Source organism: Stegostoma tigrinum, chromosome 1 (assembly GCF_030684315.1).
Source record: "Stegostoma tigrinum isolate sSteTig4 chromosome 1, sSteTig4.hap1, whole genome shotgun sequence".
NCBI classification, from domain to species: domain Eukaryota; kingdom Metazoa; phylum Chordata; class Chondrichthyes; order Orectolobiformes; family Stegostomatidae; genus Stegostoma; species Stegostoma tigrinum.
Window position 1 is genome coordinate 157,820,851 of NC_081354.1, and position 72,089 is coordinate 157,892,939.

Consider the following 72,089-nt stretch of genomic DNA (forward strand, 5'->3'; position numbering starts at 1 on the left):
AACTTTCTGTCAAAAGCTTGGCTCTTAACTGTGTTTACTACTTAATACCTGTCTGAAGCACACTTTTTCAACTTTAACTTAATTTCTATCTATTTTATCATCCAAGGAGCTCTGTTTGTCTTGTTTCCTTTTAAAAGGAGTATACCTTGACCATGCTCAAACCATCTCCTGAATTTTCCTTTCAAATCATTTTATGAATCCACTGGATGCCTTGTGATCTAGATTATGAGCCCAGGTTCTTGGCCTTATCCCATAAGCTACAGCCAAATAAGAAGTAGTCAAGGATCTGGGTCTGTATTCAATAGATTTTAGAAGGATGAAGGTGAATCTCATTGAAAATAACAGAATACTGAGAAGCCTGGATAGAATGGATGTGGAGATGTTTCCACTAGTAGGAGTGACTAGAATGCAAACATACGTCAGAGTGAAGGGATGATCCTTTAAAACTGAGATGAGGAGGAATTTCTTCAGCAGAGGATGGTGAATCCGTGGAACTCATTGCCTCAATAGGCAGCGGGGGTCAAGTTTTTGTGTGTCTTTAAGACAAGAGATAGATAGGTTCTTGGTTAGTAAGGGGATCAAGGGTTACAGTGAGAAGACAAAAGGATGGCATTGAGAAATATATCAAGCATTATTGAATAGTGGAGTAGACTCAATGGGCTGAATGGTTTAATTCTGCACCTATATTTAATGGACCTGAGGCACAGGTACCACAATGCACCAAAAAACCAGAAAATACCACATCCAAGCAATTGTGATATAGAACACTCTTCTATTGTCTCCATAGATAATTCAATCTGAGTTCAGGCTGGTAATCAAAAGGAGGATCTCAACAAGGTAGTCACTGAGAGATAGCATCCCCTGGCTAGGGACCTTGGCACTGTCTCAACATAAGGAACTGTTCATTTAACACTAATATAAGTGAGATTTCACTCTAAGGGTTGCAAGTCTTTATGATTCTCAACCCTGGACAAGAGTGTGCCATTGGGATAGATTAATTCATGTCCTCAAAGTAAAGGTGGTCATGGATTATAACACAATAATACTCAAGATTCAGCTTGAGGATGAGTAGTGTTGTCAAAGACTTAAATCTAACTAAAGATAATTACAAGAATATGTGAACAGAGTTGGCTGAAGCGAACTGAGAAAATAGGTGAAAAGGTAAGACAGTAGAAAAGTTGTGGCAATGCAAAGCCAACAGTGACGGTTCAATTTCCACATTGGCTGAGGTTACCATGAAAAACTCTTCAACTTCTCCCCTTGTGGTGTGGTGACCCTCAGGTTACACGACCACTACTCATCTCTGTCTAATGACAGAGAAGCTCCATGGTCCTCTGGAACTAGGGCAACTTTACTTAAAGGCAGACATTTAAGACATTCAGAACTCTCAACAATGATACAAACATATGAATATATGAAACAGAAGCAGAAACTGACCATTTGGATCCATGTACCTATTCAGTCATTCAATAAGATTATGGCTAGAGCAGTCCATGATGATAAGGGAGATAGACAGGGTGAAAAGAAAGCAGCTGTTTCTCAAGAACGAGGGAGCATAACTTTAAAGTGAAATGTTGAGAGGGGATTTGAGGAAAACATTTTCACCAAGAAGGTGGTAGGGGATCTGGAATGCACTGACTGAGAGTATAGTTGAGGTGAGTAGTCTTACAACCTTTAAAAAGCACTTGGATGAGTATTCGAAGTGTCGTAACATTCAAGGTAATGGGCCTAGTGCAGGTAAGTGGGACTAATGTAGATAGATGGTACACATTCAATGGGCTAAAGGGGTTCTTTTGTACTGGATGATGCTATAATTCCCTCTATAACAGTATGCCGACACAAAACAGACTGTAGTAGTTCAACAGGCATTTCATCACCACTCTCTCCAAGGCGACTAGAGATGGTCAATAGTGCCCACCCAGCGATGTCCACAACATATAAAAACATTTTAAAAGTTATATTGGAAAATCATAACACAGACACAGTCATCATGGTTTGAAAAAGGAGTATATTGCGATGGAAATGGAACATAAAAACATGAAAATATTGTTGGAACTGTACAACACCTTAGTTACAGGAACAGAAGTTGACCATTCAGTCCCTCGAGCTGTTCCACCATTCAATGAGATCATGGCTGATCTGTGGTCTAACTCCATGTACATGCTTTTGGTCCATATCTCTGAATACCATTGCTTAACAAAAATTTATCTCAGATTTAAAATTAACAAATGATCCAACATCCACTGCCAATTGCGGAAGAGGGTTCCAAACATCTAACAAACACTTTTTCTATAGATGGGCTTCCTGAATATTCTGGGCCTTATTCTCAGACTATGCCCCTAGTTCTAGAATCCCCAAGTTTTTCTACCCTGTCTTTCCTGTTAACATCTTGACTTGAAGACTTCAATCAGATCACCCCTTAACCTTCTAACTTTGAGAGAAAACAGGCCTAATTTGTACAATCTCTCCTCTAACTTAATCCCTAAAGTCCAGGTATCATTCTTGTAAATATATATTGTACCCTCTGCAATATCAATATATCCTTCCTAAACTGCGGTGTCCAGATCGGCTCATAGGACTCCAAATGGGGTCTAACCAGGGTTTTCCAGAACTGCAGCATTATTTCTGCATCCTCATACTCCATTCACAGAGACACGCAGCACAGGAACACATTGTGCCAACCAGTCCCTGCCAAACATAATCCCAAACTAAACTAGTCACCTACCTGCTCCTGGCCCACATCCCTCCAAACTTTTCCTACTCATGTATTTATCTATGTGTGTTTAAAATGTTGTAACTGTGCCCACATCCACCACTTCCTCAGTAAGTTCATTTCACACACTAACCACTACTGTGTAAAAAATATGCTCCTCATGTCTTTTATGTGTCTCTTGCCTCACCTTAAAAAAAGTGTGCTCTAGTCTCAAAAACTCTTTTCCTAGGGAAAAGACAACTGCCATTAACTCTACCTATACCCTCATTATTTTAAAATCTTCTATAAGGTCGCCTCTCAACCTCCTATGCTCTACTGAAAAAGTCCCAACACATCCAGCCTTTCTCTAAAACTCAAACCTTCCCTACCCAGCAACATCCTGGTAAATGTTTAAAGATATAAAGGCCAGCATTCTATTAGTTTTCTTGACTATTTTCTGCACCTGTTTGCGACATTTTATAGATCAACAAGAAATTCTTTGTGTTGAACCCCAGGAGATGGGAGGTATATTAACTGAATATTTTATGTTAGTTTTTACTGTGAAAAAAGAAATAGAAGTTAGAGAACTCAGGGAAATAAATATTGATGTTTCGAAAACAGTTCACATTACAGAAGAGGAAGTGCTGGAGGTCTCAAAAAACACAAAACTGGATAAATCTCCAGGACCTGATCAAAGTATATCCCAGAACATTGTGAAACGTTACAGAGGAAATTGCAGAGCATCTAACAGAAATATTTGTGCCATCTATAATCATGGATGAGGTGCCGGAGGAATGGAGAATGGCTAATGTTGTCTTTATTTAAGAAGGGCTGTAAGGAGAAGCCTGGGAACTACAGACCTGAACAAAAACAGAAGTCGCTGGAAAAGCTCAGCAAGTCTGGCAGCATCAGTGAAAATAAATCAGAGTTAACTTTTTGGGTCCAATAACCTTTCCTCAGAACTGGAACTCACAGGTGTTGCCAGACCCGCTGAGGTTTTCCAGCAACTTCTGTTTTTGTTCCTGATTTACAGCATCAGCAGTTCTTTCAATTTTTATTAACTATAGACCTGGGTCTGGCATCAGTGATGGGTAAATTACTGGAGGTGATTTTGAAAAATAGGATTTACATGCATTTGGAGAGGGAAGGGAATGATTAGGGATCGTCAACATGGTTTTGTGCAAGGAAAATGGTGTCCCACAAACTTGACAGATTTTTGGGGAAGTAGTCAAAATGATTGATGAGGGTAGAGTTGTTGTACTTGGACTTCAGCAAGGTGTTTGACAAGGTTCCGTACAGTAGACTGGTTAACCACATTAGATCACATGGGATTCAGGGGGAGCTTGCCAAGTGGATAAAAAATTGGCTTGACAGTAGGAGACAGAGGGTGGTGGTGGAGGGTTGTTTCTCAGACTGAGGCCTGTGATGAGCAGTGTTCCACAAGAATCAGTACTGCATCCACTTTTGCTTGTCATTTACATAAATTATTTGGATCAGAGTATAGAAGCCATGGTTACTAAGTTTGTATATCGAACAGTGAAGAAGGTTATCTAAGATTATAGAGATCTTGATCAATTGGGTCAATGGGCTAAGGAGTGGCAGATTAAGTTTTACTTGGGTTAATGCCAGGTTTTGCATTTTGGTAAAATAAACAAGGGCAGCACTCATATTATTAAGGGAAGGGCCTGGGATAGTGCTATGGAAGAGACATCTAGGGGTTCAGGTACATAGGTTGCATCACACGTAGACAGGGTGATTAAGAAGTCTTTTTTTCCTTTATTCATTCACAGGATGAGAGTGTTGCCGGCAAGGCAGTATTTGTTGCCTGTCCCAAATTGCCCAGAGGGCAGCTAAGAGTCAACCACATTGCTGCAGGTTTGGAGTCACATATCAGCCGGACCAGGTACGGATGGCCGTTTCCTTCCCTAAAGGACATTAGTGAACCAGATGGGTTTTTCCTGACAATCAGCAATGAGTTCACAGTCATCATTAGATTCTTAATTTCTGATATTTACTGAATTTGAGCTCCTCCATCTGCCATAGTCGGATTTGAACACAGGTCCACAGAACATTATCTGGGTCTCTGGATTAACAATCCATGGATAATACCACTAGGCCAATCACCAACATCATGAGTGTAGGAGGTGGGAAGTCATGTTTAGGTTGTACAGGGTGTTGATGAGGCATTTTTAGGAGTATTGTGCACAGTACTGGTCACCCTGTTATAGGAAGGATTTATTATGAAACTGCAGAAGGCTCAGAAATGATGTTGTGAGGAATAGTGGATTTAAGTTATTAAAATAGGTTGGATAAGCTGGAACGTAGTAGGCTGAAGGGTGATCTTAGAGAGATTAATAAAATCATGAGGGGCACAGATAAGGTGAATAGTAAAGGTCTTTTCCTTAAGATGGGGGAGTTCAAAACAAGGGGCCATATTTATAAGGTGAGGGGAGAAAGATTTAAAAAGGACATGAGTGGCAACTTTTTTTACACGTAGTGGTTTGTGTGTGAAATGAACTTCCAGAGATAGTGATGGATGAGGGTACATCAAGCTGGTTCGTTGTTCCACAGACGTTTCATTACCCTGCTGGGTAACATCATCAGTGCAGCCTCCGATGAAGTGCTGTTATGTTTTCCTGCCTGATGTCTGTTGAGCTCGATTACCTCACTTCCAGTTTTCCTTTGCAGTGGAATATACATAGGGTCTAGCTCACATAGACCCTATATACACTCCACTGCAAAGGAAAACCGGAAGTGAGGTAATCAAGCTCAATGGACGCCAGAGTTTAAATACCAGGCAGGAAAACACAACGGCTCTTCATCAGAGGCGCACTGCTGATGTTACTCAGCAGGGTAATGAAATGTGTGCAGAACAACGAACCAGCTCGGCGTGCCAACCAACCACAATGTCCACATGTGAGCTACAAATCTACTCTAAAACCTTGGATGCAGGTACAATTACAATGTTTAAAAGACATTAGGATAAGTGCACGAATAAGAAATGCTTAGCAGAGTTGGGTCTGAGCGCAAGCAGGTGGGACTAGTTTAGTTGGCATAGACTGGTTAGACTGAAGGGTCTGTTTCCTTGCCAAATGACTCTATGACTCAAAACAAGGGCAGGACTTACACAATTAATGGGAGGATCCTGGGTAGTGTTGTAGAACAGACACATCTGGGGGTTCAGGTACTTAATTCTCTGATTTTTTTAAGATTACTTAGTGTCGAAACAGGTCCTTTGGCCCAGCCAGTCCACACCGCCCCTTGAAGCATCCCACCCAGACCCATCCCCCTGTAACCCACATACCCCTGAACAACACGGCAAATTTAGCATGGCCAATCCACCTAGCTGCACATCTTTGGACTATGGGAGGAAACCGGAGCACCCGGAGGAAACCCAAGCAGACATGGGGAGAACGTGCAAACTCCACACAGACAGTCGCCCGAGGCTGGAATCGAACCCAGGTCCCTGGGACTGTGAGGCTGCAGTCAGTGCTAACCACTGAGCCACCGTGCCGCTCCCTATGCGCATCATAGGTTGATAGGTTGGTTAAGAAGGTATTTAGCACATTTGACTTCATTACTCAGACCTTCGAGTATAGGAGTCAGGACATCATGTTGAGGTTGTACAGGATGTTAGTGAAGCCTCTTCTAGAGTACTGTGAGATATTTTGGTCCCCTGTTATAGGAAGAATATTATTAAACTGGAGAGGGTTCAGAAAACATTTACCAGGATATTGCCAGGAATGGAGGGCTTGAATTATAAAAATATTTCCACTGAAGCATTGGAGGTTGAGGGGTGACATTCTAAAAATTTATAAAATCATAGGGAGACAGATAACATGAATAGCAAAGCTCTTTTCCCTAAGGTGGAAGAACTCAAAACTAGGGTCAAATTTTTAAGGTAAGAGGAGAAGGATTTAAAAAGGACATGAGGGGCAGCATTTTTTTTTACAGGGAGAGTAGTTAGTGTGTGGAATGAATTGCTGGATGCAGGCTCAGTTACACTTCATCTGAACTATCAACATCATTTCTGCCTCAGCACTCCAACCATCCAACTCCCATTGCATAAACGCTAAAGCTACACCCTCCACACTTCACTTCAACTCTGATGAACAGTCATCTCGACTCAAAATGTAAGCTTGCTTTCCCTCATTGATGCTGCTTGACCCACTGCGATCATCATCATTTTTTGTCTACAGTTACAAGACATTTGGATTAATACGTGAATAGGTAAGGTTTGGAGAAATACATGCTAAACACGGATTAGTGGGACTAGAGATAATAGGAACTGCAGATGCTGGGGAATCTGAGATAACAAGGTGTACAGGTGGATGAACACAGCAGGCCAAGCAGCATCATAGGAGCAGGAAGGCTGACGTTTTGGGCCTAGATCCTTCATCAGAAGGGAACTCTGCAGCCCAATGGTATCAATGGCTTCAAAATCTCCCCTCCCCCTACTGCATCCCAAAACCAGCCCAGCTCGTCCCCACTTCCCTAACCTGTTCTTCCTCTCACCTAAGATAACAAAGTGTGGAGCTGGATGAACACAGCAGGCCAAGCAGCATCTCAGGAGCACAAAAGCTGACGTTTCGGGCCTAGACCCTTCATCAGAGAGGGGGATGGGGAGAGGGAACTGGAATAAATAGGGAGAGAGGGGGAGGCGGACTGAAGATGGAGAGAAAACAACATAGGTAGAGAGGACAGTATAGGTGGGGAGGTAGGGAGGGGATAGGTCAGTCCAGGGAAGATGGACAGGTCAAGGAGGCGGGATGAGGTGGTAGGTAGGAAATGGAGGTGCGGCTTGAGGTGGGAGGAAGGGATGGGTGAGAGGAAGAACAGGTTAGGGAAGCAGAGACAGGCTGGGCTGGTTTGGGATGCAGTAGGGGGAAGGGGAGATTTTGAAGCTTGTGAAGTCCACGTTGGTACCATTAGGCTGCAGGGTTCCCAAGCGGAATATGAGTTGCTGTTCCTGCAACCTTCTGGTGGCATCATTGTGGCACTGCAGGAGGCCCATGATGGCCATGTTGTCTGAGGAATGGGAGGGGGAGTTGAAATGGTTCGCGACTGGGAGGTGTAGTTGTTTGTTGTGAACCGAGCGGAGGTGTTCTGCAAAGCGGTCCCCAAGCCTCTGCTTGGTTTCCCCGATATAGAGAAAGCCACACCGGGTGCAATGGATACGATATACCACATTGGCTGATGTGCAGGTGAACATCTGTTTGATATGCAAGGTCATCCTGGGGCCTGGGATGGGGGTGAGGGAGGTGGTGTGGGGGCAGGTGTAGCACTTCCTGCAGTTGCAGGGGAAGGTGCCGGTTGTGGTGGGGTTGGAGGGGAGTGTGGAACGGACATAGGAGTCGCGGAGAGTGGTCTCTCCGGAAGGCAGACAAGGGTAGGGATGGAAAATTGGCTTGGGTGGTGGGGTCGGATTGTAGATGGCGGAAGTGTCGGAGGAAGATACGTTGTATCCGGATGTTGGTGGGGTGGTATGTGAGGACGAGGGGGATCCTCTGGGGGCAGTTGTGGCGGGGACGGGGTGTGAGGGATGTGTCGTGGGAAATGCGGGAGACGCGGTCAAGGGAGTTCTCGACCACTGTGGGGGGAAAGTTGCGGTCCTGGAAGAACATGGACAACTGGGATGTCCGGGAGTGGAATGCCTCATCCTGGGAGCAGATGCGGCGGAGGTGGAGGAATTGGGAATAGGGGATGGAATTTTTGCAGGAGGGTGGGTGGGAGGTATTCTAGGTAGCTGTGGGAGTCAGTGGGCTTGAAATGGGCATCAGTTTCTAGCTGGTTACCTGCATTTCCCGCAACACATCCCTCACACCCCACCCCCGCCACAACTGCCCCCATAGGATCCCCCTCGTCCTCACATATCATCCCACCAACCTCCGGATACAACGTATCATCCTCCGACACTTCTGCCATCTATAATCCGACCCCACCGCCCGAGACATTTTTCCGTCCCCACCCTTGTCTGCCTTCCGGATAGACCACTCTCTCTGCGACTCCCTTGTCCGCTCCACACTCCCCTCCAACCCCACCACACCCGGCACCTTCCCCTGCAACCGCAGGAAGTGCTACACTTGCCCCCACACCTCCTCCCTCACCCCCATCCCAGGCCCTAGGATGACGTTCCATAAAAAGCAGATGTTCACCTGCACATCTGCCAATGTGGTATATTGTATCCATTGCACCCGGTGTGGCTGCCTCTACATTGGGGAAAGGAAGCAGAGGCTTGGGGACCACTTTGCAGAACACCTCCGCTCGGTTCGCAACAAACAATTGCACCTCCCAGTCGCGAACCATTTCAACTCCCCCTCCCATTCCTCAGACAACATGGCCATCATGGGCCTCCTGCAGTGCCACAATGATGCCACCCGAAGGTTGCAGGAACAGCAACTCATATTCCGCTTGGGAACCCTGCAGCCCAATGGTATCAACGTGGACTTCACAAGCTTCAAAATCTCCCCTTCCCCTAGTGCATCCCAAAATCAGCCCAGCTCGTCCCCTCCCCTCACTGCATCTCAAAACCAGCCCAGCCTGTCTCTGCTTCCCTAACCTGTTCTTCCTCTCACCCATCCCTTCCTCCCACCTCAAGCCGCACCTCCATTTCCTATCTACCACCTCATCCCGCCTTCCTTGACCTGTCCATCTTCCCTGGACTGACCTATCCCCTCCCTACCTCCCCACCTATACTCTCCTCTCTACCTATGTTGTTTTCTCTCCATCTTCAGTCCGCCTCCCCCTCTCCGATGAAGGGTCTAGGCCCGAAACGTCAGCTTTTGCACTCCTGAGATGCTGCTTGGCCTGCTGTGTACGTCCAGCTCCACACTTTGTTATCTTGGATTCTCCAGCATCTGCAGTTCCCATTATCATTTCCTCTCACCTAACCCCTCCTCCCACCTCAAGCCACACCTCCATTTCCTACCTACTAAGCTCATCCTCCCCAGATTGACCTATCCCCTCCCTACCTATACCTACCTCTACTGGCTCCATCCCCACCTCTTTAACTTGTCTGTCTCCTCTCCACCTAGCTTCTCCTCTATCCATCTTCGATCCGCCTCCCCCTCTCTCCCTATTTATTTCAGAACCCTCTCCCCATCCCCCTTTTCTGATGAAGGGTCTAGGCCCAAAACGTCAGCTTTTGTGCTCCTAAGATGCTGCTTGGCCTGCTGTGTTCATCCAGCTTCACACTTTGTTATCTCTACACCTAGTGGGACTAGTTCCATTCGGGAACATGGACTGGTTGGACTGAAGGGTCTGTTTCCATGGCTCTATTATATGCAACTGAAGCCCCAAGTCTCTTTGGACAGCCACTATATTTAACTTCATACACTGATCTATCTTTTTTCAGTCTAGAATGGATCATCTCACACTTGCTTACACTGAATTCTATCTGCCATAGTTTTGCCTATTCACTTAATCTAGCAAAATCCCTTTGTAATTTTATTCTATCTTCTACACTATCTACAATGCCACCTAACTTTGTGTTATCAGTAAAGTTGGATACATAACTTTCTGTGCAATTATCCAAGTCATTAATATGTAATGTCAAATATTGAGGCCCGAGGACAGATCCTTGTGGGACATCACTGACCGTAACATGCCAATTTGACTATCTACCTTACTTCCTGTTACCCGCCCCTCAACAAATTTCCCAACCACGTCAGTAATTTGCCCTCAATTTCTTGGGCTCCTACCTTAGTTAACAGTCTTTTATGTGGAGCTTTTTATCAAATACCTTCTGGAAGTCTGTATAAACAATATAAATGGACATTCTCCTGTCCACTGCCTTAGTGATCTCTTCAAAACAGTTATGAGGTTTAAGTTACCTACCGGTCATGAATCATATTGGTTCTCTGACTAACAGGGAATTTTCAAGGTGTTCAGTTTCCCCATTCCTATTATAGATTTCAACAGTTTCCCCACCACAGACATTACACTAAGTGGTCTGCAGTTCTCTGGTTTTCCTCTTTTGTCCTTCTTAAAAAGTGCAGCGATGTGCAATTTTCAAATCTAGAGGGATAACTCTTCTATCCAGAGAACTGTGAAAGATTATTTTGACTATATCTGTGTATTGTTCTGGTCTTCACCGTTAAGAAAATATATAATTGCATTATAAGTAGTTCAGAGGAGGTTTACTCAGCTGATTCCTGGGATAATTATTTTATGAGGAATGGTTGAGCTTATGGGGCCTTTAAACTTTGGAGTTTTGAAGTATAAGTGTTGATATATGCAACAACGTGTTAACTAATTTTTCGTTCAGTAAGGGAGCCGAGGATTGTGGGCAGAAGACAGGAAACTAGAGTCTGGTCTCAGCAGACCAAATCAAGCATATAAACATAGAATATAGGAGCAGGAGGCCATTCAGCCCTTTCAGCCTGCTCTGCCATTCTTCACATTCATGGTTGATTGTCCAACTCAATAGCCTAATCCTGCTTTCTTCTCATAACCTTCGATCCTTTTCACACCAAGTGCTATATCGAGTCACCTCTTGAATACATTCAATGTTTTGGCATCAATTACTTCCTGTGGTAATGAATTCCACAGGCTCACCACCTTTGGGTGAAGAAATGTCTGTCCTAAATCCTCATACTGTGATCTCTAGTTCTGGGGACACCCACCATCAGGAGCATCCTCCCTGCATCTATTCTGTCCAGTCTTGTTCGAATTTTACAAGTCTCATAAAGATTCTCTCTCATTTGTCTGAACTCTAGCAAAAACAAACTCAACCTAGTCAGTCTCTCCTCATACGTCAGTCCTGCCATCCCCGGAATCAGCCTGGTAAACCTTTGCTGCACATCCTTGACAGCAAGAGCATCCTTCCTTAGAAAAAGGGACCAAAACAGCACACAATAGTTGTGGTGTGGCCTCACCAAGGCCCTGAAGAACTGCAACAACATCCCTGCTCCTGTACTCAAAGCCTCTCGCAATGAAGGCCAACATGCCATTTGCCTTCTTTACCACCTGCTTACCTGCATACTTATCTTCAGTGACAGGTGGACAAGGACCCCGCACATCCTACTGCACACTCCCCACCCCCCTCCCCTCCCAGTTTACAGCCATTCAGGTAATAATCTGCCTTCTTATTTTTGCTTCCTCAGTGAATAACCTCACATTTAACCAAATTATACTGCATCTGCCATTAATTTGCCCAATCACTCAACCTGTCCAGATAATGCTGAAGGATCTCTGCATCCTCATTACAGTTCACCTTCCCACCCAACTTGGCATCATCTGCAAATCTGGAGATGTGACATTTTTTTTTCTCTCATCCAAATCATTAATATATATTGTGAATAGCTGGGGTCCCAGCACCTATTCCTGTGGCACCCCACTAGTTACTGCCTGCCAATTTGAAAAGGACCCAGTAATTCCTACTTTTTTTTTCCTCTCTGTCAACCAGTTTCCTACCCATCTCAATACACTTCCCCCAATCCTATGCACTTCAATCTGGCACATTAATCTCTTATGTGGGGCTTGATCAAGTACTTTCTGAAAGTCCAAATATACTCCATTGACTGGCTCCCCTTTGTCTACTCAACTAATTACATCTTCACAGAATTCCAATAGATTTGTCAAGCATGATTTCCCTTCATAAATCCATGCTCACTCTGTCTGATCCTGCTACTGCTTTCTAAATACTCTGCTATAAAATCTTTGGCAATGGATCCAAGAATTTTCCCCACTATGGATGTTCGGCTCACTGGTCTATAATTCCCTGTTTTCTCTCCACTGCCCTTTTCAAATGCTGGAAGATATTAGCCACCCTCCAATCTGCAGGGACTGTTCCTAAATCTATAGATTCATGGAAGATGACCACCAATGCATCCACTATTTCTAGAGCTACTTCCTTAGATACTGTGGGGGTGCACATTATCAGGCAATGAGGATTTATCACCTTCATTCCCAGCACCATTTCTCTACTAATACTGATCTCTCACAGCTTGTCCCTCTCATTTAATCATGCATCCTCCAACAATTCTGGCATCTGATTTGCGTCCGTTTTTGTAAAGATAGAACCAATGTAAGCATTCAGTTCCTCAGCCATTTCTTTGTCCCCTATTCTACATTCCCCCATTTCTGCCTGTACTGGAACTAAATTTTCTCTTTACTAAACTCTTTCTCTTCACATATCGATAGAAACTCCTAGCATCAGTCTTTATGTTTTCTGAAAACTTACCTTTAAACTCTATTTTCCCCTTCTTAAACAATCCCTTGGTTCTTCTTTGCTGAATTCTAAACTGCTCTCAATCCTCAGATTTATTATTTTTCTCAGCCAATCGGTATGCTTCTGCCTTGGATCAGATACTATTTCTAATTTCCTTTGTAAGCCACGGATTGGTCCTCTTAACTATTTTGCTTTTGTGACAGACAGGAATAAGTTGTTGTAGTTTCCCTGTCAATTCCCTGATTGTTTGCCATTGCCTGCCCTCGCTCGCTATTTATTTCAGAATCTCCTTCCCCTCCACTATTTCTGAAAAAGGGTCTAGGCCCGAAACATCAGCTTTCCTGCTCCTCTAATGCTGCTTGGCCTGTGTTCATCCAGCTCTACACCTTGTTATCCCAAACATATTCCACTGTCAGAGCTAATATCCTTTCTCACTATTGTGCTAATTTTCTCTTCAACCACCAATGCCACACTGCCACCTTTTCCTTTTTGCCTTTCCTTCCGAAGTACTGAATATTCTGGCATATTCAGTTTCCATTCCTGGTCACCCTGGAACCATGTCTCCATAATCCCAATTACATTATAGCATGATTTAATCAAAATATGCCACAGGTTCATGGGCTTAATGGTCTACTCCTAATTTTTGGGTTTTGTTCTAAAAGTTCAATTACTGAACATGTCTAACCCTGAGATGGCATATGGTGTGCAACTGAAAAGGTCACATCAAGGCCAAAGCTCAGCCACAGTTACATTTTAATGAAACAGCAGAATTTCCTACTACCTGTTTCTTTCATCCTCAAATTCTAATATAGCAGTATTTTGCTTTCACATTACTATTTAAAATAAGAATTAGGAATACAAAATATTCAAAGCACTGAATCCATCCTTACTGAGCTTTAAAAATTCACGACAGCCAAATTGGTATTGAACCTCAAACAAAAACAGAAGTTGCTGGAAAAGCTCAGCAGGTCTAACAGCATCTGTGAAGAAAAAATAAGAGCTAACGTTTCGGGTCCGGTGACCCTTCCTCTTTGACAGAGATTGGAGAAAGGAAGGGTCACCAGACGTCAAACATTAACTGAGGTTTTTATCGACAGATGTTGCCCGACCCGCTCAGTTTTTCCAGCAACTTCTGTTTTTGATCCTGATTTACAGCAGCCCCAGTTCTTTCCATTTTTGTTAATGTAATGTTGAACCCCAGTTGTCATCCCAGAGCAGAATTTGAGTGTGTCTCACATTCGTAACATGCTATTGAAGTGTAAAGATGAAATTCGGGGCATTCAGCAGCAAAGATGCTCCCAACTCTGCAACGACTGGGTGTATAAACCATCTCGATGACTTCTCAAGCTCATCCCACGGCCTACCCTGTGTTGATAGGACGGGTGCTCGCGGTCACATGTCTCCAGGTCCTAGTCTCGTAACGAGCTAAATCAGCAGCCCAGGGGATCATCGGATCCCAAGTGATTCTCTCTTCTCCCTGCGGTCTAACATTAACCGGGAACTTATGAACGTCACACACCACTACTACAACCACGCTCTTTAACTTCCCAAGAAATAAGACAGCACCGTCTTACCCCTCTAGCGGGGTACTTGCTCCGAAGGGGCGTGCGGGGCGGAGGAGACACGTGTGGGGAGGCGGGGTCAATGCGTGAGGGACAATGGTCCCGGCCAATCGATTCAGCGGTACCGGAGACCACGTGGCAGAGACTGGGCGGAAACCATGATGAGGCACAAGCCTGCCTAGCCAACCGTTGTGAGAGGGTGGGGAAGGAGATCACGTGGGATGGCAAGGGGCGTGATCAATTTATAAGTGACGGTTCAATTTGCCAATGGGCCTGCTTAGATCGCGGGTCAATCTGGATGGGCGCGGGCAGGGACGAACCTGACTGGGCTGACGGACGGGGTGGGGATCGATTCTGCACGCACGTATCCATTCGGATCCCGCGTGCGGGCAGTGAGGGGCGGGTTTTCGATGGGGCTGAGCCAATCGAATTCGGCCGCCCGGCAATAATGGGCGCGGCCTCACTCTTTTCGACGATGGACTGAAAGAACAAAAGAAACAAAAAAAAATCCAGGGGCGCTGGCGCTTTTGTAGAAAGAAAATTATTTTTTTTAAAAACGGCGTAAAAAAAATCAAAAATCTTTATTATTTAATGAGGAACAAATATTTAATGTTAGTCTTGCCCTGTTAACATTATAACAATGCCGAGTAGTGCAGTGTTTACAGACATGGAGCGGGACGACGGCGAGGCTGGGCCTCTCCACATCGCCATGGAGCAACTCACCGTTTTCGGCCTGGACGAGCCCTCGCTGTCGTTGCCGCCGCCACCGCCTCCTCCTCCTCCTCCTCCACCACCGGTGTCACTAGCTCAGCACCTCCGGAACCTGGAGTCGGATGCTTCCTCATCGCCTCCTCCTTCCCCCGCTGCTGGGCCCGGGCTCGAGCCGCTGGCCGTGCCCGGGCCACCCCTCCTCCTGCAGGGCCCGGTGAGCGGGAGTCAGCAAGGAGCAGTCCCGGCCCCATGTCCTTGCCCGACCACCGCTCCTGGCACCACAGCAGTAGTAGCAACAGGAGGAGGTGGTCTGCCCCTGGTTTCTTCTGTCCTGGCTCTGTTCGAGGCCGAACAGATCCAGCTCCAGCAACAACAACCGCGAAAGAAGAGCGTTAACATGACCGAGTGTGTGCCGGTGCCTAGCTCCGAGCATGTCGCCGAGATCGTGGGCAGGCAAGGTGAGTAAAGGAGCAACTCGAGCTCCCTGAGCTAGCTCCTGCACCTCTCCATCTTTATCTGTGCTCCATTCTGTCTCTTATCCAACGTTTCCCGTTCCCATTCAGTGTTTTTATTTCCTTCCATATCTCTAACCTTATCATCTTTATCACTGCATTTCTCTCTTTTCCCCATCTTATTTTGTCTTCTCCGCCTACCATGCCTTCGCTCTTTGTTTCCTTGACTGTCGTCTCCACCCATCTTTGCATTATCTCACCGAGTTCCCGTTTCAGGCTTCTTTTTATTCCTCTTTTTCTCGTGTGTACACGAGCAAGCAGTTTTAAATTCTCAATAGTGACATGTAAATTTTTGAGCATTCTTTTTGAGTTGTATGCATTCTTTAAGTAAGGTTCACTCCTACGTAGGTTTAGATCTCCTACTCTATTTTTTTTTAACTAAATAGTACCTGGCTTTTGTTGTTTTGTCATTTTTCTGACCGCATTATTGCTCTGAAAATTGCCCAGATGAATAGCCAAGCAAACATCCAAAGATGTTGTGTATACATTTTCTGTATCCATAAATTGGGTCGAACATAATAGAAGTTATGCCAAAGATGCAGTGATCATGAAAAAGATCCCTGCCAAGTAAAAGTGTTAATATAAATTCCAATGTGTCTTTGAATTTGAAAATGTTAACTGGTCATAAAATTTTGAGGTGCGAGGCTTTGTAAGTATTTGTGTAACCTGCTTTTGTTTGCACTGGTTTGATAAGAAACACTTTGTTGTAAAATAACAAAAGTATATATGCCAGTAGGTCTATCCTCAATATCAGAAAGAAAATCTGTGCCCTGACACTTAGACTGTAAAGTATCAGATGTTGAGAGCAAAATTTTAACTTGAAATCGTTCCCTGAATTGAAAACACATCTGGTGTGCATTTTTTTGGTGCTAACCTCTGACTAATTTGTTAAAGCCATGTTATCTATTTTTAAGTTGTTCAAAATTCATTTTTGCTTAAAAAAGAGCAAGTGCCTCAGAATATTACTGAGTTTCCTGTATCCTGACCAGTCAAAATGTGTAAAGCAATTATTTTCACAATTAGGATTTGATTGCCTCAATGTATATTAAGCTCCTTGTTGTATCCAAACTTTATCAACTGTTAATTACATTTGCTGTCTTCAGGCCACATGAGACTGATAGGTATAGAGAGCAATTTGCATGTCTGCTTTGAATCGTTCAATATATAAAACTCATCAATACCTGCTGTCGTCCCTAATTCCAGTACCCCACAATCATGATCTTGCCAAACCATCTCGATTTCGATGTGTATAGAGTCATAGAATCATACAGGACAGAAGCACAACAGGTGCTGGAAACCTGAAAAACAGTGATGGAGAAATTCTGCAAGTCTGGCAACATCTATGGAGAGAAGCAAAATTAAAGTTTCGAGTCTAGTATGACTCTTCATGAAGGTCAGTTCAGCAGAGTGCAGTACATACCACAAGCGTTCTCAATAGGGAATGATTTAAATTTAAAACTTTACCAAAAAGTGCTCAAAACCCAATATTTTGCAGGGTAAGTTTAGGGATACAGATTTTCTTTCTCAGATCAAGAACAAAATCCACTTTTAGGTGCACCTTTTTTCATGCAATTCAATGTTTTGTTCTTTCAAACATAGATTTGCCATTTCAGATGTGGTTTCTGGGCTTCTTTAAAAAAATCTTACACATCTTTTGTATTTGTAGAAACGCATGAATTAAGTCCTTTTGTAGTTAGTAATCCTTTGCAACACAGTGACCCTGTATTTCCTCATCCAATGTTGCATTCCCACTCATGTTCCACTTGTGCATAGAAGTAGCCTAACAGATCAGTGTGAAACTTGAAAGATTGCAGCTTAAGTTTGCAACAAAGTTCAAAGTTTCCATTTCAATAGAAACTCATGTCATTGAATGTGGAAATGTTGTTTGTCAGAGATATTAAGAATTATCCTAATTTGGGAGGTCACAGTCTTTTGCTCAGTTACAGTCTCTCAATCTGATTAACTCCCTTATAAGGAGCTGCTTATAAATATAAATGGAGTGTATTTAAGTCTCGTGTTCTGATTTAATTTTTGAAAGCTTGTTGGCGTTGTTATAGTGCCTTTTCATATCCATCTCGGGAGGCTTTACAGTCAATTAATTACTTTGTGTGGCCGCTGCATGATATGTGCTGGTCAGTTTGACCATGCCAAGTTTCCATAGAAAGTGGTATGATAATGACAAATTAGCCTTGTTTTTTAGTGATGCTGATTGAGAGAGAATAATTTGCTAGGGCACTAGGATGTGACCCCTGCATGTTTGTGTAGCAGTGACGTGGGATCACATGCATTTATCTGAGAACGTCCCAACAACATGTAGAAATATGACAATACCAATGCAGCCCTCCATCAGTATTGTGCTGGTGAGTGAACCTTGATTTTTGAATTCCTGTCCCTGGTATGCTACTACTCGTTTAAACCCATTATTTGGTTGCATCATGTCACATGCAACAAAGTTGACATAAAGCCACCTTTGTGATAGTGTGGCAGTCCCAGCAAAACAGGAATTAGAGGGGATCAAGGGAAAACTTTTATACTTCAAGTCATACCTGGCCAAAAGGAGGAGGGTTGCCATTGTTGGAGGTTAGTCATATCAGTGCCGTAACATCTCTGCTGGAGTTCCTCACAAGCTTCTAATATCTTCTACCTGTTCAGAGATATTATTGCATCTCTCTGGAACAGATGGGACTTAAACTCGGGCCTCCTAGCTCGGAGGTAGGGACAGCATCCCTGCACCACAAGAACCCCAGTAATTCATGGTTGTGCCCCTGGCTCAGCCACTTTTAGATTCTTCATCAATGACCTTCCTTCCATATAGAGCCCAAAGTATGGGTGATTGAAGACCAGAAACTCGACTGGACCATCCATTCAAATACTGACTACAAGAGCAGGTTAAAGCCTTGCAATCCTGCCGCAACTAACTCCAGCACCTGACTTCCCAAAGCCTGTCCTCCGTCTAGAAGGCACTAGTCAGAAGTATAATGAATGGATGAGTGCAGCTCCAACAACATTCAAGAGGCTTGACTTTGACAAGGATAACAAAGTCACATTGCCTGAAAAGCTCAGCAGTCTTGGCAGCGCCTGTGGTGAGAAATTAAGAATTAATGTTTCCAGTCCAGTGACCTTCCTGAAGAACTGGTCATACTTAGAAAAAAGTTGCTTCTTTTATGTAGAAGGTAGGCTGTAAGGGACTGAGTAAAGGGTAAACAATAGGAGGAGATAGTCCAGAGGGAGAGAAGAACAGTTGAACAAAGGAGTGGATAATGGTCAGTCGAGGAGAATGAATGGGGGACTAATGGGTGCTATTAGTGGCTAACAATGCGTAGGGTGTAATGGCAGGCCATGTGTGCAGACATGGGGTGTAGGATGTTGTAGTAAGGACACGAAAGAAGGTGCTTCAAGCCTTAAAATTGTTGAACTCCATTTTGAGTCCGCGGGCTGTTAAGTTCAAGTGGAAAATGAAGTACTGCAAATACTGAGGCGAGTAACTCACTACCTGACTCCTCAAAGCCTGTTCACCATCTACAAAGCACAAGTCAAGAGTGTGATGGAATACTCCCCACTTGCCTGGATGAGTGCAGCCCCAACCATACTCAAGCTTGATAACAAAGTGTGAAGCTGGATGAACACAGCAGGCCAAGCAGCATCTCAGGAGCACAAAAGCTATTTGTGCTCCTGAGATGCTGCTTGGCCTGCTGTGTTCATCCAGCTTCACACTTTATCTTGGGACCTGCAGATGCTGGAGAATCCATTATCTCTGATACTCAAGCTTGACTGTTTGATTGGCACTACGTCTACAAGCATTCACTCACTCCACTGCTGATGCTTTGTAGCAGTATAGTATGTACTATCTACAAGGTACACTGCAAAAATTCACTCAAGGTCCTTACACAGCGTCTTCCAAACCCACAGCCTCTTACATCTAGAAGGACAAGGGCAGCAGATATATGGGAACACCATCGCCTCCCAAGTCACTCACCATCCTGACTTGGAAATATTTACTGTCGCTGGATCAAAATCCTGGAATTCCCTCCCTAATAGCATTGTGAGTCGACCCATAGCAGGAGGACTGTAGACCTTCAAAAAAGCAGCTCACCACCACCTTCTCGAGGATGACTAGGGATGAGCAAGAAATGCTGGCCAGCCGGCAACGGTCACACCCCACAGATGAATTTTTGAAAAAAATTTCTAGCTTGCACTGGGCTTCACTGGAGTACAGCAGCAAACCTGGGACACCAGTGATGACCAGGGAACAGTGGTTTGCTGAAATGGCAGGCAACTGGAAACAGTCTTTTTTGCAGACGAAACTAGGTGTTCTGCGAACAGTCACCCAGTCTACGCTTTTCTCCTCCCCCCCCCCCCCCCCCCCCCCCCCCCCGCCCAGCCCCAATCTAGAGAAGACCACATTTTGAGCAGCAAATGCAGTAGACCAGATTGAGGGAAGCACATGTACAGTACTGCTTCACCTAGACGATGTTTTTATACCCTCGGTGCTGAAGGGAGAAAGTCAACAGGCAAGTGTTGCACCTTCTGCAATTAAAGGGGAAGATGTCTTATGGATATGGTGGGGGGGGGATTGAAGGAGGAGTGGACCTGGGTATCCCGGAGGAACAGTTTTTGCAGAAGTTGTCAAGGGAGGGGATGGAAATATGTCTGGTGATGACAGATGAAGGACAAAGCAATCTGCTTGATTGGCACTATACCCACAAACATTCACTCAGACCAATTCAAAGTTTAGTAGTAGGGGTGTATAGCATCTACAAGATGTGCTACAGAAGTTTGCCAAGTCTCTGTAAACATCACCTTTCAACACCCGTGACCACTACCATCTAAAAGGACAAGGGTAACACAATCCCAGTGTATCGATGGTAGAGAATTCGGTGGTAATGTTGTTGAAAGTCATGGTGAAATAACTCTCCAGGTGAAGACACAAATTTTTGAGTAATTAACAAGAAAAGGATGAGATTTCCTTTTCAAATCCTTGCTGTTGGTATGTAGGACTTGGGTATAGAACTGAACAATTCAGATTATGTTGGAGCAAATTCATGTTGCTCTCCATTTTATCTTAGAAAGTGTTAAATATTTATACCTGTGCAGATTCTGTAGCACTCTCAATACTACCATGGATATAGAATGCTGGTTGTTGCCGGATAACAGCTTGCTTAATTGGCTTGGAGTTGAGATGTCAAGTATCATGTAAAGGGTGAAATTGAAATTATAAACTGTACTTTCTGCAGATGCCTTATCTTCTCAGCTTGAAAATAATTACGGAACAAGTAATTCCATTAATTAACAATTGGGTATGTTCTGTAAAATATATAGGGCAAAATGGGGAGTTTAGTACTTGAAGTGGAGGGAACTGTAATCTATAACATTGTCTTTCCCTATGTGAATAAAGTGGATTAGTAACTTTCATACTGTCGGCTGAGGGTTATTGAATGAGTTGCAAGTTTGTAATCTGCACAGAACAAATTGAAACCAACGCGTTGCTATTCTGCCTATCTGAATCGGAATAATTGGATCACTTTCAGGATGGCAGTCTGTTACTATTTGGGGTACCAAAGATCAGTGCTATGTTCACAGCTCTCCGCAATCTATATAAATAGTTTGGATATGGGGACCACTGAAAAATATTTCTAAATTTTGTGATGCCAAGTTGGATGGGAACCTAAGTTGAGGCTTCAGAAGAACTTGGGTAGGTTCAGAGCATAGGCTACAAAATGTGAGCTTCTTTCATTTCTAAAGCAAAAACAGATGCAGAACATTTTTAAATAGTGAGAAGTTGGGAAGTGCGGCTTTCCAAAGGGATTAGGTGTGCTGATCTTGCTGCAGTTGTTTCGAGCCTGAGGGCTTGTACACAGATTTTACCCCCTTCATCTAAGAACATAGAACAATAAGGCGCAGAACAGGCCCTCGATGTTGCGCCGCCCTGTGAACTAATCTAAGCCCCTCCCCCTAAACTGTCCCATCATTATCCATATGCTTATCCAAGGACTGTTTTAAATACCCCTAATGTGGCTGAGTTAACTACACTGGCAGGCAGGGCATTCCATGCCCTTACCACTCTGAGTAAAGAACCTGCCTCTGACATCTGTCTTAAATCTATCACCCCTCAATTTGTAGCTATGCCCCCTCGCACAAGCTGAAGTCATCATCCTCGGAAAAAGACTCTCACTCTCCACCCTATCTAATCCTCAGATCACCTTGTATGTCTCTATTAAATCCCCTCTTAGCCTCCTTCTCTCCAATGAGAACAGACCCAAGTCCCTCAACCTTTCTTCATAGGGTCTGCACTCCAGACCAGGTAACATCCTGGTACATCTCCTCTGCACCTTTTCCAATCCTTCCACATCCTTCCTGTAAAGAAGTTGTATGCTTGCCATGGGAGGAGGGTTCTCTGGTAATATCCATATCACTCAGTGGGTATGTCCATGTTCGAGTCCCATTACGCCTCGGAGGGGTGTCATGACATACCTGTGCAGGTTGACGAAAACTACTTGCTGTGAAACAAGCACAATGGAGGCCTAGATTCATACCTGCAATGGTGGGATTATCTTTTGCAGTTGCTTAATTTTTGTTGAAAGTCTGAAAGAACAAAGGGACAATATCATTGAAACTTGTTACGGTAATCTCCCCCAGTATCTAGTATGCATGGGGAATGGAGGATGTCGGTAGTTGAATCTGCTGTTTGCATTTTGGGAGAACCCAACTTGCCATTGCCACAACATGGAACTGTGTCTTAAAAATGAGTTGTCAGGACTGCTCGTAAAAACAGATGTATCTAACTGTGATGGGTGATTATTTGCAAATCAAGTTATGCTTAAAGAAAGCTAGCTCAAGATTGTAATCCATTATTCCCTTCCAATAGCTAATAACAGCAAAGCTGTATCCAGACACCAAGCATCTTGGATTCTCACTTGAGCAGCATTTGAAATTCAAAGGGAAGTTCTGAATGCTTAGGATCTGGAAATGGAGTTTAACGGTAAACTCTTGCAGGATGTAACAGGTTGCTGTAGTTAAGATGTTTCCCCTGACTGCTAAGTCTAAAACCGCTGGGCAAATCTCAGCACAAGGGATAGGTTGTTTTAAAACTTGAAGGGTAATGAATCTTCAGAATTATCTACCCTGGGGGATGTTCAAGACAGAAAGCAACTGATTTCTGGGGAGTAACAACATTTGACAAGTGGCATTGAGGAAAATGATCAGCTTTAATCTATCTGAATAGGGGTATGGGCTGAATGGCTGACTCCTGTTCCTACACCTTAAAATCCACCTCCCTGTACTAAACCTTTGATAATCCATCGCTGTCTTTCAATATGGTTCCAGATTTTGTTTATTTGCATCTGAAGTGCCTTGGGATATTTTCATACATTTAAGGACAGTATGATGTCTTAAGCTGTTGTACACCATGCAGGTCTGCACATTTATCCAGAACTGTAACTGGAGCTAAATTATCAAATATTCTATGTCTGCCTTACCCTACTGTTTTAAGAAAGATCATTGACAGAGCAGTTGAAGGAATTGTGCTAAAGTAGTGGCTTGATATTTCTGCAACAGTTGGTCTCTGGTAATGCATAGATATCTGTCTTTGTCTGGTAACGACTTCAGCCACTGAAGGGGTTCTCCTCCGTACCTACTCTAAGTTTTAGAAAGAAACTTGGGATGTTTTTCAACACCAGCTGTGCTGTATAAACAAAAGTTGTTCAGCTTGTTGCCATATGTCTGTCAAATATGATTTTTGAGTTGAGGGCATTGGCGGTTGCGCTTTAGCCTCTTGATTGCCCATGTCTGGACTGAGATTTTAATTTGGAGCAATGGTTGGTAAAAGTGTTTTAAAATATGATCAATGTTAGCTTTCTAGTTCATTGTTTTTGGGGAATAGCAGTTCACCCTTTAAACTGTATAATTTATCGACTGAATTTTTTGGATGCATTGCTATTATCCTTAGTGTCTACCAGTCCATTAGGATGGATGAAGTATTTATATGTATCTTCATTAGCAAACTGTCTTCAGTGGAAGAAGCCCATCATTAAGGACCTGTCTCTGGTAGGAATCTGGCATATGAATCATTTTTAAGCAACTGCTTTAGTGCATTGCTTAATGGGAATAAGACTGCAATCAATATTGGCATAGCCATGTAGGTTCTACGCGATGAAGTCCTCTAGTTCAATGACTGTAAGACTTAAGAGCAGAATTAGGCATTTGGTCCATCAAGTCTGCTTTGCCATTTGATTGTGGCTGATACTATTCTCAATCCCATTCTCCTGCCTCCTCCCCATAACCTTTTGATTTCTTTTACAAATTAACGTACCTAAAGGATCTTCAATGAGAAGGCCTCCCCAGCCTTCCATGGCAATGAGTTCTGCAGCAGCACCACCCACTGAAGCAAATCTCCTCATCTTAGTTTTAAAGGTTCATCTCTTCACTCAGGCACACTTCTCACCAAAGTGCATAACCTCACATTTTCCTATATTGCGTTTCCATCTGCAACTTTGTACAATCCCCTAGCCTGTCAGTCATCCTGCAACCTCCCTGCCTCAACACCATCTGTACCTCCACCTATCTTTTTGTCATCTGCAACAATGCCCCCAGTTCCTTCATCCAGATCATTAATGTTTAACGTGAATAGTTGTAGTCCCAATATTACATAACTCTACCAGTAACTGGCTGCTGTCTTGACTTTGTCCATCGTATCTTAGCCGTAAACATGAATCCTTGTCTAATTTAGCAAACTCGGATGCAACATAGTGTCAAAGATCTGGAAATCCAAATAGATCATGACCACTAACTCTGCTTTGTCAAACTTGTTATTATCTCCTCAAGGAATTCTAACAGATTTTGTCAGGCATAGCTCCTCTTGCTGAAGCCACACGGACTCAACCCTGTTTTACCGTGCACTTGCAATTCACAATCTCATCCCAATAACAATGGACTGTAAAATCTTACCAATGACTGTGGTCAGGTTAACTGGTTTATAATTTCCTGTCTTCTGCCTCCCTGTATTTTAAAGAGAAGTGTTTCATTATCATTTTTCCAGTCCTTTGGGACCCTCCCTAGGATCATTGTAGGGACACTATGTGGAGGCAGGCCATTTCGCCCATCGAGTCCACACTGGCCCCCCAAAGAATATCCCACCCAGACCCACCCTACGTTTCTGATGACTAATCCATCTAGCCTGCATATCGCTGGATACTGTGGGCTAATTAGCTTGGCCGAGCCACCTAACTTGCACATCTTTTGAACTGTGGGAGGAAACCAAAGCACCTGGAGGAAACCCATACAGATTCTGGGAGAATATGCAGACTCCACACAGAGTTACTCAAGAGTGGAATGGAACCTGGGTCCCTGGAACTGTTGGGTAGCAGTGCTGATCACTGAGCCCTAGTGCTATCACTGACTCTAGTAATTCCTGAAAGATCAGTGTCAATGCCTGCACAATCTCCTCCACAATCCTGGGATGTAGTCCTTCTGGTCAAGATAACTTATCCGTCTTCAGGACTTTCTGCTTCTCTGACATCTTAGTGATGGCCATTACACTTAACTGTGCTCCTGGACTTGCTTGAAGTTCTGATATGCTGTTGGTGTCATTCACTATGAAGAATGATGCAGAGTACCTGTTCAGATCCTCTACTTCAGAAATCTCTGTTCCCCCCCATTACTACTATTCCAGTCTCATTTTCCAGCAGTCCAATGTCCAATCTGGTGCCTCTATTTATATCTGAAAGAACTCCTTGCAGTCTTTTATATTACTGGTTAGCTCACCCTCATTTCATCTTCATGCCGTCTTGATTTTTATAGGCTTCTGGTTGGTTTTCCTGGGCTTCCTAATCCTTTGGCTTTCCACTAATCTTCACGTTGTATGCTTTATTTTTTCTGCTGTCCCTGACTTCCCTTTTCAGCCATGGTTGCCTCATCCTTTTCTGTGTGAACAGTCAGTTCTAGCTGACAAGTGATGTGTTCGTCCTTTTATTCCCTAAAATGTATTGTTATGCTTGATTCCTGACTTACTGTTTTGGTTTACAGTGTTGACCATGTTCTGGAACCCTTGCTTGTCATATACCTCCCTCGATCAGGTGCCGGAATTGTGCTCTTTGTGAATCAGTTAAACAGCATTCTTGTGGTTTATCATCCGTTGGTTTAGTAAACTGTTTTCATTTTTTCTGTACTTGCCCCCTCTTGGGAGCAATAGGGAGAATTACACTATTACCATTATGGATATTACTTGATAGAGGAAGCAAAACAAATATAGAAAATGTTTGGATAGTTCAGAGAATTTTTCTATGTTTAAGCAAGTTAACCTGAATGTACTGTTTCTCATTGAAAGAGATTGACTGACTGGAACTTGCGGTTTGGATCCCTGTAAAACTGAATTGTATTGTGTAGTTCAGTCAGCAGCATTGAGTTTTATGTTGCTGTTGTACCTTGTTGAATCTATTAATTGTTATACATAGATGTGTTTTAGCAAGACTGAACCTATTCAATAACTAAAGCTTGACATAGACAATATTAATTTTCAAGTTATTGTTTCTGATGTCTGCGTATGGTTTGTCCAACTGGTCCAAGCCTGATTCCTATCTCCTCTGGGCTTACTGGGAAATCAACATAGCTCAATTTGACAATTTAGTCAAATTCTCACTCGCATTTCTTTATTACAGCTTTGACAGCTATACCATTTGCTGCTGAGACTCTGATCTCTGAATACTTTTATTTGACTTTTTATTTTGTTCTTTTTGAACTCTGTCCTTTTGGCCAACTTAAATGTTTCAATTGATGGCCCTTTCAATAGTGACCAGCACTGCCTTGGAGGATTACCAGCCCTCACTGATCTAGTTTATGCTGAAACCTGGATGTTGTGGTGCAACACGTGTGTTGATAATCCCACTGTTATGGTCTTTTATAAGTGACCATTAGTTTATTGTTTGCAACAGTTATTGCTTAAATGTTGCTTCTGCCACTTTGATATTCAAGTTTCTTTCAAATTGATCTGATTAATGATCTGTAGTTTGTCACAGATAAATGTCTCATTAAATCTATTAAATGAATTATCTACTAAATTGACTTTTTCCTCAAAATATTGCCTGACCTGTGTGTTTCCAGTTTTCTATCTATCCTTAATTGTCTTATCCGTACAATCAAATTTGAATTTTTCAAGGAGATGAATAAAAATAATTGCAAATGAGCAACCAGCAGCAGTTGTCTATTATCTGTGAGGAATAGTAACAAAATTACTCAATTTCTGGTTTTATAACCCATGAGTCTACATAAGAAATCAGATTTTATTGTTTATCAAAGCAAATAGTGCTATTTCTTTCTTTCTGTTTCTTAACCCTTTTTTTGTGCATTTTGTTTGAGGTTGCAGTGACGCCAACAGCACAGTTCAGTTTCTGCACCTACTGAGTTTACCGTGTCTGTTCACTTGTGGGGCATGGGTGTTGCTGACCAGCCGGTATTTCATGTTCCCTAGTTGCCCTTGAACTGCTGCAGTCTGCATGCAGTAAGTTGACCTACAGTGCCACTAGGGAGGCAATTCCAGGATTTAGACCCAGCAACAGTGAAGGAACAGTGATTTATAATTGAGTCAGATTGGTGAGTGAAATTGGAGGCAGATTTGCAGCTGGTGGTGTTCCCATGTATCTAGTGTCCTTGTCTTTCCAGATGGAAGAAATTGTAGGTTTAAGGCACTGTCTACGGATCCTTGAATTTCTGCATTGCATCTTGTAGGATAGCACACTACCGAATTAGGTTTATTGTTGCATGTACTCACTTTACGAAAGAACAGGAGTGCAGTGAAAAAGTGTACACATTGCCAACACAGCTCCATTTTGGGTACAAAATGCCTAGGTACTAATCTTTGGTACAAAAATAGAAAAGAAAAAGTTACACCTCAGGTATACATATTTTCTAACTTGTACTATGAAATAAAGCTAAAAAGATGGACAGTACAACCTTTCTATAAGGGCGTACATGTGGTCTAACCAGGCTCCCACCCATTCCCAACCAATAACCACCTTCGCTCCAGGCCTGCTGGCTGCCAAACCTGCTTCACTCCAGGCTTGGTGACTACTGAGGAAAAAGGCATGAGGAAATTGAAAACAATAGGGGAAAAGTAGAAAAGGAGCCGACAAGCTCAGGCCAGAGCATCCCACTCTCTTGCCATCTTGAATATGCTGCTACTGTCAGTGGTGGAGGGAATGGATCCTTGTGGATGTGGTGACAATCAAGCAGGCTGCTTTGTCCTGGACTATACCAGGCTTCTTGAGAGTATGTGGGTGTAGGTTCAACAATTCTGCCTTCTTGAGCTCTCCACTTACCAGTTATCTGTTCGTAATGAGTGCAACCATGTGGTCCTCTGGGACTATGGTGTGACATTACAATAATGCATAATGTTTTACATGGCTGGTGTTGCGACTGTAATGACATTCAGGAAATCGACTAACCATTCTAGGGTTGATAAGTATTGGTTATACAAATGTAATTTAGCCACTAACATTAAAAAAATAGCATGTAGGTAGGCGTGGTATACAAATTTATTGGTTGCAGGATTTATTTTGAGAATGTGTTTAAATACTACTGTAGTTGCAGAACTTGATGTGTTTTGCTTAGTATTTGTAAAAGCAGCCACTGAAAGCATCCAGCTAATATACTTAAGTAATTTAACAAAATAAAATCAATCTACCCTTGCCTAGTCTGACCTACATATAAATGTGGTCCCATCACAGCATGATTCATAATTTCTTTATAAAGTTTCCCAGTAGCTACTATAGCTTGAATGATTTAAAAGTAGCATCAGAAAGTAGGTATTAAAATGCCAGTGGATTGCTTTAAATTGTTAAGATTTCATCAGATGGGAGGTATGGTTAGTAATTTTGCAGATTACCACCAAAATTGGTGGTGTACTAGGCAGTGAAGAAGGTTATCTCAGTACGACAAGACCTTGGCCAGCTGGTTCAGTGGGCTGAATGGTGGAACTGTGCCTGTAATAGTGTATTTCCACGCCAAGATGATGTATGAGTTGGGGGGGAAATTTACAGCCTTTGTCCTCCATGTGTTTTTGAAGGAGCCGTGATGAGTTGCTGAAGTGCATCTTGTAGCTGGCATACATTGCTGCCGCACTCGGTGGAGGAAGTAAATAATGATTTGGAGTGCCAGTCACCTGGCTAATTTGGCCTGTATGGTGTCAAACCTCTCATTGGTGTCACATTTATCCAGACAACTGGACAGTATTCCATCACCCTCCTGATGTGTGCCATGTGGATGCACAGGTTCTTGGGAGATGGGGCAAGTTTATTTTTAAAATTCACAGCATCTTATCTGGTCTTTACTGTTGTGTATATGGCTAGTCCAGAGGCCTAGGTTATTGCTGTGGGGAGACCCGTTCAAATCTCAGCCCAATAGCTTGTGGAATTATTTGTAATAACATCTGGAATAAAATCTTCATTCTGAAATAATAGTTACTGAGAAACTATTGTTGATTGGTGAAAAAGCACATCTCTTTTACTCCTTGTCTGTTCTAGGTATAGAAATCTGGCCTTCTGAGTTGGGCTCTGAAAAACTCTCAATTAGCTCTTATTAATAGACAATTCGAGTTCCGGAACCAAGAGGTTATGGTGAAGCTGTACAAAACTCTGGTGTGGCCGCACTTGGAGTATTGCGTAAGGTTCTGGTCACTGCAGTATAAGAAGGATGTGGAAGCTTTGGAAAGGGTGCAGAGGAGATTTACTAGGATGTTGCCTGGTGTGGAGGGAAGGTCTTATGAGGAAAGGCTGAGGGACTTGAAGCTGTTTTCATTAGAGAGAAGAAGGTTGCGAGGTGACTTAATTGAAACATATAAAATAATCAGAGGGTTAGATAGGGTGGATAGGGAGAGCCTTTTTTCCTAGGATGGTGACGGCGAGCACGAGGGGGCATAGCTTTAAATTGAGGGGTGAAAGATATAGGACAGATGTCAGAGGTAGTTTCTTTACTCAGAAGTAAGGGAATGGAACGCTTTGCCTGCAACGGTAGTAGATTCGCCAACTTCAGGTACATTTAAGTCGTCATTGGACAAGCACATGGACGTACATGGAATAGTGTAGGTTAGATGGGCTTGAGATCGGTATGACAGGTCGGTACAACATCAAGGGCCAAAGGGCCTGTACTGTGCTGTTATGTTCTATGTCTTAGCAGGCCACTTTCCTACTGCTCGCAAGTTCCCCTCAAAACCACGCTCTGACCTGATTTGGAAATGTCAGTGTTCCTTTAGCATTGTTGAGTCAACGTTCTGGAGCACTCTTCCCAATGTTATTGTGACTATACCTTCACCAAATGGACTGCAGTGGTTCAAGGTGGATCATCACCCGCTCTAGGGAAACTAGGAATGAACAGTAAATAGCTGCTCCAGTCTCTCTTTCGTCACGTAAATGAATCTCATACCTATGAAATGGTGAACAAATGGCATTGAATGTTAGGTTTATCCTTTGAACTTTTCTTAACCACGTATGTTGGCTAAATATGTAAATTAATTGAGAAACAAATTTAGAAGCCTCTGCAACATGAGGTGTGAAGATGCAATTTTCTCATGTCCTCAGTCTAACCTACTTTCTGCAATAAATAGAACTCTCGTAATTTCATTTGATTTTGTGCCATTGGTTAATTTCTTTTTTTCTCTCAAGCCTTGACACATAATAAAGCTACACATTTTCCTATGTCTGAATGACTTTGTGATGAGCTGATCGGAATTATTCTGCCATGTCACTGGATCCCTTGCCAATGTAATGTGTATACTCCCAGAGAATGTCAAGCAATTGACTGAATCTTGATGTTACAAAGCATGTGACGAGCAATAAATCCTTTGTTTATTTTTGTCCTATTAGATTTAGAACAGCCACCAAGGTCTGCTTACCTGACTAACCTATGTTGAGGTCATGCATGTCTTTGCCCTTTTGGTTCCCTCACCCTCTGCTGCAGACCCAGTCTAGCAGCTGCTTGCTTTTAGGACCCAACCAGTTCAATCCGTAGTGCCACTGTTGGTGACAGACATTGAAATCTCCTACCTAGTGCATTTTTCCCCCTTGCCTCCCCCCTCGCTGCTTCCTCAGTGTTGTTGAACATGGAGTATTGATTCTTCCAAGGGCAGATAGTCTGTGGTCATCCGGAGGCTTCCATGTAATATTTAATCTGAAGCCATGAGACCTTTTGGGGCCCACAGTCAATATTGAGGACTCATGGGACAGTTCCCTCCCACTGCCGGGTGGTCTGTCTGGTTCCATTTCTTTGAGACTTTGTAGCGATTGATAACAACAAGCCGCTCGTTGTAAGACCATTTCAGAGGGTACTTGAATCAGCCACCTTGCAGGTAAAGAGTCCCATGTAGATCGCAGGTTTTCTATCATGAGGGACATTCATGAAGACACTTATTTGGGTATGCAGCAAAACCTTCTGCTTTGTGCTCTGCCTCACTTTCACAGGAAGAAAGCAGATACTTGACTCTTATCTATCGCTTTATTGCTAATTTGTACCCTTCTGATGAACCTCAAACTGAACCGTTTGTCTGAACCCTCCATCCCATTTCATCACCCAATGTGAGCTTGGTGACCAGCAGTGCTGCCTAGTCCTACACAAAGTAGTTTAAAGTGCCTTCGTGAACCTTGCCCTTCACTACTAGTCACTGGGCTTGTGGTCCATGACAGAGCACTTAACAAGAAGGACTATAAAGTTATACATTTTCTTTATTCCATCATTCTTCTGCCTTTATATTCTGTTGCGGTTTATTTTTGTGTTTTAAGATGGCACCAGAGTGGCGACATGATACAACACTTCACTGCTTTGTAACCAGATACATTTATATATTTATTGTCAGATGTAACGTTTTGAGTAACTGCATTCCCAAGATTTGACTTGATGAAACAAACTCCCTCTGCTTTTGTTCCCCATCCATACTTACGCAGTTGTCATTCTGCACTGTTGCTTTTTAGCATATATAATGTAAACTACTGTTCACGAGGGATCGCTTCACTAGAATTGTTCTGAATTAAATTTCTGCTTCAGCTTGCATATGTTAATCCCCACAATTCATAAGCTAGACCACGCAAACAGCTATATTGAATCTGAGCTCTAGGAGCTAACCTTCTGCCAATGTATCTCTCGCAACAATAGTATTAGGCTGCTTTTAATTTTCTAAAAGCATAATTTTGCCCATTTTATTCTTGTTCTGATTTCACAATTAACTTTCAAAACAGTAGTTCAATTTCTTTGTCATCTATTTGAAAGATAATAAGTTTTTATACTAACTTTACACAAATTCTGAATGTTTTTCCAAACTTGCCACATTTGAGGAGGCATTGTGAATGACCTGTGTGCTAGCAGTCATGGACTACGTTTCACTTTCTAATGTGACTTCCTTGCCCCTTTAAAAATGTACCTTCCTTTTATTTTAACTCTATCACTTCCTAACTCTGTGGTCTGCCATTGAGATATTCAGAGGAAATCTGCAACAGACCTCTTCTAGGAATGTGTAATTTGTCAAGACGTCAGCCTGTACTTTGAGTGGCGTATCTGCCGTTTTCAGGTGCTGTGAATCCATGCAAACTGATATATAAAGTGTGTAGTATGAAAATCATCTCCACAGCAATCTGATTACTTCCTGACCATTGGTGTTAGACAATTTCATTTCAAATAGTCCATAGAGCCGTACAGCATGGAAACAGGCCATTTTGGTCCAATTCATTCATGTTGATCACACAGTCTGAATTAGTCTTGTCCCATTTACCATATCGCTCTAACCTTTCCTATTCATTAACCCATCCAGATGCCTTTTTTAAAACGCTGTTTGTGTAAGCCTCTATCACTTCCTCTGGCTGCTCATTCCATTTACTCACCAGCCTCTGCGTGGAAAAAGTTGCCCTTATGTCCCTTTTAAATCTTGCCCCCGCCCCTCACCTTAAACAGAAAACTGGGGACTAGTTTTGGAGTTCCCAACCCCAAGGAAAAGATAAAGAACAAAGAAAATTACAGCACAGGAACAGGCCCTTCGGCCCTCCAAGCCTGCACTGACATGCTGCCCGTCATAACTAAAATCTCCTACCCTTCCAGGGACTGTATCCCTCTATCCCAATCTTAGTCGTGTCACAGAGCAGCACGGTGCCACAGTGGTTAGTACTACTACCTCACAGCACCACGGCCTTGGGTTCGATTCCAGCCTAGGGCAACTGTCTGTGTGGAGTTTGCGCATTCTCTGCATGGGTTTCCTCCCACAAGCCACAGATTTGCAGGCAAGGTGGATTGGCCATGCTAAATTGCCTGTAGTACTCGGGGATATGTAGATGAGGTGGGTTATGCAGGGATGGATCTGGGTGGGATGCTCAGAGGTTCAGTGTGGACTTGTTGGGCCAAAGGGTCTGTTTCCACACTGTAGGGGTTCTATAATTCTATATGATTTGTCAAGATGCCCTTTTAAAAGTCACTTTGATATCTGTTTCCGTTATCTACTCTGATAGCAAGTTCCAAGTTTCAGGCACCCACCAACTTCTGTTTTCTTTTAAAAATAAAATAAACGTGTCTTGTACATCACTTTTTTAAACCTTGCCCCTCACACGTTTTAAACTTGTGTTCCCCACCCGAAGTAACAGGCTCTTCCACCTTGGGGGTGAAAAGCTGAATGTCCAGTCTGTCAATTTCCTTCATAATCTTGTAGACTCTATCAGCTTGCCCCTCAACCTCCATCATTCTAGTGAGAACAACCCAAGTTTCTCCAACCTGGAGAAGTTAATGTTAATGTCCTCCATACCAAGCCACATCCTGGTAAATCTTTTCTGTTCCCTCTCCAAAATCGCCACATCCTTCTGGTGTGGCAACCAGAACTGAGTATCATATTCCAAAAATGGGCTGACTAAGGCTCGATAAAACTGCCAGTTTTTAAATTTCAGTCCCCAAGCTGGTGAACACAAGCGTGCTGTATGCCTTGTTGACTACCTTCTCAACCTGCATTGCTACTTTCAGTGACCTGTGTACCGATATACCCAGTTTCCTCTGCCTATTGGTAAACTTGAGGGTTCAGCTATTTACTGTATATTTGCCATCTGGGTTAGATCTTCCGCAATGTATTACCTCACATTTTTCCAGATTAAACTCCATCTGTCTGCCCAAGTCTCCAGCCAATCTATATGCAGCTCTATCTTCTGACAGTCCTCATCGCCATCTGCAATTCCACCAACATTTGTATCAACTGTAAACCTAATCATACCAATTACATTCTCCTCCAGAGATGATAGTAACTGCAGATGCTGGAGAATCCGAGATAACAAGGTGTAGAGCTGGCTGAGGAGCAGGAAGTCTGACAGGGTCTAGGCCCGAAACGTCAGCCTTCCAGCTCCTCTGCTGCTTGGCCTGCTGTGTTTATCCAGCTCTACACCTTGTTATCTTACATTCTCCTCCAAATCATTTGTATAAATTACAGATAGCAAAAGTTCCACCACTGATCCATGAAGAGCGCCACTAGTCACAGCTGTCCATTCAGAAACTCACCCTTTCACTGCTACCCTCTTTTCTATGACTGAGCCAGTTTTATTTTTAAAATCCATCTTGCAAGCTCACCTCAGACCCCGTGTGACTTTACCTTATGTATCGGTCTGCTGTGAGGGATCTTGTAAGGCTTTAATGAAGTCCATGCAGACAGCATCCACTGCTCTACCCTCCTCAATCATCTTCGCCACTTCCTCAGAAAAACTCTATTAGACCATGGCTATCCTTGTCCCTCATGATTTTATAAACCTGTCTAAGGTGACAGCATGTGACGCCCCAGTGAAAGTAGCCCCAGCCTATTCAGTCTCTCCTACAGGTCAAAAACTCTGGCAAGATCCTTGTAATTGTTTTTTTTTGAACCCAGTATATTTCACAATTTGCTTTCTACAGCAGGGAGACCCGAATTGAATGCAATATTCCAAAAGTGGCCTAACCAATGTCCTGTACAGCCAGATGTCCTCCCAACTCCTATACTCAATGCATTGATTAATGAAGGCAGGAATTCAAAGTGCTGCCTGGGATTCCACTTTGAAGGAACTATGAACCTGCACCCCAAGGCCTTTATTCAGCCAAACTCCCCAGGTCCTTAACATTTAAGTGATTTAGGTCCTGTCCTGATTTGTCTTTCTGAAATGCAGCACTGCCAATTTATCTAAATTAAACTCCATCTGCCACTCAACAGCCCATCTGATCAAGGTCCCAGTCTACTCCTGAAGTAACTTTCTCAGCTGTCACTGCATCAGCAATTTTGCTGTCATTTGCACACTTACTAACAATACTTCCCTGTGTTTGCATTCTCTTAAATATGATGAAAAGCAGTGGACCCAGCACTGATACTTACGGCACACTGCTGCTCAAAGGCCTCCAGTCTGAAAAGCAACCTTGCACCTCCATCCTGTCTCCTACCTTTTTACTGTACCTAAATGGCTAGTTCTCCATCTGTGACGTGATCTAGCCAGTCTAACTAGTCTACCATGTGGAACCTTGTCGACTGCCTAACTGAAGTCCATATCGATCATATCCACCACTGTGCCTTCTTGAAATGTAAAACTTTTAATTGATGGTGAAAGGAATATTTTGTTCCTAGCAGCATCAGGTAAGGGACTGAACTGATCTTTCTCCAAAATAATGCTTCTGCCACTTTGACTTTGTCATCGTTCCTCCTTGCTCCAAATCTTCGCTCTTGATCCTCCTTGCTGAAATGAAGACTCTTTACAATTTTATAGCAAAAGTTTGATTTCTGTAAGTGACAGTAGTGGGCTAGTTGCTGGAGATGCCAGACACCTGGTCTGTGATTCCATGGCACCCTTAATCACCAACTGCAAGTTCTGCACCTAATTGCACACTGTCCTTATTTGGAACTCTGCCATTCCTTTCATTGGACCTCCCTCCATCCCAACTGGATGTATTTAAACTTCAGTAGACACTGTCATCCCAAGCATAGTTAGGGATGGGCAATAAACGATAATGATGATATGGAGGACCTCTTTTCTTGGATCTCAGTCAGTGTGCAGAGACATAAAAACAAGGAGTGGAGGTAGGCTGTTGGAATTCAAGTCTGCCTTATCTTTCAACAAGATTATTGGCTGGTTTACTCCATGCCTCAACTCTTTTTTTTTCATGCCACCTCCAATATTTCCAATGATCTATTCTCCCCAACTCTCTGGGGTAGAAATTTCTTGACATTCACTACCTTCTGGTAGAAGTTCCTTTGCATCTCTGTTTTAAATGTCTTTTTATCTGGTAATTGTGTCTTCTAGTTCAAGATGCCCTCTCTAGTGGAACTAGAGGTGCCGTTCTGAATATCTACACTGTCGAGTCCCCTGCAGATCTTGTATCTTCAATAAGATCAGCCTTCATTACAGTTTAGAATAATAAAAGTCTACAATGTTTGACTGCTCTTGATAAGTCAGTCCCTACATCCCAGAAATCAACCTAATCTTGAGCAGCGTGCCATGTCTGTATATCCTAAATGTTAAGTACAGGGTCAAAACTGCAGAAACCTTCCAGGTGAGGCCTCACCCATGCCCTGTACACTATAACAAGACTTCGCAAATATTAAATTCTAATCCCTTTAACAATAAAGTCCAAAATTTCATTTGTCTTTACTTAGTGCACCATGTGCTAATGTTTTCTTTTGTATAAGAACAGCCATATTCCTGTGCTGTGCTCCTTGAGTATCTACACTTAAAGTTAGTCTGTCTATTGATTCTGCCGAACAAGTGCTTGACCCCATACTTTCCAACATTAAACACCGTTTGCCAGTTTTTTTATCCACTTAGTGCTCAACCCCTTTCGTATGCCATATAGATATGTCCTAATTGCAACATGCCTTCCTACCTATTTTTGATTCATCAGCAAAGTTGGATACATTGTATTCTGCTCCCTATACAAATCATTAATAAACAGAGCCCTAGGACTGATTTTATTTTTTTAAACTGATCGTTATGGCACGATAATTACATCGTTCCAACTTAACTCTTACTTGTCCTCAATCCATGGTAATACATTATGCCCAAAACCACAAGCTCCTATTATATGTTTAAACATCAGTGTGGCACCTTTTTAGGCCTCCTGAAATCCAGAAATGCTACATCTACTAGTTTTCCTTGATCAACTTCACTTCTGTCTATCCTGCGCATGTTCCAGGATCTAGTAATCAGAGGCTGCAAATGACCCCTGTCTGAGCCCGTTCCAGGACCTGGTTTCTCTGCTGGTAGCAATAAAATCTGAAGCAGCAATGGTAACAGGAGCAGATCGAAGCGATACCAGCAGCAAGCACTTCTGCGGCTCCAGGCTATAGCTTGTCCTGGGCACCTGTGTAGAGATAAGACTTAGTCTTATTGAAGTATCTGGAAGTTTCTGATTCCATTTTTGGCTTTGTTCCTTTTTTTCTGATGTTTTGATTTTTATTCCAGTTTTGCAATTAAGTCTCTAACCAAGATAGCAGCAAGTACGCCAAAAAGTGATGCCTTCCGTTCCAGCTGCAGTAGTGCCGCAAAGGGAACCCTGATCTGGTCACCAGGCTCATGGCCCATTACAGAGCACTTAACAAGGACGACTATAAAATTGGACTCTTTCTTTCTGTTGTCTTTCCTTCCTGTTGTCTTTCCTTCCTTCACCTTGCTACCTTTTTGTATTCTTTGGTCTATTGTACTGTGTTTTAAAACTGTGCAACACGTTTGACTATTTTGTAACAAGATACATGTGACACAAATCAAACAATGGTAAATGGAATTAAATGCTGAAACGTGAGGTCTTACATTTTGGGAGGACTAACAAGGTACTGGGATTCAAGATGTATGGTAGGACTGTTGGAAGTATGTATGGTTAGAGGGACTTTGGTGTACTAGTCCACAGATTTTTGAAGGCAACAGGGCAGCTGGATAAGGACAATAAGCAGGGAAAAGGAGTAATTTTAAGTTGTGTATTGAATACAAAACGAGGTAGTTTATTTTGGAGCTGTATAAACATGTTAGGCCATAGCTATGTACAGTTTCTGGTCATCACACTATAGCAAGAACATAATTACACCGGCGAGGGTGCAGTGAACTTTTGCCAGGCTGCCACCTGCACTGGAACACTTTATGAATAGAGGCTAAGTAGACAAGAGGTTTAGAGGATTTAAGAATTTTTTTGAGTATCTTGAGCTTCGTTGCCTGAAAGGTTGGTAGAGGTGGGAGCCGTCATGCATTTAACTGCTATTTTCGATGATCACTTGAAACTCCATACAAGACTATGGGCCAAGTGCTAGAAAACGGGACTAAAGAGGTCACAGTGACTTGAAGGGCCTCCTTCTATGCTATAAACCTGACTGTATAGAGGAATGTTTGAGAAATTCGGGCTCTAGCTGAATTTTAATTTGAAGAATATGGGGCATCTTATTTGCTATAGGTAATTGCAAATTACTGCAGTTCCTGAAAATTTTAGATTTTAAAAAACAAATTTTGTTGAAAATACTCTGCTCAGGTAGTGCTCATGGAGTGAAACAACTCACATTTTGAAGTTAGCTCCAAAACTGTCAAGATGGAAATTTCATAGTTTTTGAGGTATGGGAAGTTAAGAATAAATGGGTACTCCAATGAGACGCAGGGTGGGAAAGATCAATAAAAGATTGTGCCTAATGTAGTATAGTAGATGAAATCTCAAGTTGTCTAGTACATTGCTGTTTCACTTGTGACCTTAATGAGAAGGGAGGATGTCAACAAACAGGTTCTACGTTTTGCTTGCATGGTGTAATGAATATCTGGTGCATGTGTTTTTAGTACATAACTTTTTAGTGTTAGGAATTAAATTTCAAAAATGGGGGCTTAAATGTGACCTAAGTGTGGAGTTTAATGCACTGAAAGCAACATGGGGGAGGGCGTAAATCTCAAACATATAAAATCCTCATAGCAGTTAAACAGGTTAAACCCAGGAAAGGTGTTAGCGAGTTTTGAGAAGATTTGGTGTCTCCAGTGAATGGGGAGCCCAGAATGCGGGTCGCAGTCCCTAGTCACTTATGACTGAGATGACCTCATTCAGACTGTGGTGAGCATGTGGAGAAAGCAAGAACAGGGCACTGGGTTAGATGATCATCCATGACCATACTGTTAACAACAGAGCAAACTTGCTGAGCTGAATGGCCTACTCCTGTCTATATTGTTTCTATAATCTCTTAAATAGTTGGTGTTAACTGCTTGAAAGATGAGATCAGAGACAACAGATGCCTTATGAGTTTCTACACTGTTTGCAGTAATGATAGTCCAAAGAACATTAATGGCTTGGGAGTTAAAGCTAAATGAGTGAAAAGCATTCGATGAACTCTGAAGTGCTGTAAAACCCATGCTTCATCAGATCAAATAGGTAATTATGAATGAGAGACTTGATCTGAATGTCACATTAAAGAGCTCCAAACAAGCTCTGTCATCTTGGAACCTGAGGTTCTCTGCAGCTTTTCTGAGTTTTGTTTGTGTTGGAAAACACATGCAGCCTATAGCTGAGAGAATGTCTGTATACTTTAGCAATGTATCTCGGCAGCCTGTGTTGCTGTTAGACTCCAGGTAGCTGGGCTCAGCAGAAGCCTGAGTGGTGACTCCATGTCTTGAGTGAACTGAAATGAATCCTTAGGGGCCATGATAACTCAGTGCAGAGGATAGTTTGGCAAAGGAAGTCCACAAGATGTGTTTGCTCAGTACAGTTATGAGATCTTAGCTTAGCAAAATTCAGCAGCAGTTCAGTGAAGCTAGCGTTTTTAATTCTTGGCACCATTTTCTGTTTAATAAAACACTGAAGATGTGTGTTAGGAGTCCTAAGGAACTGTGAATCAGAAAGCGTGAACAGTCAGTCTCCACTGCTGAAACCAGTCAGATGCTTTGGAAAGACCTCAAAGCTAATCTTTGAAGCTTCAGTATTGGAATCCCTTGCAAAGGAGATAGCACTAATAGGATTTGTTGATCCACTGTCACTGACCTCCAGTAGGATCTGTCTTGACCATTAGGACAGTCACTGGAATTTCTCAATTGGGACTACCATGGGAAATAAGGCAGGGCAAGTGATGGAAGTGTTAGTGGAGCAGCAGTTTGGGGCCAGTGACCATAGTTCCATACTGTTAAAATAACTATGGGAAAAGATAAGTCTGGTCTGCAAGTTAAAGCTCTAAATTGAGGCAAGGCTGGTTTTTTTTGTATGTGGTTTTAGGCAAGAATGTTTGAAAAGTTGATTGCTAGAGGCTGTTTGCAGGCTAAGAGGAAGTGGAAGGCTTTCAGAAGTGTGTTAATGAGCTTCCGGGTCAGTATGTTCCTGTTAAAGTGAAGGGTAAGGCTGCCAGGAGTAGGGAACCCCCATATGACTAGTTATTTGAAGTCCTGGTCAACAAAAAAGGAGGCATATGATATGTATAGGCAGCTGGGGTCAAGTAAGTACCTTAAAGAGCATAGACAGTGTCAGTACACCTAAAGAGAAATCAGGAGAGTTGAAAGGGAACATGGGATGGCTTTAGAACATAGAACATAGAACATAGAACATAGAACATAGAACATAGAACATAGAACATAGAACATAGAACATAGAACATAGAACATAGAACATAGAACATAGAACATAGAACATAGAACATAGAACAGTACAGCACAGAACAGGCCCTTCAGCCCACAATGTTGTGCCGACCATTGATCCTCATGGATGCACCCTCAAATTTCTGTGACCATATGCATGTCCAGCAGTCTCTTAAATGACCCCAATGACCTTGCTTCCACAACTGCTGCTGGCAACGCATTCCATGCTCTCACAACTCTCTGCGTAAAGAACCTGCCTCTGACATCCCCTCTATACTTTCCACCAACCAGCTTAAAACTATGACCCCTCGTGCTAGCCATTTCTGCCCTGGGAAATAGTCTCTGGCTATCGACTCTATCTATGCCTCTCATTATCTTGTATACCTCAATTAGGTCCCCTCTCCTCCTCCTTTTCTCCAATGAAAAGAGACCGAGCTCAGTCAACCTCTCTTCATGCTTTGGCAGATAAGATGAAGGTAAAATCCTTTTGGATTCCCTAATGCATGATCTGCAAGAATAGGCCCTCTTAAAGATCATCAAGGTAATCTACGTCATCTGTGTGCGGTGCTGCAAGGTGGGTGAGATCCTAAATGAATATTTCTTGCCGGTATTTACAGTCGATGAAGGCATGGATGCTAGGGAACTTGGGGAAATAAATTAGTGATGTCTTGAAGAGAGCCCACATAGCAGAAGAGGAAGTGCTGGATGCCTTAAAATGCATTAAGGTAGATAAACCCCTGGGACCTGACTAAGTGTATCCCTGAATTTTCTGGAGGCTAGGGAGGAAATTGCATTTGAGATATTTGTATCATCTTTAGCCATGGATGAAAAGTGCCCAAAGATTGGAGGATAGCTAATGTATGCCGTTATTTAAGAAAGGCTGTGGGGAAGTGCCTGGGAACTACAGACTGGTGAATCTAATGTTTGTGGTGGTAAGTTGTTGGGAGAGAATTCTATAGGCATTGAGAGAAGCAAGGACTCATTTGGGCTAGACACCATGGCTTTGTGCATGGGAAATCATGTGTCTCAAATTTGAGTTTCTTTGAACGGGTGACCAAGAAATTAAATGAGGGCAGTGTGGTAGACACGTCTGTGTGGACTTTCGCAAGGCTTTTGATAAAGCAGTGCATGGTGGATTATTAAAGAAGGTTAAATCTCTGAGGACCCAGGGAGATCTTGCCAATATATAAAATTGGCTTGAAAATAGATGGAGGGAGATAGAGGGTTGTTTTTCAAACTGGAGGCTTACGAGCAGTAGTGTGTCACAGGGATCAGTCTTGGGCTGTTACTTGCTATTTGTGTAATTGGTATGGATGAGATATGTGGCTAGTAAGTTTTTGTGGATGACACCAGAATTGGTAGTATGGTGGACAGTGAAGGTGGTTCACTGGGAATATAATGAGATCTTGATCAGCTGGCTGGTAGGCTGAAGAATGGCTGACGGAGTATGATTTTAGACAACTGCAAGTTGTTGTATTTTGGAAGGTCAGACAAGGGTAGGACTTGCGCAATCAATTGTAGAGCCCTGAGGAATGTTATAGAGCAAAGAGATATAGGAGTACTGGCTCATAGTTCCTTGAAAGTGGGGTCACAGGTAGACAGGGTAGTGAAAAGTCTTTTGGCATGCTTGTTTTATTGGTCGGAGCATTAAGTATAGGAATTGGGACACTTGCTGCAGCTGTACCAGATGCTGATAAGGCCGCATTTTGGAGTACTGCACGCTCTACATTAGAAATTCTGGTTGCCCTACTATAGAAAAAGTCCTCTTAAACTAGAAAGAGTGAAGAAAAGATTTACCAGGATGCTCTCTGGTCTGGGAGGTTTAAGTTTTGGGGAGAGGCTAGATATGCTGGGACCTTTATCCCTGGAGTGTAGGAGACTGAGGGATGACCTTTATAGAGGTGTATGAAATCATGAGGCACAGATAAGGTTGGTGGCCAACTGCTTTTCCCATGGAAACGGTTTTATAACTAGTGGGTATAGGTTTAAGATGAGAGAGAGATTCAAAAGGGTCCAGACAGGCAGTTTTTTTTTCAGAGGGTGCTGGAGGAAGGTGTTCATAGGTGGGTAATAGTTGGGTCTCTGCTCACAGAAATAAGTAGGGCCACTTCATCCCATAATGTCCAGTTGTGTGGTTGTTTATGGTGAGAGGGAAATGGTTAAGAGCCAACAACTGTTGTGATGCAATAGAGCTTCAGGAGAATCATGGATGCAGGTAAAGAGAAAATAAGCAATTGAGAGAGAAATTAGTCCACTGGACCAGAACAGGTAAAAACAATGGATCTACCAAATTAGTCTTCGTTATGGAATTGGGAAGGAGGTAGGAGTGGGCTTTTGTAATTAAAGGGCAAAAGTTGGAGGCTGTGGAAGGAAGGTCTCCAGAGAAAATCAAGTCAGTGACACCCTTAGATACAATAGCTTGGTTGGTGTAATGGTTCCAGTAGAAGGAAGTGTCAAAGTTGCGGTTCAGTCTTTGCTAGAAATCAGTACACCAGATGATGCCAGTACCACCCATGTTAATGTATTTCATGTTTGATTGAACCCAAACAAAAAAATTGCCACACGGTCAAAAGAAGACCAATCCTGTGACTATAATCAGAACAGGGGGAACAGAAATTTTAGGCTGATGTCATGCTGACAGTTCTTAGTACCTGTAGGTGGCATTTTTAAAAGGGCAAAGTATTCTTGGACATAAAACATATAAAGGTGCTTTTGTGAAATGACATTCTGAATGCTATCTTGTGCCTTATTGTACAGATAACAACACAGTTTGACCTCGGCTGGGGTAGAGTTGGTGGCAATGGAGCAGTGTTTACATAAGGGTCGAAGGAAAGTAATTTCAATCTTCCCAATATTTTAATTGGACAGAATTTCTGGTTATCCAGTAAAGAGTGGGACAGGTAGTCTGATTTGATTTTTTTTTTCCCCACGAGCCCTCTACTGTTGGTAAATTAGAATGCAGTAAAGTTAGGTGCATCAGTGTACGTGCTGAAATGTGATTTCAGACAAGTTAATGAGGAAATAGGACTACGTATGTATGGATCGTTGGAGGGCAGCAGAGACAACAACAGATCTGGGAAAATCAGTAGCCTGTGGTGTTTCTCTTTCTGTGATTAGGTGAGAGACGTTGGAGGATGGTGTGATCAACTTCGTCAAATTCTGTAAACAGGCCACTAAGGGCAAGAAGGGCTAGTTTTAATTTCCTTGCACTCAGGATGGAATTTGTAACTTTGACTCGAATTGATGGATTTGGATAGGTAACTAGAAATGTGGGCACAAAGTTGCCCATTCATTCAAGGACTTAGAGGTGACGAACTTTTAGATAGTACTGTTGATGGATGGATCGAGGCTTGGCTTCTTTTCAGACATCTGACTTCAGAATTGAAGGACTTTTGACGTAAAGCACCTGAGGTGAAAAAGACTGCTAACATGGCAGGTAAGGAGGGAAATTGGCTAGTTATTTGTATATTAGGGCAGTGGGTGATGCATACTTGGAGCAAGCTGCCAGTGGAAGTGATCGATGCAGGTACAATTACAGCAGGCATCTGGATAGGTATATGAATAGGAAGTGTTTAGAAGAATATGGGCCAAATGCTGGCAAATGGAATGTGGTTAGATTGGGATGTCTGGTTTTGCACAGATCAGAAGCAGGTCTGTATGAATTAGGTCAAGAGCTGAGCAAGGCATTAGGGCAGATGGGAGAGATACTAGTAGAGGGAAACCATAACGTGTTGCTTTGGAGGTTGCTTCTCTCGGCCCTGTCACATTTGCACAAGAATTCTTTTAAGGTAGATATTTTTCTAATCAACCTGTTCACATACATATTGATGTAGCTCTGGAGCAAGTGGAACTTGAACTAGACCTCTTGGCTCAGAAGTAGAACTCTGGGAATCCAAGGCCTAACCATCTCCAGCTGCATGATCAATGGTCATCTCTCAATTTTGCTGAGTGAACCATGGTCAGCATTATTTGAACTGCTTCACCTGAGTCATTGCATATCCACATGCTACAAGACCTTGACAATGTCCAGGCCTGCTCTGACAAATAGCGAATAACGGCACAACAAATGCCAGGTAACGACCATCTCAAAGAAGGGAGAGTCTTACTGTTGCATCATACATTCAACAATATTGCTATCACTGAAAACCCACTGTCATCATTCCAAGGGGTAACCATTAACCAGAAAATGAATCAAAACTAGGTAATATTGCGGCTGTAAGAGCACGTCTGAAGCTTGCAATCCTGTAGCAATTTAATGTCTTGTCTCCAAAGCCCGTCCACTAGTTGCAAGCACAAGTTGGCAGTGTGATGGAATGCTCCTCCCTTGCCTCTGAGTGCAGCTCCAACAGTGGTCAAGTTTGACACCACCTAGGACAAAGCAGCCTGCTTGATGACACTGCATCCACAAGATTTCCTCCTTCCCCTGCTGACAATGAGTAGCAGCATGCACCATTTACAGGGTGCACAGCAAAATTCACCAAGGCTCCTTAGACAGCACCATCCAAACCACCACTATATCCAGAAAGACAATGGCAAAACATGCATTGGAAAAACCACCTGTAAATTCTCAGTCACTTCCTATCCCCTCTCAAAAATATACATCATTCTCCTTGGAACACAGGCAGCAAGTAACTCGCAACTGCTGGTCACTGAAGGTCTGAGACTCCTATATGCTGAATTTGCATATTTGCTTGACTTAGTCAGTCTTTCGAGGCCTGTTCATGGTCTTCGATCAATTCTGAAATAGAAACAAAAAATTCTGCAAAACTCGGGTATGTCGGCATCTGCTGAAAGAAACATGGATTATGTTTTGAATCCATTGTCAGTTTCTTTGAATTTTTCAAGTATCTTCTGTTTTCAGATTTTCACCATTGGCAATATTGTGCTTTTTGTTTGAGAGGCCAGTTCTAAAGATTGATTACCTATCTTGAGCCATTGCAAGTCAATTTTAGAGAGTGGTAAACAGCCAAGGGTCATTATATCAATAGCAATGACAAGTACAAAAAGGTGAGGGTTTTTAAGCAAATTTTAAAAAAAACAGGAAAATATCTAAAAGTAGGAATTTGAAGTCTGTAACCTCCCAGAATTTCTCCCAATGCCAAGTGCTATTGAGTACAGAAATAAAGTATAACAAATGAATGCATGTCTGCAGAGATGGTTTAAGATTTGCTTTAGATTTCTGGGGCAGGTAAGTTCTGTAAAATGATTACATTTGGCTGGAGTATGTCTCTCTTATAGTACAATGATACCCTCTCTACCTCAATCAGGAAGCCTGGTTTCAAGTCCCTTCCGTCCTAGTCATGTTGAATAATATCTCTGAATATTTTAGAAAATAGCCACACCTTGGCAGGACAGGACAGGACTGAGATCTTTGCAGAAAAATTTGTTATTTCTGTTAGAGAGAGCTGGGAGCCAAGGAGTAAATTCAAAGGGAAGAGGATCACGACTAGTAACGGCGAAAAGAAAAGTAGTAAGCACAATTGTAAGGCAACAGATACTAAGACCAGTATCAAGTGGGCTCAAACAAAAGTGATGAAAGGCAGCATTGTTAAATCTTAGTCTACCTGCATGCATGCAACATTTTCATCATGATTAGATGAATTGAGAAATGTGGTAGTTGGATAATATCCATATACTAGACAATCGTGGTTGCTTGATGTTTCCAGCCTTGGTCAATGTTCAGGGGTATTCAGTGTTTGGGGAGAAGAAGCAAATTGGAAGAGTAAAGCTGTTAATACAGATGATTATCCGATAACATGATAGTTGCATTCTTGTGCAATCTCTCAACTATAGAAAACCGCGTTATAGGGAAATAGTGTGATTGTACAGTAAAAAGTTTGTTATCCCAACAGTGTCCACTATTCATCAATTGTATTACAGCCAATTTGTGTGTTAATGAAACACTTATTATAGCAGAAATACCTGTAAAGAATAAGACCACTATGCTAGTAAGAGGATTTTGGTTATAAAGATCAGGATGGAAAGAAGCCACACCTTGTTGCCACACACTATAGTTGTTGCCCAACAGTGTTAAAGCATACTTTCACATATGTTGACTGAATCACTTCAAAAATTTAGGTTGAGATGTGCACTGCTTGTATATGAAGCCCTGAGGAAGCAATGTTGACAGGTTACAGTTATAACTGAGCATTTTCAATACAACTTTCTATTTTCTCACTTCTGTCTTTTTATGTAAGTTTTCATATCATTGAGTAATACAGCGCAGGAGGGAGCATTTAGAATACCAGGCTTGTGCCATTGTTCTCAAATATCAATTCATTTGTCCTACTTTTTTTCTCATGTGTTTTTATGTCTCCCAAATATTGAAAGCCTCACAGGATTGACAACTTTATCATCCCAACTGTTACCTAAAAGTAGACTGTTATTTTGTGATAATAGTCCTTCTGAGAGTTCTCCCATGTGATTTTGCTTCATTATTTTATTTTCCTTTTATATCTATGTCTGGAGTACTTTACATTTCTTGATTGTCAAATCGCTACCTGAGTGGATGGTTTCTTGAGTTGTAGGTTGTTTGAAACTGAGCAATCTTTTGGGGTTTGTACAGTTTTGTCCTCCACCTTCCCCACTGTCTAATGACTTTTTCAGTATTTATTTGTAGACTTTTATATCCTAACTTCATGTCATCTGTAACTTGCACAGCATCCAGTCTATACGGTAGAAATTTAATGTGTGACATATAGTTGTGCTTGAGTTGGGTTATTAAAAATCCCTGACAGATATAATCCTGATGATTTGGAGGGGGATATTTTTCTCTAATCATCCTATTGCACACCTTTTGGAGCAAGTGGAGCTTGAACATGGGTCTCCTAGTCCAGAGGCAGGGATATTACCATTGTTCTTACAGCTCCTAAACTCTGCACTAGATAAATATTTTGTACACGTGTCATTAAGGGGAAAATACTATTTGTGAAAATGCGAAAGAACCACAAATTATTTAAGTATAGGAATTCAAAGAACTGAAAGTTGATCAATGTAAATCTTCTGCCCTACTTTGACTTCCTGTGTTTTGGAGATTCCATGTTAATGAATGTTTGAGGTGGAAGATTCCTTAGTGAAGTATGAATGACAGGTCCTATTGTTCGAAAGTCTTTGGAAGGCGACAGCCCTATCATTAATATAACTGTTTCAGCACCTGCCTGTAGATCAACATTGACCCAAATGCTGTAATGATATAAAACAAAGAACTACAGGTGCTGGACATCTGAACTAAAAACACTAGAGAAACTCCAGTCTGGCAACACACGTGGGTAGAACAGAGTTAATGCTTTGAGTCTGGTGACTCTTCACAACTAGAAAATGCTACAGCTTGATGTCCTAACACAGCTATATTATTGACAAACATTGAGTTGTTGCTCTTTTAAACATCCTTTTTTTGTTTTTGTGTGATGGTCTATTTTATTGAGCTCTGTAATGAATTGCAATACATTCGTAAGATGGGAACGTGAAGTACCATTTTCCCACATGGATCTTAACTTGTCCTGAAACCAGTAAGGAGATCGGTGGTGCCTGGGTCAAAAATGCTTAAGGCTACACAAAAGAAAATGTGGAGCACAGATGACTCTTGCCTACGTTACTTAAAAGGGAAAGTGAATTTAGATATCTGTGGCAGAGAAGGCAGTGTTAAAATTGGTCATTTGAGCACAGCCATTGCAGATCCAGTTATCTCTTTGCGTTTCCTGTCCTTCATCCAACTATTGTTGAAAGAACATTCCAACTGATCATAGAACTTTCAGGTTTCCAGCATCTACTGTAACTTGCTTTAATTACGTCCATTGGTCCAAATTAAGATCTGCATTAAAACTGGATGTATATTCAGTCCTGCACGATCTGATGTAAAGTGGAATGTTTCCTTGCTGAAGAGAACCCCCATTCAAAACATGCCTCAGATTGAACATAACCTGCTAATGATGAGAAATATGTTTTAAGATGAACAATCAATAGCTCAATACTAGAAGCCACTATATAGAAATATAGCTTTTATAATGTCTTTAAAAATTCAGATCAATTTTTTTTTTAAATGTTTCATTTTGTAGTGGTGAAACACTTCATTCTTAATTCCTTTTTAATTCTCCAAAGTAAAGCAATGTGTTAAAAAAAGTCTTGCCCTTCTACTGTATTCTGGAGGTAAATTGAAGACATGCTACCAAGGAGATATGTTTGGGCAGCATTCTAAGAAACCTATCCTTTGTTTATGGACACTTGTATGTTTCCTTTTGATTCTGAAAGAAAGCTAGAGTCTATTTACAAAATACCCCCCCTCCTCTTTTTTTTTTGTTCTCCCCCTCCCTTTAAAACATGAATGATTTGGGTATTGACTTTTTGAAATTTGAAGCTGCAATCTTGGTCTTACTGAATACATCTCCTTGATGTAAGAGTTTCAGTGCAAGGTAGCAACATGACTATCAAGGTCAGGAAAATGGCAAACAACCCAGATTTGCTACTGTTAGCACTTTGCTTCACGGTTGACAACAGAGCCTTCTTCTGAGGTATGTTTCTGCAGGAACAGCATAGAAAATGTGAAGAGATAAGAACTGCATTAATGAAAACTATATTTAATAGTTCGTTCATAAGTGGTGACTATTACTTCCTGACATCAACTTTTCAGAGTAAACAGCAAAGTGGTGGTTAAACTGGAGGGTATGACTAATACAACATGGGAAGTTGCAAATACTCCCCACGCAATAGAAATTTAAAACTGCTTTAAATGATTTCCAGAACAGGTGTTTTGGAAACAGTTGTCCTATTCCATTAGTGAGCTGTACAGGAAACAGCTTGCACATCTGGGAAAAGTGTACAATGCAGTGTCAACAGTGTTGTATTTATGACATCCCTGAGGTTTGTCATACTTCTATTGTCATTAGTACTTTGCTGTGTATGTTGGCCTTCCACCAACTTCTTCACAGCATATGTAATAGCTACAGAAGAAATAACAAGAGTACTGGGGTCAGTTGTGATCATTATGTATAGAAGCAGAGATAGGTCATTCAGCCCATTTTGTCTACCAGAGTACATCTTTACTTTTGACCAGGGGACCTGAATTGCCCAATTGTGGTCTGACCAGTGCATTATATAGTTTTAGCAAGATAACCCTGTTTATATACTCCAATTTAGAATTGGGGTGTTGCAAGGGAATACTGTTAAAGGAAATTTGAGCAAGGAAGGAAAGGGAGGGTATTGTAGTTAGAAAAGCAGCTCTGAGGAAGATTCACAAGACCCAAAATGTTCACTCTACTTTCTCTTCACAGATGTTACCTGTCCAGAGTGTTTCCAACAGTTTGATTTACAGCATTGATCTGTAGTCATGCATACCAAAATACAGTGAAAAGCCCAGTTCATGGGTGGTACAGCCAGATCACAAGAAGCAGAGGATGTACACATCAAAAAGACTTAGACTTCAAGGCATACAAGTTACATTATTTGAGGCTAGAGTCCATTCAACAGTCAACAGCTGGAAAGAAGCTGTTCCTGTGTGTCTGTACACACACAGGCTTCTGTATCTTCTGCCTGATGTAAGAGGTTGTAGGAGATGATCACCAGGGTGCACTGTGTCTCTTTTGGCTATCTTTCCACAGCAGCAAGCCACATAAATATAGTTCATGAACGGAAGGTTGGCTTCCGTCATGGCCTGGGCTATGCACACCACCTTCTGTAGTTTCTTATGGTCCTGGGCAGGTCAGTTGCCATACCAGGCCATATGCACCCAGACAATATGCTTTCATTGGTACATCTGTAGAAGTTGGTGAGAGACCTATGGACAAGCCCAATTTCCTGAGCTGCCTGAGGAAGGAGAGACATTATGCCGCCTTGCCCGTCGTATTTACATGGGGAGTCCCAGGCAGGTTGTCAGTTATCTCAACTCCAAGGAACGTCCTGCTGTTCACTCTCAACCGCAGTTCCCATTGATGTGGATGCGGGTGTGTTCTCTTCCTTTTTTTTTACAGAACTCTATGATCAATTCTTTTAGTTTTGCTGATGTTGAGAGACAGACTGTTTGTTTACATTTCTCTATGCCACCAAGGCCTCTATCTCCCTCCTGTATTTTGATTGTTGTTAGATATGCACCCCACTATGGTGTTATCAGCAAATTTGTAGATGGCGTTCATTCGGAATTTGACAACACAGTCATGGGTGTACAAGAATATAGTGGGCTTGGGGTGGGGTGTGGGGGTTGATGCGGATCCAGTGTTGTATTACAGGGGAGCAGGGGCAGTCACCCATCTTCACAAATTGCAGCCTGAGGGTCAAAGCTGAGCATCCAATTGCAGAGGGCAGAGCTGAGATCAAGGTCATGCGGTTTTTAGATCAGCCTGGAGGGGATAATGGTGTCGAAGGTAGTCAACAAGCAGGAGTCTGACATAGGTGTCTTTGTTGCCCAGATGTTCCAGGGATGAATATAGGGCTAGGGCTAACTATAGGGGATCAAGGCAGGTTGGGAGACTGTAATTGATGTGGGCCATGACCAACCTGTCAAAGCACTGCATGATTATTGAAGCCAGAGCTATTGGGTGGTAGTCATTAAGGAACACTGCGTGTGTTTTCTTGGGTACAGGGATGATGTGGCCGCCTTGATGCAGGTGGGGACTTCACCCTGTAGGAGGGAGAGGTTGCAGATGTCGTTGAGTACCTCAGCCAGTTGGGCCACACAGGATCTGCATGCTCAGCCGAAGACACCATCCAGGCCGATCACTCTCCTTGGGTTGACTCCCAGGAAGACTGATGTGACTTCTGAAGTGGTGACAGAACAGGTGTCCTGGGCTGTCAGGGCAGGCGTTGTGACACCAGTGGTCATCTGCTCAACTGCATCTGCAGTTCTTTGGTGTTTTATTTTGGTTTTTAAACCGTATTGTAGCATGATCTAAAATTAGAAAATTATAATTTCTGGTTGTAACATGTTTGCATTACACGGCTATGGAATTGTCCATCAAGAATTTCTTTTTAAATCCATTCAACAATCCCTCAAACTAACATCCCTCTACACCAGATTAGTGAAAAAGGTAAAAATCTATGGCCTGAGTTAGATGCTGACTCTTGCATGAGATCATCTATCACATCTGCAATGTACAAGTTACCAAATGCTTCAAAGAGCCAAAGGTGTTTGAGCTCCTCGCTCATTGGAAGGGGCAAGAGGGGTTTATGAAGACTTAGTTTGTTTTTGTTGTGGTGAGTTAGGCTGATTATCTTTGCTTCCAAGATTATCTTAGAGCAGTTGATACTTTTGTTGTACAAGAGCAGGACCATGGATGTTTATATATTTGAGCCAGAGTTGTTGGTGGTTATTGCTGTCTAATCTACGCTCTTGAAAAGTTTATGCAAGAGATACCTAGTTTGATGGGATTTTCTCAATTCTGGGGAATGGTAATGCATCCTTTGCATGGCCAGTCTGTGAAACAGTGCAATGACCCATTAGTGGTCTGCGCCAACAGAACTTGAACTATCAAATGTGAGAATTTTATTGACTAAGATCAAAGAATGATCTCATTGTGAAGGCACCCCCTAAGTACCAGCAGCCAAAATTTTTATATTTAAACCCTGCATCAGCAGAGTGGGTGCAAGACTTTCTTTAAGCACTGAAATAAAGTGAATTATGAAGCATAACAGCTTGCTAAAATGAGTTGACAAACTAGGTTGCAGTGGCAGGCACTTAGAGGACATTGTCCTGAAAACAAATGGATGCTATCTGACGGATTTGGCAGTTCTGATTGGACAGAGTACTATTTTTTTTAAATGACCAAACAGAACGGAAAATAAAAGAAAAATCTAGCTAGATATGTGAAAATAAAATTCCTATAAATTTAGAGTGAACAAAGCAGGTTAGAAAATCTTAGAATTTCTGACTGGATAATTGATATTGGAAAAAATGGGTGCATGGCAGATGAATTCAACATAATTTTATCAGAGTTCATTATAGGATACTAGTAAAATCCCAGAAACAGCAATTACTCAGAAAATTGATGGAATACAGGAACTCTGGACAATCAAGATCACCAGAGGAGTGGTAAAATCAAAGATCTGTACAGGAGAGACCCTTTGGCACATCTGCACTTGGAGAGGATTTGCTGAAAATAACTTTCAGCCACAGGGTGATGGGAATGTGGAATGCACGTCCTCCCAGGCAGTGTATTCCAGATTCTCACCATCCTCTGGGCGAAAACAATTGTCTTCAAATTGCCCCTCAACCTTCTACCATTTGCCTTTTTTAATTTATGCCCCCTTCGTTGACTATTCATTTAAATGGAGGAGCTATTTGCTATCCATTCTGTCCATGCCCCTTAACTTCTACACATTAATCAGATCTTCCTCTACCCTCATCCTTCTCTCCTAAAGAAAACAACTTGGAGCTTCTCCAACTACTCCCTTTGATAGAGCCGTGCTCACTGTCCCTGTTCAAAAACATGCCTGTCAAGTGGAAATTAATTCCCTACTTCAGAAATTTCTCTAATAGTTTCTCTACCACTGATGTGAAACGTATTGGTCTTTAAATCCCTGCTTAATATTTAACACCTATGTTGAAAAGTAGAAACACATTAACTTTACATGAGTCCTTTGGCACCTCTCCTGTGGTCAGAGAGGAATTAGAGCAGTTGGGTCAGATCCCCTGTAATTTCCTCGCCGATCGCCGATAGCTCCAAGGGTTACAGCCCATCTGCAGATTTGTCCATTTTTAAGCCTGCCAAAACCTCCAGTGCCACCTCACTACTTGTGTCAAACTGCTCAAGAACGTCACAGTTCCTCTTCTTTGGGCACTTTCATAACCAGCCTGTTCAGAATTGTTATTACACCCTCTGGAACACATGGGACTTAAACCCAGGTCTCTTGGTTCAGAAGTAGGGGCACTACCGCTGTGCCAAGAGACCTTTCTTCTGTTCCCATGTTTTTAAATCGACGTGTTCTGATGTATTATTAACAGTGCTGTGGGTTAAGTGGGAGTTGAATCTAGACCACCTGGCTGAGAGGTAGGGACACTACCACTATACCACAAGTTTCTATACCTATAGATATTTTCATAATCAACCTGCTCAGAGTTGGGGATGCAACCATTGCACTCGAGCCTGCTGCTGTGCCTGTATCTATTTTCTAATCAACCTATTCAGTTATCATTGTAGGTTATAGCCCTACATTTAATTCCTTTATCTCTTCCCCATGATTCTTCTGCCACTCATTTGTACTAAAGAGTGAAGTGATTAAATTTGGATGTGTTAGTTGTGCAGCAAGTGTCCTTTAATGGGAATGGGCTGCAATTATTTGTGCATAAATTTCTCCTTTGACTGTTATGAAGCCTTTTCTAAGTAGAAAATCTAACTTATGATTACACACTGAAATTAAAGAGTACTTTTTGGAGAAGCATATTTTGGTATGTTGCAAATGCAGACATTTATCTTTATTGTATATTTAGAAGTTGTACTAACTTTATTTTTTTTCATCCTCTTTCCACTTCCCCACCATCATCACTTAATGTCTGAAGGTTGCAAAATCAAGGCCCTGCGAGCAAAAACCAACACTTACATCAAGACTCCAGTTAGAGGAGAGGAGCCCATTTTTGTCGTCACTGGGAGAAAGGAGGACGTTGCTATGGCTAAAAGAGAGATCATTTCAGCTGCAGAACACTTCTCAATGATACGTGCATCAAGAAACAAAAATGGAGCAGTGCCTGGGACAACATCTGGTCTAGCTGGCCTCTCTGTACCTGGAACCCCAAGTCTACCTGGGCAAACCACCATTCAGGTACGAGTGCCCTACCGTGTAGTAGGTCTGGTGGTGGGGCCCAAGGGCGCCACAATTAAGCGAATTCAGCAACAAACCCATACATATATTGTCACTCCCAGCCGTGATAAAGAGCCAGTGTTTGAAGTGACTGGCATGCCTGAAAATGTTGATAGAGCCCGGGAAGAGATAGAAGCGCACATTGCTGTTCGTACTGGCAATTATATTGAAATCAATGAAGAAAATGACTTCCATTCCAACGGCACAGATGTGAGTTTTGACAACAGTGCGTTTGATTCTGCTTGGGGGAAGATGAGCTCCGTTCCTCCTGCCCGCAACAGACTTCTGTCCAGCTACAGAAATGACAGTTCAAGCTCTCTTGGCAGTGGATCAACTGATTCCTACTTTGGAAGTAACCAGATGACTGACTTCAGTCCAACAAGTCCATTCAGTGCAGGTGGTTTCTGGTTTGGAGAATCATTTGCAACCATGAGTTCTGAAGATTTGGGGTTTGAATCGCCTGCCTTTGATCCCCTTCCAGCCACAACTCAGTCTGTGATCTGGTGTCCATTCGAACAAGCAAATCCTATTGGCTTTGGTAATGAATCAACAACTGGTACAATAGCCCGTGACAGCCAACCCACAACCCCACGCCTATCACCAACCTTTATAGAAAACATAGAGTTCCCCCTTGCAAGGCGGCCATGCAGTGACCCTTTGAACATGGCGAGTCAAGTTGAGCTTCCAGTATACATCTCTGCCTTCTCTAATGGTACAAGCTACTCCTCCTCTAATGGTAGCACTACTTCCGGTTCACCCACCGACTCCTCTGGCTCTGGTATGGCCCGGGGCAAACGTGATTGTGTGGTCTGCTTTGAAAGTGAAGTGATTGCAGCCCTGGTGCCGTGTGGCCACAACCATTTCTGTATGGAGTGTGCCAACCGAATCTGCGACAAAGAAGACCCAAAGTGTCCAGTATGCAACACCCCTGTTACTCAGGCCATTCGCATCTACTCTTAATGGACTATTGTTAGGGGGTGATGTGTGGAGGGGTGGGATAGAATAATTGGGCAAGGAGGGTAGAATGTATGTTGGTACTTGTCTGAAAACTTCCTAATGGTAAAATGTGACTGTTATGTAGTTGGATTCGTAGGATTAGGCTACGAGTATCCTGTAAATTTTAAAAAGTTGGGTAGTACCTTTTTTTCTGTTAATTCATTTCATTTCATTGATCACAAATCAAGGTGGGTCAATTTATTTGAGGATATACATGCAGGATTTGAAAATGTACTTGACAGTGAAAGTGGCTCTTGAGCGTTTTAAGACACTTTAATTGTGCCACTTGCATCACCTTCTTTTTCAAGGGATGCGTGTTCTGGATTTTTTGCCACACATTCAACCACCACCCCATTTGATTTAGCAGTCTCTCTCAAGTTAACAGATCTACCAATCTAGTATTCTAATGCAAATAAAATAGTTTTTTGTTCTTTTTTTTCCTTACTACCGGAAGTAGTTCATGGAAATTTGTGACATCCAATAACAAGTAGTTTGACAGGTTGTTGACTTCCTTTGCCCTCTCGCACCCCCCGCAATCCCTTGCCACAATCCATGCAAAAGCACTTGGATGAAATACTGGAGGGTTTCTTGCACCATAGAACCCTATTCCGGGCTTTAAGTACAGCAGTGAAAATTGTTAAATTGGGGATAAAATGCTTGAAATAGTGTAATGTATGTGAAACATTGAGTTTTGTTTAGTTTTCTGCTGGAGAATTGTAACTCAATGAGTTATGAAAGGTTCGCCCACACACTCTTACACTTCCCCTCACTCCCAAATGTTTTATGACCTAACATTTTTGAAATGTTGAATAGATTGCATTTGTGGTAGATACATTTTGCATTATGCATTTGAGAACCAAATTGAACCAGGTTTTTACAGCCATGTGTTGTATTACTTGTCTTGTGTGTCTTAGTACATGCTATTTCTTTTCTAGCTTAAAGGTGACCAAGTGCAGGATGTGCAAACAAAAGTAATTTGCAGTGCAGTGAAACCACGAAATCTCATGTTAACTTTGAGGCAAGGACTTTTTTTTTTGTTTTCAGTTCTTTAGGAGGAAGAGGTTGGAAGGGAGAGAAATAAGGAATCAACCTCTCCCTTTTGGGATCTCCATCGTCAGCCAAGTAATTTGCCCCCATTTGCATGGTTTGTTGGCACTCTGAGTAGGACTTCCTGTAGATTTGTGGTTCATTTCCTGTGGGGAAACTGTTAATGGAGTGATTGACTGACTTCCAACAAGTGAGCAATTTTGGACTAACCAATAATGTGCTGGTTCCCCTCAGTTGTTGCAAAGCCCTGCTGTTAAAGGTTTCAAACTTTCAGCAACCTGAGTCATTTGTCCAAGAATGATTCAGCTTCAGCTGTAACTGAACTGTCCTTATACCCATAGGTAAATGCACAGTGCTGCTTCATTTCACACCCTGTACACATGACTACTGTTCTCATTATCTGTGTACCCAAGCTGATGAAGAGCTTGGGTAGTTAGTTCTATCATGCAAGTTACTCAGAAACATGTTGGTGAGCCCCTCTTTAAAGGGAGCTTGATGTTCCTTACTGCTGAATCACCCAAGGCTGGCATCTAGTCAGGTGTAGAGAATCCAGGTGGTAGAGTTATTAACTCAAATTCCACCACGCTTCATCTTGTAACATTACTCAGAATTTCCTCATTCTTGCATTAAGGGAAACTGCAGGAAATGTTTCTTCGGTGGTTTGTGATGATATCTGAATCTCTAAGTTCACAATCTTAAAAAGGCCTTGTATCCCAAGATTTAGCCACTTGTATCTAAACTGAAATTATTACCACTGAAGGTAATTGATCTGCCAAGACAGCTGGAGTGCTGATCTCCTTGAACTGGTAGTTCTTTTGGGGGTACTTTTTTTAAGGATTTAGGTAATACCAGCAATTAGAACGCTCACTTGTGTTAAATTTACCTGATGTAACTGCTGCTTGCTTTAGCCGTAGTATTGCAGTGGACTTTGCTGTTGAATATCAACTCTACTGATGAGTTAGCTGTTGAGAGGAAAAACAGTTGGTTAATTGGACCATTTCTGTGTTACTTGCAGTTTTGATGCATTGGGTTGTTGTGTGACCTGTGGAAAACAGCGTTATTTTTCTTTGGATTTATTTGAGTACATAAAATGATTTGGCATGTTTATTGCCATACTTGTGATTCTCGCATTACACAATTTGCTGAAATTCGATCTGTTCAGAGAGTAATGTGCCTCATGTTGTTACAGGACTAATTAATGGAATCAGCCACACCCTTCACATTTTTCAGAATTTATATGTAGAGAGGAGTGTTTTCTACAGAAATGGTGAATTTGGATTGGATGAAACTTGTACATCCAGTTGTTTGGGAGGGCAGGGGGGAAGATGCACAAGAAAAAGCATGTCTAGACTTGTTAGATGTTGACTTCTGGATCACGTTTTAATTTATCCTGTTTAGGAAAAATGAGCCTGACTGATTTTACATCTGTAACAACTGGAGATCAACTTTGCTTTCTGACAACCAGTTGTTGTATGGGCATCTGTCTGATTAGTATTAGTTGTTAAAGCCAAATTTGTGATTCATAATAGATTTCCTAGCAGCAGGACATGCAAGCTCAGTCGCTTTTTAATGTGCTTAATAATAGGTTTTGCATGTGGTATTGTGAAGTGTATGCTCAATGAGAAATCAAGTTGGCAACACAAGTAAAATGTGGAATGCATTTAATTTTGTAATTAATTGGAATGTTATTTTTCTAAATATTTCCTTAAATTTTGAAGTGCTAACAAACATACATGTCTAAAATTAGTATTACTACAAAATGCCCTGTACAAGTTTCAGACCAGCATGGGGAATGTCTTTTGCCTAGATATTGGGCAGGCAGTTTGGAGATTCATTCATTATAGCTTTAAATCAGGCAGCCACTGGCCAAGTGGGAATATGAGAGGGAATATGCTTTAAGTTTTGTAGGAGCATCCTGCAGTCAAAATGGTAAATGATATAGCCTTTTATTTAATTTTTAAAGTTTGTGTTCTCCGTTTCTAGAGCTTTCCAGCTGCTCCATTAGAATATAAGTTTCAAGTTCTCACTACTTTTCTTTCCTTCTCCACCCTCCAACAGAAAATTCCAGTAACCTGTATATTCTCAGATAAAATATTTTGTCAAACTTCCATGTGGGCAGATTGTCTTTGTACAAGATTCCTGAAAGCTGTTGGTGGCAAGGTACATTTGAATTCTGGGTTTGCAGACTTTGAATATTTTTTCCTATCTGCATGATAAAGACTTGGACTTGGTTTCCAAACTCTGAAGCTCTGAGATTTATGGGCCTTTACCTCACGTCTTGGTCTACCAGAGAGTTAGGTGGTCAAAAGATTGTGATGACAGACTGATTTCATCCAACAGTTTGCTGGAGGGGCTGTCTTTAAACTGTGAAATGTAGGTTGGCACTATTTTTATTTTTATAATTTTCTAGATGTTTTTGCATTCCAGTTCCTGAAACAAATGAAGCTGTACCGTTCTTCTGTTTCCCAAATCTCAATTTTTAATTGTGTTTTCAAGATGTTCATTCTGAGAGATTTGTTGTAAAAGGAGGTTGGAAGCTGGATATAAACTTTTTTGCTATTTCCAGCTGACAAAACTGAATTTCAAGTGAGGGGATCAAGAGAAGTGCTCACAATTTCTGGATTTAATTGATTCAAATTAGCTTGTAAATTTTAAACTTTCGGGGGAATAATGTAGCCTGGTCCTTGAGTCCTAATTTTTAAATTTATATTCTCACTGATGTGAGCATTGCTGGCCAGGTCAGTATTTATTGTTCACTCCTAATTAACCTAGAAGATTGTGGTAAGCTGCTATATTTGCATCATTGCTCTCCATATGGAGTTGATACATCTGCAGTGTTGTTAGGAAGGGACTCTAGAAGCTTAGTTTTGTCCCAGAACAACTAATTGACTGCATCAGTTCAGTGAACTTCTGTCCTTTGACCAGGCTAGTAATTTTAAATACAGTATGGATGTAATGTACCTTTGCACTTTGTGTAGGGGTTGGAATAATTTTGCAATGCAGATTATTCTTTCCACATACTTTTGAGCAAGATGCATTACAGCAGGGAGAAAATTAGGGCAGAGATAACCAATCACTTCAATTGATTATTTGACTTGAATAAACGATCCTTTTGCACTTAATGTAGAGGAAACAAAACCATGCAGAGGTCTAAGTCTCAGCAATTTGAGTAGTTGTGCCATACAGAGCAGCAAGATCAGTGTCTGTCTTGAGTTAACTGATCTCTGAAGTGGTGGTCTGGCTAACATTCAGTGTTGAGGCCTGTATATGGTTGCTGGCTACTTGGATACGTTGGGAAGTAATCAGCATGTCTAAATCCAAACCTTGGCAAATAATCAGTACCTTCAGATAATGGGAGGTGTGGAAATTGGCAGCAGAGGAATTGCTTAAAGGGAAGAAGACTGTCTAGTAAATTTCATTTCTTGTACTGCTGTACAACAGCATTATTTCAATACAAAAATGGTTTTTGTTCTCCACTCAACAAGGGCAAGTTAACTTCTGTACTTGTAAATATAGATATATTCATCTAGTAGATATACAATTTTATTTTTATTTCCACTTGAAAAGTTACATTTCGTATTCAAAGTTTACAAAAATAAAGGTTTTTATTTCGAGATCTTTTGAGTATGAGAATTGCCTTGACGGCATCTATGATGTAATGCATAACTTCACTGCTAATTTTTGCTTGTAGACTAGTTGATGTCAGTATTAAGATTAACACTAGTTGCCATCTTGGAATAGGTAATGAACGAATGTTCACCTGAGCATGTATTTTGTATCTATAACCCTTGAAATTGCATTGTACACTATAATTGACAAACCAAGGAGATAACCAATGTGTGTACTGTTTCTATCAAAAACACAAACCAAGAATGGCAAAAACATACCAATAGAATTTAGTATTTGCTAATTTTACTACACCTCGTTTGTTATGTATATGTAGGGAAGTGATAGGGAGATGAATTCAATTTATTGAGTAAAGTTTAAAACCATATATTTTATAAAGGGCCTTTAACTTAATGTGGCCAAAGCACTGATATATATTTGCTGTAAAGAGAATTATAAGAGTTTTATTTTTCTGATATTAAAAGTTACTTAATAAAGACGGTTTCCATTAACATTTTGTTGGGTTTTGTTTTGTGTGGTTTTCTCTTGGAATCAGTCACACAGTTTATGTAATTATTGTTAGGTAGGCTACAACATGAGCAGAAGCTGAGGTGTAGACTGTTTACTAAATCTGGAAAGTGCAAATTAAAAACCTTTTCATCCACTTAAACTTGTTCTACTCTTAAGTCAAATCATTGATCTGAATGTGAACATATTAAAGTCTTATGAACTCCATTGACTTGCTTTTGCTCCATATACCTGATACCATTACCTAACAAAAACCTTCAACTTTATCTGGAATTTCAAAGCCTACCGTACAGACGTTTTTGTTTTTAGGCTCCAGAAGTCTTCAATGTTCTTCCCATTTTATTTAGCTAACCAGGAATGTACCTTGACCAAAAAAACCTACTGTTTACCATGTGTTGTTACTACTCTGTCATAGAGATCAACAGCACTTTTTGGCCCATTCAGCCCTCACCAATCAAACACAACTGCCTCACTATTCAAATGCCAGTTTCCAACACTTTAATATACTTTGGCGTCAAAAGTGTCCATCTAAATGCTACTTTCAATATTGAGAGTTTCTGTCTCCTCCACCCTCACAAGCACTGAGTTCAAGTTTCCTAACACCCTGACCACACTGTCCTTAAACTCTACTTTGATTAAGTGGTGAAAAAGGCAAATGTATTTATTAATTAACTGTCCTGAAAACTTAAAGGATGGTATGTATGCACACCAAGAACCCTTCAGTCAACAGTGCTTCCTAGGGCCCTACTGTACACATGTTCCTTTACCTTGAAGTGAATATCCTCAATTTAACTGGTTTGAGTTCTATTTGCCACTGATTAGCTTGTCAATAAACTCCAGCAATTGAAGGCCATCTTCCTATTTAGCACCCCACCAGATCTTGTATCCTCTCTCTAACCTTGTTGTTGATCAACCTTCCATATTCCGCTCAATGATTTGTATAAACCCATGGTCAGCAAGGACCCAAAGCTGACTCCTACTGGACATAGACTTCCAGATTTGGATGGGGTGGGTGGGGGAGAAGAGAAAGAGAGCAGTCAACAATGACCCTCTGCTTGTTGCTGGTCAGCCAATCGTGAATCTGATTTGCCAAATTTAATTTGATCCCATGAGTTCATACCTTTTGCTATCAGTCTCCTAAGGCTTTTGATAAAACTTTGCATGCAATCTGCTTGGACTTCAGCAAAGCATTGTCCTTGTCTACACACACCTAAAACTTGAGTGGCCAGACATGACCTTCCATTCACAAAACCATGCTGACTGTCCTTGATTAATCTGCATTTAGAGAGACAGGATTTAGTTTTGTCCCTCAGAATTGTTTTCAAATTGTTTACTCCCCCACCACTGAGGTTATGCTGACTGACTTGTAATTTTCTGGTTTATCCCTTGCTCCCATCTTGAACAAAGATGCTATGTTGGCTGTCTGCAAGTCCAGTGGTACCGCTTTTGTGGCCAGAGGAAAATTAAATTTTTGAAGTGCCACTGCTAGTTCCTCCATTGCCTCACTGAGCAATCTGAGAAATGTTTCATTTGGGCCTGAAGATTTATCTGCTTGCAACTGGCATACCACTTGAAACCTTCCCCTCTCTCTATACCAATTTCTTTTATTTGTATCATGGACATTCTCACTGATTTCTCCAATATATCCATTTCATTCTTCACTACAGAACATCACACCATATTCATTTTTAATCCGATCTACATGCCTGGCTTGATGCATAAATTACTGCTGTGATCATCATTTAACGAGCCTTACTCTTGCTCTCATTATCCTCAATACACTTAATGCAATTGTGAAATAACTTCTTTAATTTTACCTACCAGAATCATTTCATGTTCCCTTTTAGCTCTGCTGATTTAAAGCTCTGTTTTGCATATTCTCTTCGAGAGCTTCTGATGTTTAGAGCCCTTAGTATCTGTCATTAGTCTGCCTTCCCCTTCCACCCCCACCCCCCAAAATTCAAAGCTGCATATCCCTCTAAGTTTTATAGGATTTGATGGTTCCAACCTTTTTCTTTCTTCTCCACTGTTCTGAGATATTTATTTGAAAGTATCTGCACCCAGTCCACTCTGGCCAAATCATAAACCGATCGTACAAAGATCGGCTTTCTCCCAGTTGGAGTTTGATTCAGCTTCATTCTCTGTCCTTTTCCGTTAATCTTGGATCTTATGGAGCTATAATCACTCTGCAAATGCTACTCCACTGACATTTCAACCACTCGCCTGGGACTCTTGTAAGGGCTTCCTGAATTGGTTTAAAATCTTCTTGGATGCATTTTAAGAATTCCACACCCTTGTAAACCTTTCATACTACGACTACCCAATTAATGGTGGGGAAGTTGAAATCCCCTACAACCACTACCCTATAACTCTTACACTTCCCTAAATTTTGCCTCATATCTGTTGCTCTCTCAAAGTATTAGGGAACTACATGCAATGTGGTTGATTCTTTTCAGTTTTTAAATTTCACTCATGGCTTAATTGGAGGAGCCTTTTAAGATGCCATCCCTTTTACTGCTGTAATAGATTCACTGTTACAAATTTTGATATCTGCTTCCTTGATTTGTCCGAAGACACTAGACTATTGAGCTGCCAATCCTGTGCACCCCCACCTCTACAACATGTCTCAGTGATAGGAATTATATTGCAGAGGTTAATAGCCTGTTATTGGAAAGGTGAAATCACAATACTTGGGGTATATGAGGAAAGAATATGTAAACAGATTTTTGGAAAGATGTAAAAAAAAACAGCAGGGTTATTGTAGGTGATTTTAATTTCCCACATAGTGACTGGGAGTCACTGTGTGCTCAAGGCTTGGATGTTGCAGCACTCGTAAGCACCTTTCAGGAGAGATTGTTGACACAAAATATGTGAATAGTCCAACCAGGCAAAGGGTATCCTGGACCTGGTTTTGGGAAATTAGCCCAGCCAGCTGAATGAAGTTTCAACATTACAGGAGTATTGACTGCAAGTTTTAGGTTACTCGTGGATAGGGATAACAGAAGTCCTCAAGTGAAGGTGGTAAACTGGGCAAAGGTGAACAACAATATTTTAGGCAGGAACTAGAGAATTTTGACTAAACGCAGCTGTTAGAGGGTAAATCCACATCAGACATATAGGAGTATTTCAAATGGTAGCTCAAGTGGCACATTCCTGCAAGAATGAAGGATAGGTGAGTCACGTTATGTGAACCTTAGATGACCAGAGATGTTATGACTTTGGTCAGAAATGAAAATGAAGCATACATAAGGCGTGAGAGGATGAAAACTGATGAAGCCCTTGAATTATACAAGGAATTAGAAGAGCTAGAAGGGGTCATGAAAAAATTGTTAACAAACAGGATTAAGGAGAATTCCAAGTATTTTTATACATATATAAAAAGCAAGAGGGCAGCCAGAGAAAGGGTTAGCCCACTCAAAGACAAAGGAGGGAATCTATGTGTGGAGCCAGAAGAGGTAGGTAAGGTCCTAAATAAATACTTTGCATTGATATTCATCAAAGAGAAGGAATTGATGGACGATGATCTCAGAGAAGAGAGTGCTGAGTTTCTGAGCCAGGTTGCTGGTAAGAAGGAAGAGGTGTTGTGCGTCTTAAAAAGTATTAAGATGGGTAAGTCCCCAGGTCCTGATAAGAACTATCCCAGAATATTGATGAAGGCAAGAGAACAAATTCCTGGAGCATCCACAGACATCTCCGTATCCTCTCTGACCACAGGTGAAGTACCAGCCCCATTGTTTAAGAAGGGTAGCAGGGATAATCCTGGAAATGACAGGCCTGAGTGTTTCATGTCAGTGGGAAGGAAATATTGGAAAAGATTCTCAGGGACAAGATCTATGCACATTTAGAAACAAATGGACTTACTAGTGATAGACAACTTAAGTTTTGTACAGAGGAGGTCATGCCTCACTAGCTTGATTCAGTTTTTTTCAGGAAGTAATGAAGATGATTGATGAGGGGAAAGCCGTTGATGTTGGCCACATGGACTTCAGTAAAGCCTTTGACAAGGCCCCTCAGGGAAGACTGGTGCAAAAGATGAAGTCACAAGGTATTGGGGTGAGCTGGCAAGATGGATACAACTGGCTTAGTCATAGGAGACAGAGGGAAGCAGTGGAAGGATACTTTTCGTAATAGACTGAAGCTAACTTTGACAACTTGCTAGCAGCGGAGTGCAAACAATTCCTGTGACAAAAACTACAACTGAAAGCCGATGAAGTTGAAGTGCAGCTTGAGAAACCGTATTTTTCTTGATGATAATAAATACTCAGGTACATTGTTCAATTACCTGTACATTTGTTCCCTGATTTTAAATATCCACAGTAATTATAATTAATATGTTGTCTAATGAAAAATTTAATAGAAATGTATGATAATACCTTTCCTTACTCAAAAGAAACTAATAAACATAAACAGATTACTATCTGAATGGCCGTAAATAGGAGAGGGGAGTGTGCAGTGGGACCTGGGTGTCCTTGTGCACCAGTTACTGAAGGTAAGCATGCAGGTTCATTAGGTGGTAAAGAAGGCAAATGGTATGTTGGCCTTCATTGTGAGAGGTTTCAAGTACAGGAGCAGGGATGTATTGTTGCAGTTATACAGGGCCTTGATGGGGCCACACTTGGAATATTGTGGGCAATTTTGGTCTCCTTTCCTGAGGAAGGATGTTCTTGCTCTCAAGGGAATGCAGTGAAGGTTTACCAGGCTGATTCCGGAGATGGCGGGACTGACAAAAGAGGAGAGATTGGCGAGGCTGGGATTGTTCTCGCTAGAGTTCAGAAGAGAGAGGGGAGATCTCTTAGAGACTTATAAAATTATAACAGGACTAGACAGGGTAGATGCAGGGAGGATGTTTCCAATGGTGTATATGTCCAGAACCAAGGCTCACAGTATATAGACTGTTTAGAATAGAGATGGAGAACCATTTCTTCACCCAATGAGCCTGTGGAACTCATTGGCACAGGAGGTAGTTGGTGCCAAAACATCAAATGTATTCAAGGAGTGACTAGATATAGCATTTGGGGTGAATGGGATCAAAGGTTATGGGAAGAAAGCAGGATTAGGTTATTGAGTTGGATGATCGAAGGGCCGAATGGCCGCCTCCTGCACCTATCTTCTGTGTTTCTATGTAAACACACCTTAATCAAGCAACCTACTCATATGCAATTTACCAACCAAATCAAACTTTGAAGATGATCACCAATGCATCTATTATCTCTCTAGCCAACACTCTGGAATGTAGATCATCAGATCCCGGAGATTTGTCAATTTTCGGTCCTGATAATTTCTCCAAACAGACATTTTTACTAATACTAATTTAACTCACTTTCTGATTCTCACCAGTCTCTTGAAACTGTTATTTCTCTGAGATTTTTAATATCTTTCTCCATGAAAACAGATATAAAGGGCTGAATCTAATGCTTTGTTTTTGTGGCTATAGAAGTTGCAGAGTGTTTTTTGGAGGGCATTCTCACCATGAAGCCCAGATGTTTTCTTGCCATATCCTACCAAATGGACCACATTTTCATTTGATTTAAGCTAATGTAAGGTTATTGTCACGTACTCAAGTACAGGACTACAGTGAAAAGTGTATAATGTCAGCACACGGTACCACTTGAAGTACAAAGCTACCTTTGTAAAAAAAACTTCAGTACAAATCGTCACATTGAGAAACAAAGTTAAAAGTAAAGCATTACTGTTCTTGGCCTAGCTAGTAAAATAGCGAAAAACATTAAAACTTAACAGTTTGACAGGGAAGGCAACTAATGAGTGTTTCATTATAACCCAAGTCCTCAGACAAATTTAAGGCTCTTTCACAACATTTCATACATACCATGTAGCCAAGGGGCAACTTACAATTTAACAATGTGAGTTATAATTGCATCTTGCAAGGGTTTTACATATTCAAATAGTTTGATATCAAATGTGATCACATTGAGTGAGGGTTTAAGGTTGAGGGAGATAATTAGCCACATACACAAACAGAAGTTGCTGGAAAAGCTCAGCAGGTCTGGCAGCATCTGAAAAAAAAATCCGAATTAACGTTTCGGGTCCAGTAACGCTGTAGTTACAAGAGCAGGTCAGAGGTTAAGAATACTGGGGCAAGTAACACTTCCTGATTCCTCAAAACTTGTCCAACATCTGCAAGGCACAAGTCAAGAATGTGGTAGAATATTGTCCACTTCCCTGCATGGGTGCGGCTCCAATAACACTCAAGAAGTTTGACACCATCCAGGACAAAGCGACCTGCTTTATTGGAACCACATCAACAAACATCCACTCCTTCCACCACCAATGCTCGTTAGAGCAGTGTGTACTATCAATAAGAAGCACTGCAGAAATTCACCTCAGATCCTTGGACAGCTTCTTCCAAATCCATGACCACTTCCATCTGGAAAGACAAGGGCAGCAGATACATAGGACCACCCCTTCAAGCCACTCACCACCCTGACTTGGAAATATATCGTCATTCCTTCACTGCTGTTGAGTCAAAATCATGAAATCCCCTCTCTAAAAGAATTGAGGCTCAAACCACAGCACATGGTCTGCAGCAGTTCAAGAGGGCAGCTCACTGCCACTTTCTCAAGGGCAGTTAAGGATGGGCAATAAATGCTGGCCCACCAGCAATGCCCACATCCCACAAATGAATAAAAAAAAACACTCCCACTCGCTGAGGAAGGCCTCTTCATTCTATTGTGATTCTCACAGCAACTCCACTGTCAGAATCATTCATTGCACAACACCTCAACATTAGACATGGTGTCTTCACACACTTGCATCTTATGGAAATCTTCAGAATATTCAACAGCTCCACAGAGAAACAACCAAATGCCCCAGAAGCCACCACCTCAACCTCCGAGGACAAGAGTACCTAGGCATCATGGGCACCCTCATCGAGGTTGGTTCCTAGACCCCTGACCAGCTCAAATGCAGACACCTCAGTGGCAATGCCAGTGTAGAACATTTGGTGAGCAGAGTCTGGTGAGCCTCTCAATTCAACCACTCCAAAACTGGCTGAGGAAGGTATACTCCCAACTATTGGCACTTGGAGGACTGTCTAACCCTAAGCATCTGCTCAACTCCAGGCAGGAGAGGACCCTGTGGTACTTTGGTCTACATGGAGGAGTGGCAGGCAGGTATATGGGACGCAATGTCATTGTCCAGAAGCTGTTGCAGTGCAGAGAGTCACATTGCTGTGGAGAACCAGGTCCCGCACCCTCTGGCGGTGTTGGAAAGGTGCACACACTTCAGCACTGAAGGCATGGCATCAGAGGATGAGAATGTGGCGAGCATTCAGTGTTCCTCGTCCTCACAAGGAGGCAGGGTGAGGCCAAGAGATACCAGCCAGAGGAAGAAACAAGTTTGAATGTCTCAGGAATTTCCACTCAGGACACTCCAGAGGTGCCTGGTCTGCACTCTCCACTCTTTCTGTTCCTCTCCAACATTTGGAAGTTCAAACTGAGAACAGTTCAGGATATCTGGCTTTCCAGGAGTTAACCAACCAAATCTCCCAGGCCAACGGGCTCCAGGCCCAAGCAGCCCAGCTGTGGAACCAGGGACCACACTGTGACACAGTCAGAGGAAGAGGAAGAAAACTTGATGCAGGTACGTTTCCAACCTACTACACTAAAGTACTACTTTGACCTTACAACTGATTGCTTATAGTCCTGAATGTTACTGTGCCAGCAATGTGCATAGCTTAACTTTCATACAGGATGTACCATGGATCAACGTTAGTATTGAGAGCCTCTGCAATATCTGTAAGCAAGAGGACCAAGGTATATACAGAACAATGGGTACCGCTGACACCACTATCCATCATCCTGCAACATCCCCATTCTTTGCCTGGCCTCAGTGTTGGTGTGAATGAGGTGGTCTACATTGTCTCAGGCTGCCAGGTGCTCCAGGAGGGAGCCACACATTGCAATAGGATGGCTTGGGATTAGAATTCCCTACAGGTTGGTGCCCCGTCCACAGCATAGATCTGTGTGCAATGTTGTTTCCTTTTAAAAACTCTAACATTCGTGGGTCCTGCATCCTCTTCCCTCACAGATTGAATAAGTTCCCCGCCCACTCAGTATTGTCACAGCCGTTTCCTTTGCCATTGTACTCTTTCAATTTCCAGCACCATGGAAGGTAACAGGGAGTGCTCCTCAGACGATGCCTTCCAGCCTCTGCCTCTACATGTTGGCGAAACCCTGAACAACCACATCCCATTCCCAGTCACCTTTTCTGCAAACCCCATTGTCTTTGTGCCTCCTCAGGTCCCCATCCAACCAGTTCACACGAACTGCAACTGGCCACCTTGCCCCCCGACCTTGGCTATGGCAGTTGTGGTTTTCTACTGACTCCACTCCCCAGCCTGAAGCCTTTTGACTGTGTGTGGAGCTCCCCTCCTGCATGAGTAACAGACCCCGCCCCCGACAGTGACGAATGACTTGGACTGATATGGGAGGCTGCCCTTCAGTTTTGTGCAGTGGCCCCTAATGAACTTTGACAACTCCCTTGAGACTTGATTGATGTTAATTGATTGATTGTCATGTATACTGAAATACAGGGAAAAGCCTTGTCCACAAGCAGCAAGCAAAGGATGTACAGATCAAAAGGACTTAGAGACATACAGGTTACATTGCAGTTACATTATTTGAGGCTAGAGTCCATTCAATAGTCTGATAATGGCAGGAAAGAAGCTGTTCCTGAACTTGCTTGTGCGTACTTCAGGCTTTTGTAGCCTCTGCCTGGCGGAGGAGGTTGTAGAAGGTCATTCCCAGGTGTGCCGGGTCTTTGATGATGTTGTCTGTCTTTCAGGAGCAGCGAGCTGAGTAAATGGAGTCCATGGATGGAAGGTTGGCTTCTGTGATGGTCTGGGCTGTGCTCACCACCTTCTGCAGTTTCTTACGGCCCTAGGCAGAGCACTTGCCGCACCAAGCCGTTATACACCCGGACAGTACACTTTCAGTGATGCATCTGTAGAAGTTGGTGAGGGACCTTACGGACGTTGCAAATTTCCTGAGCCAGCTAAGGAAGAAGAGACGTTGTTGCACCTTTTTGACTGTTGCATTTACATGATAAGTCCAGGACAGGTCGTCGGTTATGATCACACCAAGGAATGTGATGCTCTTCACCCTCTCAACCTCAGTTCCATTGATATGGGTGGGGGGTGTGTTCTCTCCTTTCTTTCTGAAGTCGATGATTAGTTCTTTAGTTTTGCTGACGTCGAGAGAGAGATTGTTTTCATTGCACCACATCACCAAGCCCTCTTTCTCCCTTCTGTATTTTGACTCATCATAGTTAGTAGACTTTGAGACATAGCTGCCTCCTTGCTGCAATGCTGTGTTTGCTGTGAAAGCTGCTACATGGTGCAGTGTGAGATTGATGTAGCACACTGCCTCACGGCAAGATGGACTCGAAACATTAATTCTGTTTTTCTCTTCTCAGATGATGCCAGGCTTGCTGAGTTTCTCCAGCATTTGATCTTTCCATGTCTAATATCTTTAGTTGACTTCAGAAGGAGACAGCTTTTTCCATTGTATTAGAGATAACGGGAGCACAAAAGCTGATGTTTCAGGCCTAGACCCTTCTAGGCCCGAAACGTCAGCTTTTGTGCTCCTAAGATGCTGCTTGGCCTGCTGTGTTCATCCAGCTTCACACTTTGTTATCTCAGCTTTTTCCATTGGTCATGCTTCACATTTATTAGTTTTCAGAGTCATATAAAGGTGTGAATGTCTCAGCCAGCAAGAAAACTGCTGGAATATCCCAAAGAGTGTTTCTCTCTGTAGTGAGACACCTGACACACATTTGGCTCCAACCTGCCACTGCCACATTAGGAAACTTACCAGACTAGAAATTGAACAGCCATCATCTTTACTGCCTCACTCTGCTGCTTGAAACACTAACAGTATCACCACAGACACTGTTGAGGGTTTCCTAAAGCATTTGTCAGAACATGGTGTCAAATAAGGTCATAGTTAACATGAAAGCACTTGATCACATTGAGCAAAATCTAATCAAACTACGTCCAAAATTTATTTGTGGTACACACTGACAAAGTAATAGTAATTAAGACGTCACATTATTATACTGCAAAGTTTGAAATCCTCTTAATTAGAAATTAAACTTATTACAGTAGATTTTAAATAAATCATGAACCCTTAAGGAGCCACGGATATGATTGTCAGTGTCCCAGATACAAAATCTCTTCCAGTGTTGCTGCAGCACACCTCCCAGGTTGTACAATTAGACAGAATGATGGATGACTATATTGCACACAGTTTTAACTTGCAAACAGCAAAGCTACGAAGGTTGCCAATGGATGCTTAACGTGCAATTCAGTTTCTTTACCAGATCAACACCTTCACCACACTTTGTAGAAACTGGTTTATGCATTACTATATTAGTAATTTAAATTAAATTATAGACCAGTGAGCCTTACCTCAGTTGTTGGTAAAGTGTTGGAAAAGGTTATAAGAGATAGGATTTATAATCATCTAGAAAAGAATAAATTGATTAGGGACAGTCAGCACGGTTTTGTGAAGGGAAGGTCGTGCCTCTCAAACCTTATTGAGTTCTTTGAGAAGGTGACCAAACAGGTAGATGAAAGTAAACCGGTTGATGTAGGGTATATGGATTTCAGCAAGGCGTTCGATAAGGTTCCCCACAGTAGGCTATTGGGCAAAATGCGGAGGAATGGGATTGTGGGAGATATAGCAGTTTGGATCGGAAATTGGCTTGCTGAAAGGAGACAGAGGGTGGTAGTTGATGGGAAATGTTCATCCTGGAGACCAGTTACTCGTGGTGTACCGCAAGGGTCGGTGTTGGGTCAACTGCTGTTTGTCATTTTTATAAATGACTTCGATGAGGGCGTAGAAGGATGGGTTAGTAAATTTGCAGATGACACTAAGGTCGGTGGAGTTGTGGATAGTGATGAAGGATGCTGTAGGTTACAGAGAGACATAGATAAGCTGCAGAGCTGGGCTGAGAGGTGGCAAATGGAGTTTAATGCAGACAAGTGTGAGGTGATGCACTTTGGTAGGAGTAACCGGAAGGCAAAGCACTGGGCTAATGATAAGATTCTTGGTAGTGTAGATGAGCAGAGAGATCTCGGTGTCCATGTACACAGATCCTTGCAAGTTGCCACCCAGGTTGACAGGGCTGTTAAGAAGGCATACAGTGTTTTAGCTTTTATTAATAGAGGGATTGAGTTCCAGAACCAAGAGGTTATGCTGCAGCTGTACAAAACTCTGGTGCGGCCGCACTTGGAGTATTGTGTACAGTTCCGGTCACCGCATTATAAGAAGGATGTGGAGACTTTGGAAAGGGTGCAGAGGAGATTTACTAGGATGTTGCCTGGTATGGAGGCAAGGTCTTACGAGGAAAGGCTGAGGGACTTGAGGCTGTTTTCATTAGAGAGAAGAAGGTTGAGAGGTGACTTAATTCAAACATACAAAATAATCAGAGGGTTAGATAGGGTGGATAGGGAGAGCCTTTTTCCTAGGATGGTGATGGCGAGCACGAGGGGGCATAGCTTTAAATTGAGGGGGGAAAGATATAGGACAGATGTCAGAGGTAGTTTCTTTACTCAGAGAGTAGTAAGGGAGTGGAACGCTTTGCCTGCAACGGTAGTAGATTCGCCAACTTTAGGTACATTTAAGTCATCATTGGACAAGCATATAGACATACATGGAATAGTGTAGGTTAGATGGGCTTCAGATCAGTATGAAGGTCAGCACAACATCGAGGGCCGAAGGGCCTGTACTGTGCTGTAATGTTCTATGTTCTAGATTCTCAGTTAGTGCACTATAACAACCTAATTAGGAAGGCGTGAACAGATTCCTTTCCACATCTCAACATTTTGGTCACAACAAGACGTTAATTTAACGAGTATAAAGTCCTCATCATTTTATTTTAAGATAATAAAATGTGAGGCTGGATGAACACAGCAGGCCAAGCAGCATCTCA

General features: G+C 42.1%; 1 protein-coding gene across 1 annotated transcript; it reads left to right on the plus strand.

The window, feature by feature from the left end:
* Nucleotides 1–14,886: 14,886 nt before the first annotated feature.
* LOC125456064 (RNA-binding E3 ubiquitin-protein ligase MEX3C) lies at nt 14,887–60,103 on the plus strand. Its single transcript, XM_048538733.2, has 2 exons — nt 14,887–15,594; nt 53,662–60,103. Exons 1-2 carry the CDS (start codon nt 15,066–15,068, stop codon nt 54,918–54,920), a joined length of 1,788 nt encoding a protein of 595 aa, XP_048394690.2. The 5' UTR covers nt 14,887–15,065; the 3' UTR covers nt 54,921–60,103.
* The last annotated feature ends 11,986 nt before the right edge of the window (nt 60,104–72,089 follow it).

Coding starts and splice junctions, on each gene's coding strand:
- LOC125456064 (XM_048538733.2), top strand. CDS start 15,066: ATGCCGAGTAGTGCAGTGTTTACAGACATGGAGCGGGACGACGGCGAG. Junction 15,595..53,661: donor CGAGATCGTGGGCAGGCAAG/GTGAGTAAAGGA, acceptor TAATGTCTGAAG/GTTGCAAAATCAAGGCCCTG.